The 71,617-nt window shown below is 45.1% G+C and overlaps 4 protein-coding genes, 1 long non-coding RNA gene and 1 pseudogene across 5 annotated transcripts in view; 5 read left to right on the top strand and 1 right to left on the bottom strand.

Annotated features, from left to right (window-relative positions):
• Nucleotides 1-3,673, top strand: part of LOC125542620 (disease resistance protein RPM1-like) — a 3,808-nt gene extending 135 nt beyond the window's left edge. Inside the window, exons 1-2 of the mRNA XM_048705714.1 lie at nt 1-2,771; nt 3,280-3,673. The exon at nt 1-2,771 is cut by the window's left edge and continues 135 nt beyond it. Of these exons, the coding sequence (XP_048561671.1) occupies nt 1-2,754 (2,754 nt within the window). The 3' untranslated portion in view covers nt 2,755-2,771; nt 3,280-3,673. The remainder of the gene's footprint in view (nt 2,772-3,279) is intronic.
• A 6,847-nt stretch (nt 3,674-10,520) lies between these two features.
• On the top strand, nt 10,521-13,425 carry LOC125536223 (phosphatidate cytidylyltransferase 1-like). The gene is made up of 5 exons (XM_048699436.1): nt 10,521-10,583; nt 12,269-12,397; nt 12,492-12,548; nt 12,848-12,931; nt 13,038-13,425. The coding sequence occupies exons 1-5, from the start codon at nt 10,536-10,538 to the stop codon at nt 13,140-13,142; spliced, it is 423 nt and encodes a 140-aa protein (XP_048555393.1). The 5' UTR covers nt 10,521-10,535; the 3' UTR covers nt 13,143-13,425.
• An 847-nt stretch (nt 13,426-14,272) lies between these two features.
• Nucleotides 14,273-15,291, top strand: LOC125536145 (probable glutathione S-transferase GSTU6). Its single transcript, XM_048699329.1, has 2 exons — nt 14,273-14,668; nt 14,756-15,291. The coding sequence occupies exons 1-2, from the start codon at nt 14,345-14,347 to the stop codon at nt 15,140-15,142; spliced, it is 711 nt and encodes a 236-aa protein (XP_048555286.1). The 5' UTR covers nt 14,273-14,344; the 3' UTR covers nt 15,143-15,291.
• A 6,152-nt stretch (nt 15,292-21,443) lies between these two features.
• Nucleotides 21,444-22,768, top strand: LOC125536089. The gene is made up of 2 exons (XR_007294918.1): nt 21,444-21,851; nt 22,244-22,768. It is a non-coding gene; the product is annotated as an uncharacterized LOC125536089 (long non-coding RNA).
• A 2,070-nt stretch (nt 22,769-24,838) lies between these two features.
• On the top strand, nt 24,839-26,282 carry LOC125536021 (annotated as a pseudogene).
• An 18,739-nt stretch (nt 26,283-45,021) lies between these two features.
• LOC125535934 (wall-associated receptor kinase 2-like) lies at nt 45,022-48,236 on the bottom strand. Its single transcript, XM_048699037.1, has 3 exons — nt 47,349-48,236; nt 46,954-47,115; nt 45,022-46,145 (listed from the first exon to the last, which is right to left on the bottom strand). Exons 1-3 carry the CDS (start codon nt 48,232-48,234, stop codon nt 45,157-45,159), a joined length of 2,037 nt encoding a protein of 678 aa, XP_048554994.1. The 5' UTR covers nt 48,235-48,236; the 3' UTR covers nt 45,022-45,156.
• Between the last annotated feature and the right edge of the window lie 23,381 nt (nt 48,237-71,617).

Here is a 71,617-nt window from a genome sequence, read left to right as displayed (position 1 = left end):
CTGGTGGTCATGCTGGGTACTACGCTGGCAAAAGAGGCGGTGATCTTTGGTGGGGCGCTGCTTGGCAAGGAAGCCTCCGCCCTCAGAGGCCTCTTCGGCAAGATCCGTGAATCCAAGGCAGAGCTGGAGAGCATGCAGGCCTACTTGCAGGAGGCAGAGCGGCTCAAGGACACCGACAAGACCACCTGCATCTTCATCAGCGAGATCAGGGGTCTCGCCTTCCAGATCGAGGACGTCGTTGACGAGTTCACCTACAAGATGGAGGACTGCAAGCACGGAGGGTTCATCGGCAAGATGAAGAAGCGGCTCAAGCATATCAAGACCTGGCGCCGCCTGGCGGCCAAGCTCCAAGAAATCAAAGCCCAGCTACAGGATGCCAAGCGGAGGAAGAATGATTACACCGTCATCGGCATATCTGCTTCTGCTGCCAGATCGACGAGTCAAGGTCAATCTTTGCATTTCACCAGGGATGAGGACCTTGTGGGGATAGAGGAGAACAGGGACAGGTTGATACGGTGGCTGACCGTCAGCGGTGGTAGTGGTCATGGTCTAGAGCAGAGCAGCAGCAAGGTTACCTCGGTGTGGGGGATGCCTGGTGTTGGTAAAACCACTCTGGTTGCTCATGTGTACAACACTGTGAAAGTGGATTTCGACGCGGCAGCGTGGGTAACTGTGTCAGAGAGTTACCGTATTGAGGGTCTGCTGAAGAAAATCGCCGCCCAGTTCGGCATCGCAGTCGACGTCGCCGACATTGAGATGAGAGACCTAGCAGAGTCCATCCACAACTACCTTCAAGGTAAAAAGTTCATCATGGTCCTGGATGATGTTTGGGCTGCGCGCGTGTGGTCCGAGATAAGGAATGTCTTCCCAACGTCTAACTGTACCGGCCGATTTGTTATCACATCAAGAAAGCATGAAGTGTCACTGTTGGCAACTAGGGAGTCTGCAATTCACTTGGAACCGCTACAAGCTCATCATTCCTGGGAGTTATTCTGCAAAGGAGCATTTTGGAATGATGATGGTAAAGAGTGCCCATTGGAGTTGCAGGAACTGACTTGGAAGTTCATAGCAAAGTGTCAAGGCTTGCCTATTGCTATTGCATGCATTGGCCGCCTACTATCCTGCAAACCCCCAACTTCCGCTGAGTGGGAGAATGTGTACAGGGGTTTGGATTCGCAGTTGACGAAAGATGTGATCCCTGATGCTCATATGATCCTAAAAGTCAGTTTGGAGGACCTCCCGTATGATTTGAAAAATTGTTTCTTACACTGTGCACTATTTCAAGAAGATTATGTATTAAAGAGGAGAAGGATAATAAGGCAGTGGATTGCGGCAGGGTTTATTAGGGAAAAGGAGAACAAAACATTGGAGGAAGTGGCAGAGGGATACTTGGCTGAGCTTGTGAACCGAAGCCTATTACAGGTTGTGAAGAGGAATCATGCCGGACGACTGAAACACTGCCAGATGCATGATGTCATAGGACTTCTTGCCCTGAATAAAGCCAAGGAGGAGTGCTTTGGTAAATTTTATGATGGCTATGGTAGTGGGGCATTCTCTATAGAGGGTGCACGTCGCATATCAGTCCAGGGGGAAAACCTTGAACAACTGAGCCGATCTGGTGCAAAACAACTCCGTGCACTCCATGTTTTTGGAAGGTATATCAATATTGATTTGCTGAAGCCTATCTTAACATCTTCGAATTTGCTGTCGATGTTGGATCTGCAAGGTACTTGTATCAAAATGCTGCCCAATGAAGTATTTAGCTTGTTTAGTCTGCGGTATTTGGGTCTTAGAGATACCAATCTCGAAAGCCTGCCTGAAGCAGTGGGGAGGTTACGAAATTTGGAAGTCTTGGATGCTGTGCATTCTAAGCTGACGTGTTTGCCAAACAGTGTTGTAAAACTTAAAAAATTGAGATGCTTGCGTGCATTTACTACCAGCAGATCAAAAATTGGAAGAACACGTGGGGTCAAGGTGCCTAGTGGTATACATCACTTGGCAGGACTGCGGGCTCTTCAGTCCATCAAAGCCAGTCCAGAGTTTCTGCGTGAAGTTGGAGCTCTGACAGAGCTAAGAACATTCGGTGTCTGCAACGTGACAAGCGAACACTCTTCTTACTTGGGCAATGCTATCACCAGAATGAGCCATCTTATTCATCTCGATGTTGGGGCTGCAGCTGAGGATGAGGTGCTGCGGCTGGAAGGGCTATATTTACCTCCAACCCTTTCTCTGCTTGGTTTAACAGGGCAGCTAAACAAAACATCGATGCCTCAACTTTTCTCTTCCTGGTCACTTCTTAATAGCGTCACCCGGTTGTACCTGGCATTCTCCAATATTGATGAGGGAACCTTTTCATGTCTGTGTGTGTTACGTGCTCTAAGCACCCTTGAGCTAGTGCAGGCTTTTGAAGGGAAGAGGTTGGATTTTTATGCAGGGTCGTTTCCAAAACTTCGGTTCTTACACATATGGGGTGCTGCACAACTCAACCAAGTGGGAATAGAGGAGGGCGCAATGCAAAACCTTGTCGAGCTATGGTTCACAGAGTGTCCTGAGCTAAAGTTTCTTCCAGATGGCATCCAACACCTTGCAGCCCTTGAGAAATTACTTCTGAAAGACACATCAGAAGAGCTAGTAGAGAAACTCCATCAGAAGAGAGATTCAGATGAATGCAATGAAGATGTAATGAAGATTAGCCACATAAGGAATGTTACAGTGGAATTGAGCCAAAAAGGAATTTGGAAAAGGATTAGGTGATCATCGCTATTCACAAGGTTAGTGTTCAGTGTTTCATCCTTCGTGCGTATATTAAATATTGAAGTTAAATTCGCAATTGGTAGCTAGTTACGAGTTTGTCTACTAAAGCTAGTTAACGTGATTCCTTTCTCCATGTTCGTGTGTATCTTCCTCACCTATACTAGAAATAGAGATATGCAACTACATAGCCGGTAACTAGTAGGATTTGTCATAGAAAGAAGCAAGCAAATATATGTTATGTTGTATTTAGGATATGTGTGCTTGACACCGCTTGTGTTCAAGTCCCCGTTGACTCAAGTTTGAGTCATATGTGTTCGCTGTTGATAGAACTTCTAGTTCCTCCTGCACGCATGCTCTTTCGTTTAAAGTCTGTCATAGAAAAACTGATCAATGTGTGCCTTTCATACGTATCCTAAATTAATAGGCTGACTCGCACTTGCCCGTCCTATTTCTACCGTTGACAAATATACAGAGATTCGTTCACTCCCCTGGCCGACTGACCGAGTCTTTTGCTATTGTTGTCAGATCCTGGGCTGTAGCATGTCAAGCACATTCTGATCACTTGGATCATAATCTCAATGAAAATCTGGGCTATTCCTTGGATTGAAGACATGTAAGACGGTCAGCTGTGGGTCGGGTTCGGGAAGGCAAATATCAGCTGTGATGTGTATTTCTGCTCAACAGCTGTGGATCCATCTTTATAGATTTTCAGTTTCTAATCTATCTTAAGCTGTAATCATTACTGAGGCATATGCTGTTGCGAACTCAATCTGGAATTATATTGCTGTAAATTTAAGACTGCATTCAGTGAATGAAGTTGGGGAGCTGAGCTGTATTCATGTTAGCTTTCAGTGATGTTGATGGAATATTCATTCATAATGCAATGTTCCTCTTTTCTTTTGAAGAAAAATAGCATAAAGTTGTCCAAAAGTATATTTGTTTCTCCAACAAGAAATATAGTTGTTCTTCTTGTCACGGTCGTTCAGTGATCTTTCGACCCGAATTTGCATCTAAGAGTAATAGACAAACAAACTATTGCATATTTTAACGCAATAGCTATATGTAAGTCGCCTGAATTTACAATTTGGGTCAGTGGAATTTTTGAATAAGCAGCTGCCGGCGATCTATCTTAGGTGGGTGGGTGGGTGTGCGGGGGGGAGATGGCGGGGGGCTGCGGTTGAGGGGAGGGCGGTGCGGACGGAGGCAGGCGGTTGGGCCTGTGGTACGTGGGCTGGTTTGCAGGAAAGAGATGAACAGGAGGGTGTTAGGAGGTTGAAGAAGTTGATCTCACCATTCATCTTGCATCCAATGGATTGAAATAGATCGACTCTCCAAAACGTTTTTTTTCAGTCGACTTAAAGCATCTCTATCCCGTAAACCGGGCCATCCGGCAAAATAACCGCTTTTTTGCCGGCCCGAATAGATCCTGTATATCCATCCATCCCGGATTTTTCTAAGGGATCCTATTTTAAACTTAGCTGAAATTACTCTATTTGTTGCTCTAATAACAAAGTGCACGACCAGGAAGGCAGTTTGTGACAACAATAGCAGCTTCAGTCTCATGTCCCCATCTACTGGGTAACTGACAGCGTATCAGCATTGGTGGAGTTGGAACGGAGACTCTTTTGCCCCCATCTATTGGGTAACTGACAGTGTCCAGTTGACATTCTTCAGACATGGCAATGTCAGTGTTACTGCAATTTCCACTCGTTGCCCCTTGTCGCGCGTACAAGTAGCATTCAACGGGACTGGGTTGCGCTAGTATATGCAACAACTAGAACACGGCAGGGGGTTCCATTGAATCAGAGTTGGACTTTTCTTTTTCCTGCCTACGATCGAAGATGCCATGTAAGAAGATCAGCTGTGGCCTGTGGCTCTTGTTATCAAATGCAACTAGCAGTGTTACCTGCGCATTTGCATGGCTAGATTTTTTACATGTGTGTTTTTTGCATGCAATTGAACATCAAAAAATCATTACATCAAGGATGCTCATTCACTTTCAGACATTAGTAGTACAGTGTTCTGTGGAGATTGAAAATATGGGAATTTATTTATTTAAATCAAAATTATATACCAAGTAGAAGCTTGGCCAGATCTTTTTTTAGCTCGACAATATAACCAACAAAAACCACATTCATTTAAAATAATAATTTTATGTGACAAGATTGACATACCATGTGCTATACGTAGTGACCAATCAAGAACATCCTATTTATGTGATAGAAGTAAAGAGAATTCAAAATTCCAGTACTCTAGTTATCCAGATCTAGTATGGAAATAATAGAAGAATGATTACAACACATTTGAAAACATGTCCATTTGCAAATAAGAAACTGAAAGTGCAACTAATCCCCGGGTGGTTTTGGTAATTCATAACAACATATAGCTCATTAAACTAATAGCCTTTCAAGATAAATATTTCAGGAAGTTCAATGAATGGCATGGCATGTATTGGACATGTGAACCCCTCAAAATGCTAAGGACAAATGTTGGCAAAAGCTCAAGACTCTTCATTTTTATTTTAGTGACCCAAAATCACATTGAGTCCATAGGAAAGCCAATACTATTAAAAGGGGATGAGGTGTTGCTTAACGGCTTGCTTGCTCAAAATGCTTAATGATATTGCTCCAAAACCCTCAATCAACTTCTCCATCCAAATATGTCAAAACCCTAAACTCCAACTCGGCCCCACCGATTCACTTTCATCCGGAGCCACCGAGTTCATATGACATAGCCATAGCCAGAAACCCTAACAAATCGGTCTCACCTATATGACTTTCGGTCTCACTGAGATGGCCTTGCAAACTCTTTGTTACCTGTTGCATTTATTTCGGTCTCACTGAGATAGCAATCGGTCCCATCAAGTTTGCTTGACCAACTCTCTGTTGCTCTATTGTTTTATTTCGGTCTCACCGAGATAAACCAATTGGCTCCATCGAGATGTGGTTTTCCCTAGCCACTGCACATCAGTCCCACCGAGTTTGTTCCAGTTGGTCCCACCGAGACTCCTAACATTCACATTTTCAACTAGTCGGTCTGACCGAGTCTTTCTGATCGGTCTCACCGAGTTGTGTCAATAGTGTGTAACGGTTGGATTTTGTGTGGAGGCTATATATACCCCTCCACCCACTCTTTCACAAGAGAGAGAGAGAGAGCCATCAGATCGTGCCTACACTCATACCTACCAAGATCTGAGAGAGAATCACCTACCCATGTGTTGAGATCAAGATGACCCATTCCTACCACATAAATCTTGTTCTCTAGCCTTTCCCAAGTTGCTTTCCACTCAAATTCTTCTTCCACCATAGCCAAATCCGTGAGGAGCTGTTTGAGTGTTGGGGAGACTATCATTTGAAGCACAAGAGCAAGGAGTTCGTCATCAACACACCATTTATTACCTTTTGGAGAGTGGTGTCTCCTAGATTGGTTAGGTGTCGCTTGGGAGCCTCCGACATGATGTGAAGTTAAACCAAGAAGTTTGTAAGGGCAAGGAGATCGCCTACTTCGTGAAGATCTACCCAAGTGAGGCAAGTCCTTCGTGGGCGATGGCCATGGTGGGATAGACAAGGTTGCTTCAAAGTCAACTTTGGTTGATATGCATGAGGGTACCAAGTCCGTCAAGGAATATAAGTTGGATGTGCTTCAAAGTCAACTTGACAAGTTCAAGAGGAAGGATGGTGAAGGAGTCGCCGAACTGTACTCTAGGCTAGCTCTCATAAAAAATATGACCGACAAATTCATCATTAAGAAGATCCTTAGATCTTTGGATGGAAAATATGATACCGTGTGCACATTAATCCAAATGATGCCAAATTACAAAGATCTCAGGCCCACGGAAGTTATTGGAAGAATTGTCGCTCATGAGATGTCTCTCAAGGATAAAGAGGAGCTACACAACAAATCAAGTGGTGCTTACAAAGCCTCAACCGATGCTCCCACAAGTTCAAGTGACAAGCTAGTCTCAAATGAGGAGATAAGTCTAATGGTGAAAAGATTCAACAAGTTCTACAAGAGCAAAGCTAAAGAAAGAAGCTCTAGCTCAAGACACTATGAGAAGAGATCATCAAGTCGAGAACGAAATTGCTATAATTGTGGAAGACCCGGACACTATTCCAATGAGTGTACGACACCTCACAAGAAAAGAGAAGAATCATCAAGAGGAAGATATCAAAGAGATGAATCACCTCATAAGGAGAGAAGGAGTAGAGAAGATCATTATGAACGAAGATCCTCTTGAAGAAGCAAAGATTCAGAACGGAAGGACAAGTCATCCAAGAGCTATACAAAAAGAAGACATCAAGCTCATGTTGGTGAATGGGTCTCCGGCTCTGACTCCGACAACTACTCCGAGAGAAGCTATCACTCCAACTCCGAAGACACTCAAGATGAAGGTGTTGCCGGACTTGCTCTAGTGTCATCCAACTCCTACGACATATTTGACTCACCAAATGAGGGAATTGGAGGATGCTTCATGGCAAAAGGTCCTAAGGTATCACACCCCGAATACCTTGACTTTAATAGTGATGAGGATGATTTGCTTGGTGATGATGATCTACTTGTTGATAATGCTAGTAATGTGAGCTATAATTAAAATGCTAGTAATCATAATGATCAAGAGGAAATGAATGACAATGCTATGAAGGAGATTGAGCGCTTGACTAAAGAATTGAATGCTCTTAAGTTAGCTCATGAAACAACTCAAGAAGATCATAGAGAACTTCTAAGAACTCATGAGAAGCTACACTTCGAGAGGCTAAATTTAGAGCAAGAGCATGAGTTTCTTAAGGCTATCAATGACGATATTCGAAAGAACAGTTCTTCATATCTTGCCAAATGTTTACTCTTGGCTACTTATATGCCTCAAGTAAAATCTAGCAATAAGAACAAGAAAGATTCTTCTTCTAGTAGTAACAATAATCATGTCAAATCCAATGTTGTTGCTTCTAGTAGTTCTCTTGATTCCACTAAGGATTCTCTTAGCCAAGTTACACCCGAGCAAGAAAATAGCTTATTGAAGGGAATTATAGAGAAAGGTGTTTACAAGAGCCTTGCCAGAAGTAAGCAATTTGAGAAAATTGTACGCAAGCAAGGAAGGCACTGGAAGAATCAAGGTGTTGGTTTTGAACGAACGTTCAATGCCAATGGAGTTGAATGGGAAGAATATCAATACCCGAAGATGAAGTTTGTTCCTCAACATGAGAAGTATGGCCCCACTTCTTTTAAGGGAACACAAGCTCAAGATGATCTTCCACCACAAGACCACAAGCTAAAAGACAAGGACAAACTTCAAGAAGAGATTGATTGGTTTGAAGAAGCTCCTAAGGCCATGGTCAAGTGGGTTCCCAAGATTACATCAAGCTTTACTTCATCAAGTTCAACTACAACTCCAAGGATTCCCATCAAGTTGACGTGGATCCCAAAGAAGAAGAACTAGAGTGTTCTTGAGAGTGACTTCGCCAACGTATTTCATGTAGGGGAACACGACAGAAAACAAAAAATTTCCGACCTACACACCACCAGCCCAGTACCACTATGGAGATTGCATACAAGGTTTGATCTTTTTTGTTACCGACTTGTAGCGCAGCGAAAGTAGAGTCGATGACGATCGGCGGTCCAGATCCCCGCAGCTAGGATTTACAACCTCCCAACCGTGAGGATGTATACCATCATCCGCCCCTCGGACAGCCCTCTGGGAAGCAGTCGGACAGTCCCCCGGATGGTGTCGGTGACAGCCCTTCGGGAGGACCTTCGAAACTCGGACGGTCACTCGGACAGCCCTTCTGGAGGACATTCGAAACTCGGACGGTCACACGGACAGCCCTTCGAGAGGCACTCTCAAACTAAGACCGAAACTACGATCTCTCTACAGAGTTGCACACATACAGTGTCATCTACTCGGCAGGGCTTCGCCGTCTAGAACTAGTTCCCACCGAAACCCAGACAACCTTTCGGCTCTACGAAACTATTTCGCGGGGAGTGAGAGAGAAGCCAGACAAGTCAAATGGCATGTGTATGTGAGAAGGGATGAAGTTTGGGCAGCCCCCTGACCTCCTATTTATAGGAAAACCAAGGGGTAGGATGGGTATTCAAAATACCAAAAGTGCCCCCACTTTATGTCATACACAAAGGGTATATAAAAGGGAAAGAGGGTGCCATGTGGAGCTCCATGGAGGAGCTCCACCCTTGGCCGGCCACTCCTTAGGGGCCCCCATGTGGGGCTTCCTTGGTCCCCAAGCCCTTCTAGAAGCCTTTTGGAAAATATCCCAAAAGGTGGTTTTCCAAAAATATCCAAAAAGCACTTTCACTATTCACAACAACATTTTTCAGCGTCTGTTCGAACTGAAAATATTTATGTGGGCTTAGAACATTTACAATACCCACTAATATAATTTTCAACGCGTTCCAGAACAATTCTGAATTAGTGATTTTCATGTGCGAAAAGCATCTGAAGCGGTTCCGGCAGCTCCGGAACATTTCCGGTTTTCATCTCGGAAAATTCCAGAATGATTCTGGTACCCTCCAAGAATTATCAGGCATGTGACGAAACCAATTTGACTTAATGATATCCCCTGAATAAACTTTTCAGTTTTACCGGAACTCTTCCGGTGACCTCTCTCTTCGGAACTTTTCCGCTGTCTCCGAAAACTTCTTCCAGAGACTTTCTCTCAGACTCCCTTTCTAGTATTCAGCACATAGATGACCCTTAAGCGTGTGACCCTATAGGTTCGGTGAAGTATAGACATGACCAGGAACCCCTTCCGATCAATGATCAACATCGAAGCCGTGGACACCCATATTGACCCCTATACCCACACGAATATTCGAGTGAACCTCTGTCGTGTTCTATTCCTGTTGCTTCGCGATATGTTACAAATACCCGAGGTGAGACATGTTGGCCTCCCCGTGGATCAACAACTTGTCCACTATGCCAGTTACCTCATTACCGGTATTGTTCTCTTTTCTCGTTACCGTGTTCCGGCATCCCCGTGATCAAATCACCCTGAGTCTGGCCAGACGATGATGGATACGTAACACCATAACACCCTGACTCTATGCATGTTGCTGTTTGATATTTGTGCCTAGCTATATCTGTTTTTTATTTTATCGGACTTAAGTTAAGCTACATTGTGACAATAGCACATTGATAAGTAATATATACTGTTGAAAAATTGCCTAATTTGGTTCTATGCATGTTAATTAAGCGAGTAACTATTGATATTTTAGCCTGTGCATTTGACAAACTCCATACATCTTCAATGCTATGCTTGTACAGGTTTCTTCTACCTGCTTCACTCATTGTGATCAATGACATTGCTGCCTATTTATTTGGGTTCTTTCTTGGGAGAACACCATTGATCAAGCTATCTCCAAAGAAAAGATGGGAAGGCTTTATTGGTGCATTGGTGACAACCATCATCTCTGCTTTCCTGGTGAGATGGAAGCCCAGGTTTATGCACTTGAGAGATTACTAGTACCTTCAAGGGCTTGAATCTGTAAATAATAATTTATGTTACACATTTGATGCACAAAATGATTTCGGATGCTTCATTTGTAATTATTTATAATAGCATTATTCACTTTCACTTATTTTGCACTTAGCAAATGTAATGGGTCGCTTCCAGTGGATTACATGCCCAAGAAAGGCAACTTATTGTTTCTTTCAGAATGTGACTATTAGTTGTATTAGCAAATTGGTGTGCTGTTGATTTTATACTTAGTTTGTATTTTGGTAATATTTTCAGGACCTGTCAACAGGGTGGCTTAAGTGTGATCCTGGCCCTATGTTTAAGCCAGAGCATTATTATCTGGGAGATTGGGCACCAAATTGGGTAAGAAGAAAGATATCCTTTTCAATTTGTTAGTTTTAATACTATTTTCTCTACTATACACTACTAGAAAAACAGCTATAGCCAATATGGACACTAATGGCGCACTATACATGTGGTGCGCCATTACTAAATAGTAATGGCGCACCATGTGTAGGTGCGCCATTAGTAATCAAAACAGTAATGGCGCACCAGGTGAAAAGTGCATCATTACTAAGTTTGACCAAGGTTTGACCCAGTCATACACATACTCCCTCCTTTTCGGTTTATAAGGCTTATCTCAAATTTTTCATTTTCCCAATTTAAAGGGCTCATCTCCATCTCCTATTGAGATTCCGAGGCGCATTAAATCTTTGCATGCAATAATTAAAAATGAAATCACCAATGCATGCAATGTTCCTACTCATCTAGTGGCCAAGCATGCATGCACTGTAATTAATCCACATTAATGCATTAGTTTAATTTGGGTAGTTTCGTAAAGTATGAGATATAATCCTCCACTCATTATCTGTCTTGGTAGATGAGATTTCAGATTTGAGCCCTATAAACCGAAAGAGGGAGTAGTAATGACGCACTTTGTATAGGTGCGCCATTACTAAGTTGACATAGTAATGGCGCACCTTTACAAAGTGCGCCATAACTATGTGTATGACTGGGTCAAATCTTGGTTAAACTTAGTAATGACGCACTTTGCATAGGTGCGCCATTACTATGTCAAACTTAGTAATGGCGCACCTCCCGTCACGACCGTTGCCTGAGTCCAAAAAACAGATCTCGACTCCAAAACTGTTTGGTTGATAGCTCTCACTCTTCACCAAGACAAGGCACATCATCCCCCTTGAGTCGATTTACTCCAGCTTCGTTCTTCGTGGCCAGTCTGGCATTTTAACCAATCAGCAGAATCAGCCAATAACCAAAATCGATGGTGGGAGGTGCCATGTTATGCAGAGCACGGCAGAAGCGGCGACAAGAAAGAATCTGGAGAAGGTCCTGCATCCAGATGGTGTTTAGCCTCTCAGGAGTTATGGAGTTATCTGTGGTAATAGTTGGTGTCCATGACATGTTAGTCTCAGTCTTGTGTCAGTTGAAGATTAGAAGTGATATTACTGGTATTCTATGGTATAGATTCCTCTTGATAATTGGAAAGGGTCAACACTGTGTTTGACAATCAAGAAAAAGTATGCGATGTATTTGCTATTTCTCAGTCCATATAGGCCTCAGCCGTATCTGTCTTCCTCCCAACAGTAATTATCCCGATGTGGAAATGTGAACCAAGGTTAATAACAGCGCACTTGTTGTGGCTGCTGATGTGTCTGACAAGCAGCATTTTACATTAGGGAAGTTTAACATGTAGGTGCCATGTTAATTAAAACCACGGGGCGTTTGGGTAAGGTCAAATCTAGTGCTTGAATGACCAATGAAGATGTTTATCCCATATTGGTCCTTGAAGGGTCAAGACAAGCATAATCACGTCATTTACATGTGACCAAGTGCTCAGCTGAACCAACAGACTATTCTTTTTCCGTATCCACCAAATCCCCCCTGTTTGATGAATTAATGCTACTTCATCATGATAATTGATCTATTTACTTTACCTAGTTGTTTCCTTATTGGTTTTGTACCATCTTTCCGAAGTTTATGGATCTTTTAGCCATGAACTTTATCTGATTACTTGTGTCTCTTGACAGTTTCCATGGAAAGAAGTGTTCCTAATGCCCGAGCAGTGGCATGCTTTAGCCTTTGGTTTGTTTGCATCGATAATCGCACCATTTGGTGGATTTTTCGCAAGTGGCTTCAAGAGGGCTTTTAAAATAAAGGTGCATACAACTTCATTATGTTGCTGTCTCTGGGAATACTAAAGTATGGAGTTTAGACAGTTTTTACTTCCATTAACATCTTCAAATTTTATAGGATTTTGGCGACAGTATACCTGGGCATGGTGGAATCACTGACCGAATGGACTGTCAAGTAAGTCGCTACAAAAAACATTTACATGCTGGCTATGAACATATATATGCATATACCTCAATATTTTGGTTCTACTTGCGCCTTAATTTTTATGAGGAAGCATGTGGTTAGTAACTCAATTGTGAACCAACTTATTGACGTAAATGTCTAAGGTAATTGTTTAGAGTAAAGAGGAAATTACTGAGAAGACTTGATTATGCAAAGTTGAATGAGCATGTTTATGATTCGATATATATCATATATTCCTAGCCTGTGCAGTTTAGCTGAAAATAACATTTATTCTTGTACATTTTCCCCAGATGGTTATGGCAGTTTTTGCATACATATACCACCAATCGTTCATCTCGCCCCACAATTTCTCTGTTGACGCAATCTTGGATCAGGTCCGTATCTATAGCACCTTGTTGGTTTTCGGTTGATCTTATTATTACCCTTTTCATCGTGGTTCTCATCGAGCCACATTCTACCTTCTTTTTTGCCGTCATCCAGATCTTAAGAAACCTGACATACGAGGAGCAGAGAAACTTGTATGAGCAACTCGGGGAGATGTTGGGCAACTTATGCAAAGCTGATAAACTCGCTGCTTGCTTATGAAAAGCACACAACACAAGACAGTAGGCTGGCTGTGTATGTATCTATTTGAGCGCTCGCTCGGTTCGCCGCCATGAATGTAGCTCTAGATTCACCGTGTACAGCATCGTCGTCGTAGCTCCTCTGTACCCTTGTGATGGGAGTGATGGTGTCCTTGTCGAAAACATTGTACAGAATGGATGTAAGGACTGTGGTTGATAGGGCTAACTAATTTAATTAGGTGCTTGATTCGCTGTGAACTTGTGTTGCTTTTATTCTCCCCCTGCTATTGATTTGTTAATTTGCCCGTTGTGCTCGTTTTTCATAATCGGAGATGGAAAGCTTATATTCCTGTAAACCCTCACTTTGTTTGTTGGACCATATCGAATAGTTGGAGAGCTGCACACAAAATATTTAAAGCCTGCATGTTTCCGTTGCCACTCTCATCTACACTAATAGTATGTACTACTACTCTCTCTGATTCATTCAAAATATATGAAGTTCCAGGTTTGTCCTAAGTCAAACATCCTTTTAAGTTTGACTAGTATGTGGCGTGGCAAATTGTTCGATGTTACATCTTTTTTGCATGTCCTATTTGTTTATAATACAGCCATTTGCATCAACACCCAAATTGCAAATTCATACTGCAGAGGTATTTTGAAAGGGATGGATGCACTGTTTGGAGAATGACTATTTGGGCATCTGACATGTTCAGACTAGTTCTGTATGATTGCAGAGTGTGTATGCATGCTTGAAGTTTGTGCGACTAAGTACTACGTTGTATTATATGGGATGGTTTATGTCCTTGTGCAGGACTATTCTTAAGTTAGTTCAGGATGACCGGCTGGGGATGTCAGGGACGACTCTGATAATCTGTTTACTTCCTAGCCTTCCTCTCCAAGGCATGACTAATGTCTTGAGAAGCTTGACATGAAAGTTAACTGGTGATCCGCAAGCAACGACCCACTATTTTTGGTAAACATTGTACAAAAAGTCCACTCAATGTCTGGATATCGTAAACTAAGTGATTGTGGAGGATCATTAGCCTCGACGTTAGCACTGGCCTCATGGATGACGCGTTCTTGCCTTCCATACTCCATCACCCAGGCTCTACATAAGTCACTCCTCTCACTATAGCAAGGAACCAAGCAAAACACAGTAAACATCGTCAGTACAATCAAAGTTCAAATCTGCAGCACACACCCATAGCGCGTTGCGGAGGAGAAATGGCTGGCGAAGGTGAGCTGAAGCTGTTGAGTACGTGGGCGAGCCCCTGGGCTTCTAGGGTGAAACTCGCGCTCCACCTCAAGGGCTTGAGCTACGAGAACATCGAGCAAGACCTCAACAGCAAGAGTGACCTCCTCCTCGCGTTCAACCCAGTGCACAAGAAGGTGCCCGTGCTCATCCACAACGGCAAGCCAATCTGTGAGTCGGTCGTCATAATTGAGTACATCGACGAGGCCTATGGCAGCACCGGCCCCTCCCTCCTACCCACTGACCCCTACGAGCGTGCCATTGCTCGGTTTTGGGTAGACTACATTGACCACAAGGTGCTTAAGTGTCTGATTTGTGTTATCGATTTTACATATGATGCGTGGTGAGTTGATCAATGATGCTATTTGTGCGTGTGCATGCAGCTAGTCATCCCGTGGAAAGTGGCGTTCATAGCCAACACTGAGGAGGATAAGACTGAAGCGATAAAGCAAATATTAGTGGGGGTGAATGTGCTAGAGGGGGCTCTCAAGGAATGCTCCAACGGGAAGCCCTTCTTCGGAGGTGATAACGTTGGATACGTGGATATAGCACTAGGCGGACTGTTGGCGTTTCTGCAAGGAACTGAAGAACTATGTGGTACCAAGCTCTTTGGCACCGCGAACACCCCACTTCTGCTTGCTTGGGTAGAGCACTTCACCGCACTGGACGCTGCCAAGGTGGCTCTGCCGGACGTCAATAAATTGGTTGTGTTTGCAAGGACAAGGCGGGCCCGGATTGCTGCTACTATAAATGTATCTGTCAAGAACTGAGCCAAGCGGTTTCCGTTGAATAATATATGTTGTATTATTATACTCATTATGTCTGTTGAACAAGATATGTTGTAGAGTTATGCATTATCTGTCGTTGGTGTCATTATCACAAATGTCATGTATGCAATATTGTACGGAATAAGGAACTTGGAATGTTCATTGGTTATAATATATATCTTTTTTTACAAGATTTCTTTTTTTTCTTCAGCGGAGATGGAATTTGGAAGGAGGGCATGTCTATCTTTGTTGGCGATGACTATGAGTGCCCCAACTCCGCGTCACAAAGGGAGCTGTGAAAGAAAACACCTTCAACACCAACTTTCACGATCTGGTAGTTCAGAACTTGAGATTCAACAAAAATGCACCTTGATATATAACTCCTCTGAAGGGTTTTACAATATCTCGACATAAGGAGCCGAAGGATGACTATTCCAAGTGTATTGTCATCTCCACCGTACATGACATTCTCGCTCTAGTGAACCAGATGACTATTCTGAGTGTGTTACCTGTCCATCTCCTTCAAGGAGCCGAGAAGGTGGCTATTGATTGCGTCACCATCGGCCGCCTACTCGGCTCCTCGAAGAATCCTCCCCCGACCCCAAAATCTCCTAGCTTGACGGGGATTAAAAAAATTGGGGAATAAAAGGCTAGCATGACAAGAGAGATTGTAGATTCAATTGATGGTTTAGAGAGAGAGAGAGAGAGAGAGCACGTGTGGGAATGGCAGTGGGGTCAACTATTCTGACCTGTGGGTTCAGAGGAGTACTCATAGCTGGGGTTCAACCGGTCAACAAATACCCGTGGGGTGAACCAACCTGTGGTTGGATGGTCAGAGGGATTGTGGTATCCCCAACCCGTGGGGTGAACCAACGGAAAGCCGAGTTTTCCTCAATATTTTCTTAGACCTTTCCTGAACCAGTCTTGTGAGGCCATTGCCGAAGTTAGCTTGCTACTTGAAACACATGTGTGCGACGATCCTATTTGGTTAACCTGCATACTCCCTCCATTCCCTTATACAAGGCCACAAACTCATATTACAGGTATCAAGGTAAAATTTATTGACTGCTTTGGAAGCCAACTTTTCTTTTCGTTAACCGAGATCATTAATATGCCTACATGCATGCAAGGAAGAAATATGAAGGAAGTAGCACATTGTCATTATGACTACATGCATGCAAGTATTAAACAAATTGCTAGTACGAAAAAACATCATTATTTTTTGCCTCGATTACCGTTAGTGGCCTTGTATAGATGCAAAATGTAATTTTCATAGTGGACTTGTATAAGAGAATAGAGGGAGTACATGATAAATTTGTCAGTGTAGCTACAATAATAGGATGATACCATAATAGAACATGATATAAATAAATAAATATTAAGGTATGTTAGTACCCTGGTCTTTATCTTATCAGCCATCAAACACATGTTATTTTTCATGGACAATCCTCGGTCATACAATGTGCCATCCACCTACTCTTGTTAGCTTTATAAGTCCCAAGGTTGAATTCTTCATTAATTGCCCATTGTCTCACAACCCTCCTACAATCTATCATTGTTGGAAAGATTGAACCTTTTTTTAACTTTTGGATGATCTTTGTTATATAAAATTTCTATGTCTTCAGAAACTTGGTCATCTACTGGTATGCCTCCCTCAGCCATTAATTCCTCACTAACATGGCACACAACAATGGGAGCTGGCTCATTTCGTTCTTCAGTATCATCGACCTTATCCTCAATTCAAAGAACCGCACACATGTTTTCCTCAGACATATGAGCTATTATATCATCACCAACAGGAGTAATCTCCAAAGTGGACCAATCAATGACAACTTCACCATCTGATTGCACATATCTCTGATTACTTACAAGTTGCGGAATCACTGATACATGATGTACTGCTAGCATTTGAATGGTAAACAGAACTTGAGCAAATGATGTTGTCCACTATATCACTACATGGGATATTTCCAAAGCAAGATGATGTCGTAACCCCCTTTGCAATGTCCACAACTTGAGCAAGCACAAGCAATTCTTTTTCTTCCCATCTCTCAAGAAATGCTGTCAACAACTTCCAATATTTATCAATTCTCTTAACTGATTCAAAGTGCTTATCTTGACACAAAATATGGACCTCTTGACCAACCCCCCATATAATTTTTGACCAAATGAGCTCTATCAATTTTTCAACCATAAAATGCTTCATGTTAACCTCAAACTCCACATCATGTTCAGCAACTCGATGCTCGCTGCCATCAGCAAGCTTTGCTACAGATCGAAGAACTCTAACAATTAGTTTATAAATGACAACACGCAATCCTGCACCTTCTTCCCTACAAGATTACACGAATTTTCAAATAGAATAAATTATTAGGCCTAATTTTTCATAAACTTCCGATAAAAAAATCACACAATGCTCCAATTCAGAAGATACTAACCCTTTCGGAGCTGTGTCATCTGGCTCCATCACCACAATCAGTGTGTTCTACTCGAGTAACTCGACGTGAAGCTTGCCCACTATCTCTCCTACATAATAATCTCCATGATCTAGGGTTCCTGTACGCCTCAACTTCCTGGCTGCACAAGTGAGACAGTTAGAGAGAGAGAGAGAGAGAGAGAGAGAGAGAGAGAAAGAGAGATGTGCTGTGACCTGTGAGTCGATGGACGAGGCGGCGACAGGGCCGAACGGCTAGAGCGTTGCCGGATGAGAAGAAACAGACATGAGGCGGCACGGAACGGGCGGCACTCGGGGAAGAGGCACGGTGGGGCGGTGCTGGTCACTGGCGGCCGCGGGTGGGAGGAAGGCAGGAGCGGCGGCGCGGCGGCTCTCTTCCGTGCTTCGTTCCGTTCGTCTTCCAGGAGCGAACGATCAAAACATTTTGATCGAGCAAGGCAGGTAAAACGACCAGGGGCAAAATCGTCCAACAACATATGACGTGGGGCCCATACCTAGAAAAGGAGAGAAAAACATAATTTGTGTCATTTAATCCGGCTATCAATCAAAGATGTGTCATCTAATCAAACCAAAAGAAAGGTGTGTCATCAGATCAAAGTCCAAGGAAAAGTGTGTCATATTATCAATTTACTCATCCAAATCTAAGGTGTCGTATTTGCCAAACAGTGTTGTGAAACTTCAGAAATTGAGATACCTGTACGCATATAACGATGGTGCATCAGATGTATTGCAAATTGGAGTCAAGGTGCCTAGTGGCATACGGCACTTGGCAGGACTGTGGGCTCTTCGTTTCGTTAAAGTTAGTCCAGAGTTTCTGCGTGAAGTTGGAGCTCTAATAGAGCTAAGAACATTTGGTGTCTGCAACCTAAGAAGTAAAAACTCTGCTGACTTGAGCATGCCGTGTGTTTTCTGGCCTCGGCTCAGCTCGGATCTGGCAGGCCCGGTGTGGGATGGGTTGGATCCGTCTGGATCTGGCCCGAGGCGGTGGGGGTTGGATACGGTGGACCAGCTGGCTTGGTATGTGTGTGGAAGACGATGCCAGGCGAAAGTCTGCCTCCGACTATGATCGGAGCCGGCAGCAGCGGCGTCCGCGTGGGTCGCATCCTTTTTGAAGGTGCTGCTGTGGTGAAGTACTCCTCTCCCTTACCGTCCCCTTCTCCGAGGGAAATCTCAGATCCGTGCTCTACCGGATCGGATGATGGCGGTGCATTGCGTCGTTCACTTTTTGAGGGCATGATTTTTGGAATAGGGATCAGCCGGAGAGACCAGTGGTGGTGGTGGTGAAGCGACTGACTTGGAGTCGACGGTGGTTGTTCGGTGGTGTTCTTTGGGGTTTGGTGGCGGTGCCTTCGGCACCGCAAGGAGGCCATTTGTTTCCCCCTCGTGTTAGGTGTCTCGCGATGCTTGCTCAAGACCCTCCCATGGTGGCCGATGTGTTGCAGCGAGCGTCGTGCTCTCGGTGATGTCTTGGTTCATCTTTGCTCTTTGATGGCGCAAAGTGCCTCCCCAAATTGCTAATCGTTCCGATCTTCCGCTGCGAGGCTCCCAGTCAAGGTTCCCGTTTTACACTCGTTGATTGTGGATGCTCCTGAGTTGTGCCGTGGGGCTCGGTATGCACGCAATGCGGTGCGTTAGGTTGCTCGCAAAGTCTAGGTATTGTGATCCCTTACAACACCCCACATCTACTTACGTCTCTCGTGGTGTTGTTCTTTCTATATGCTAGCTAGTTCGTTCCATCTCCTGGGCGTCAATTTTTCTTCTTCTTCTGTAACTTTGTTACTTGTACGGTTTTTGGCCCGGTTTCCCTCATAAACGGGGTCAGCTTGTTTAGGTTTTCGACCCAGTTTCCCTTATAAACTGGATCAGCCAAAGCTAAGGGGAGACTCTTGGCTTTGGCAGCTTTTTGAGCAATATATTCAGGTGGGGAGCCTCTCCCCCCCGTTGACCGTTCAGAAAAAAAGAGCCATCTCGTCCCTCTTGAAATTGGTGCTGCTACCGATAATGAACCATTTTTATTGGCTTGCTTTAGTAGGCCAGCTAGAAAAAACATTGATGCCTAGCTTTTCTCTTCTTGGTCACACCTTAATAGCCTCACTCGATTGAAGCTAGCATTCTCCAATATTGATGAGGAAACCTTTCCAGTCTATGCGTGTTACGTGGTCTACATTCTCTTTTGCTAGCGAATGCCTTTGAAGGGAAGATGTTGAATTTTATGCAGGGTCGTTTCCAAAACTTAAGCATCTATGGATACAGGGCGCATCACAGCTCAACCAAGTTGGAATAGAGAAGGGCGCAATGCAAAACCTCATTGAGCTGTGGGTCGTAGAGTGTCGTGCGCTAAGGTTTCTTCCAGATGGCATCAAACACCTTGCAGCCCTTGAGAAATTAATTCTTGTAAATACGTCAGAAGAGCTGATAGGGAAACTCCGGCAAAAGAGAGAATCAGATGAATGCAGTGAAGATGTAATGAAGATTAGCCATATAAGGAATGTTACGGTTGTACTGAGCCAGAAAGGAGTCCGGGAAAGGATTAGGTGATCGTTGCTGTTCCCAAGGTTTCATTTTTCCGTCTTTCACCTTGCAGCTGGTTGCTAGTAATGGCTGATGCGAGTTTATTACGTGTTTGTCAAGTGAAGCTAATTAACATGCTTCCTTTCTTCATGCTCATGTGTATCATGTTCTTCATGCCCAATCTGGAATTATGTTGCTGTATGTAAGTTAAAGACTGCATTTAGTGAAATCGTGATGAAATTGGCGAGCTGAGTTGTGTTCCCGTTATCGATATATATTCTCCCCGTCCGGAAATACTTGGAAGAGAAATGGATGTATTTAGACGTGTTTTAATGTTCATCAAATAAAGAGTTTCTTTTTTGTCTGAAAAAATATTTGCTTCTACAAAGGAAATAATTGTGTTTTTTTTCTCAACTCTCCCATTGCAGAAAAAAGACAATTCTTCAAAGAACTGGCTCAAACAATTGTTTTGATCAAAATTTGCATCTAAGAGTAATAAATAAATAATTAAATAATTGCAAACTTAACTGAAATTGCTCTATTTGTTCTCCAATGACAACTGCATGGCCAGGAAGGCAGTTTGAGACAGGGGCTGCCATGTCCAGTAGTACAAAGCAGTGGACAACAACAATAGCAGCTTCAGGACCATATCAGGAGTTGGGACAGAAGACGCATCTGCCCCATGTACTGACATGGCAATGTCAGTGTTACTAAAATTTCCACACGGCGCCCCTTGTCACACGCACAAGTGGCATTTGACAAAACTGAATTGCACCAAGTCTATGCAACCACTACAACATGGAAAGGCGTTCCATTAAATTAAAGTTGGAATTTTCTTTCCTGCCTACGGTTGACGACGACATGTAAGAGGACCAGCTGTGGCTTGTGGATCTGGTTATCAAATGCAATTATGTAATTCCATGGCGGCAGTGATTTCTTAGCAGCAAATAGGAAGAAAAACTATCTATCTATGTCTACGTGTCCGTGGGGGTGCGCAATCCCCAAGGGGAGAATATGTCAGACAATGCCTCCTGCGACGACTGAACTGCCTCCCGGGTCACTTAGGGCGACTCCGGAGGCGCCACCGCTGGGACCTTACAAGGACCTTCCCTGCCTCCCCGTTCACCACGCCGACGGCGGCGGCGGGGCTTGTCCACTCGTCTTCTTTCTTTCTCTAGCCTTTCGGTCTTCAACTCAACCCTATCAAGATTGCTCCCGATCTGGTCATCGTCGTCCTGCATCCCGGCCTCTCGATCTGGCTGCGGCCGGCGGAATCGCGATCTGGCCGCCAGCAGCCTCATGAATTCATCAACAAAGCTGCAAACTTATCCTGTCTACGCGTGTTATGTGGTCTACGCTTTCTCGAGCTAATTAAGACTTTTGAAGGGAAGAGGTTGCATTTTACTGCAGGGTCATTTCCAAAACTTAGGTATCTATTCATATGGGTTGCGGCACAGCTCAACCAGGTTCAAATAGAGGAGGGTGCGATGCAAAACCTCATTGAGCTATCATTCACAGAGTGTCCTGAGCTAAATTTTCTTCCTAATGGCATCGAACACCTTGCAGCCCTTGAGAAATTAATTCTGAAAGACACGTCAGAAGAGCTGATAGAGAAACTCCGGCAGAAGAGAGATTCTGATGAATGCACCAAACATGCAATGAAGATTAGCCACATAAGGAATGTTACAGTTGGACTGAGGCAGAAAGGACTTTGGGAAAGGATTAGGTGATTGTCGCTGCTCCAAGGTTAGGGTTTGGTGCTTCTTCTTTCACTCTTTTGTTGCATGCACATACAATTTTTTCTACGAAAAATTGCCGTATGTTATTACAAAGTAATATTAATTTGTTACGAGTCTGTCAACTAAATCTAACATGCTTTTTCCGCATGTTCATGAGTATTGTCACGTGACTCCATAGGAGGGAACTGGTAGGGTCGATCATAGAAACAAGTTACTGATCATGCAGTTTCCACTATGTGGATGTTCATTAGTTTAGAGGGATGTGTAATTTCAATCTTTCATACTAGTTATCCTAAATTAAGAGGCTGAGTCGAGACTACTCTGTTAAGTAGCTTTTGTAAAGATAAAGAGATTCATTCACTCCCTTTACCGACTGACTCAATTTGCTATTATTACCAGATTCTGCACTGCAGTGCAAGCTCTGTTGTCTCCTTGTTACCACTCTTATGATTTTTTTACTGTCCTCTATCGAAGATGAGTTGTAAGAAGGTCAGCCGCACAGCCGAATTCTTGAAGGCGGATGTAAACTCAGCTGCAAAGAAGAAAAAGAACTACGAGTCAGCGTACTTGGTGGAGCGCAATCATGAAGGGGGAACATGAGATGCTCCGCAACAATGTATGCCATTTTCTTCCACATTATGCTGTATGAAATGAGTATTCTGCTCATCAGTTAGTTGAGTAGCTTCTTCCTTAATCATGTCTGCATACAGACACACACATACACACAGTATGCGACCGATTGTTCAGGAGTAGTAATGCTTCTTCGCTGATCCCTCTTACAAGCTTTTAAGTTTGTGTACTGCCGCTGGCACTTGTAATCATTGTTGAGCACTACAAGTATCTATTTCTCACTATTCAGCAGCCATGGTGAACTCTGTTCATGAGAGTATGGTCATATGCTTATGGAAACCCAATCTGGAATTATGTTGCTGTAAATTATTTACAATGAAACCCCTCTGTTATTGAATTTTTTTGGGGGGGGGGGGTCTTATTTGTCGCATTGGAATTGGACGGAATGTATGTAAGTTAGCTTCCCAGCGATGTTGGTGGAGTGTTCATCCATAATGCAAAATTCCTCTGTTTTTTCTGAGAAAAGGAACACAAAGTTGTCTAAACAACTATTTGTTTTCTACAACAAGGAATAGAAGTGCTCTTTTTCTCATGTCCCATCACAGGGGAAAAATCCTTCTGAGGAATCTGCCGAGTGGTTCAGACATATATTTCTACCAAAATTTGTGTATAAGAGTTACAAAAATTCTCCCCTGATAAAGATTCAGATGAATGCAATGAAGATGTAATTAAGATGAACTGATAAAGGACTTTGGAAGAGGACTAGGTGATCATGGCTATTCACAAGGTTAGCTTTCATTTTTTCCATACTTATTAGCCTACGTATGTCTTTCATACTAATTATCCTAAATTAATAAGCTGAGTCGATTGTGCTATTAAGTAGCGTCTGCAAAGATTCTCCCCTGAATCTTTTGCAATTTTTATGAGACACATTTTGCTCTCTAGGGAGGAGGCAAGTACATTAGAGGTGTTGCAGTTGTTACATCAGTTTCGCAGTGAAAATCTGGGCTGTTCTTTCTTGTTACTACTTCTCTATATGACCTGTTTCCTGATTTGCATCGAAGACAAGAAGATCAGCTGTGGGTCAGGATCTTGATTTTTGTGGCATGATGATTTCCTAGCTCCAAAGGAAAAAAAAAGGAACTATGTCGGCGTGCTTGCCAGCGCACAATCCTGATTTGCAGTGAGTATGTCTGCCAACCAGTTAGTGGTAGTTTCTGTTGCCTAGCTACTTTCTTTTGCATGGTGAACTTTGTTCATGAGAGATTGAGAGCATGACCATATGCTGCTAGAAACTCAATCTGGAATGATGTTGCTGTAAACTAAAACTGTATTCAGTGATTTCGTGACGAAATTGTGTAGCTGATTTGTGCTCCTGTTATAAGAAAAAACTTGTTGTAGCCTTTTGACTGTCATTGATTGAAATCAAGTTTTGTATACAGTATCATACTATTTGAATACATATCAGATGGGCAGGCTGTCTCTCACAAACGCTATTCACCATACCAGTGTATCACTGACCAAATTAATTACGGTTACGTTCTAAGATTGCCATCTCATATTACATGTAAAAATTTGTTCTGCAGGCGGTTAGGTGCCTAGAAATGCCTAACCCGTCAACCTTATTCTGGTTCTAGAATTTCACGGTGTAATGAGGTATGGAATGAGTTCTAATTCTGGATGCCTTTTTTCTTAATCCCTTAACTGACATGAGTGCAGTGTCATCCTGAAACAAGACAGTGTCCTTAACCCAAGTCTCTTTCTCCCTCACGTACGGACGTACCCCTTCGATCGCTAAAAAGGAAATAGAGAAGAGCGCCACCGCTTTCCGAATTCTTAAACAGAGAACAGCGCTGCCGCAGCCCGCAGATCGGCACATGTGTAGATGGGGGCCCGCGATTCTCCGCCGCCGGCAACCCGGGGCGGCCGCCCCAGCTCGCCCCAATGGTGGGTCCGCCACTGCCTGTGCCCCTCTTGCTTGTATTCTTGGATTTACCAAAATACATTCCAAAAGTTTGAGGTGGACAGCAACTATAAAATTTGGAAGCAGGGATAAAAAAGGGGTCCAGTGTGAGCTATCCTATGAATTGAGAACATCGGAGTTCTCGTCCAACAATATGTCCATTTGCGTGTTCCGAAAAAATTAAGTATTATGCCGTCTGTTTTGTACACTTCCTCTCTTTTTGTTTTTTCTCATACAACACAGACTTATATATTTTTAGCTGAGAACATTGAAGTTCTTGTCCAATAATTTGTCCATTTGCGTCTAAGCTTCTTGGCAGAATTTTGTTTTAGAATAAATTAGTTTACACATTGTAGCCAACCTTACGAAACCATTCGTCCTCTGCCTCCGTTACAGTAACAAGATTCCTGCTCCTCCGATAGCAAGAATCCTCTACATCTGAGCTCAAAGCCTCAACAATCATGGCGGAGGGTGTTGTTGGGCTGGTGGTGGCGACGCTCGGCGCGGCGCTGGCGACAGAGGCGGCGACCTTCGGCTGGTCGCTGCTACGCAAGGAAGCCGCCGCCATCAGGGACGTCTTTGGCAAGATCCGCCGGTCCAAGGCGGAGCTGGAGAGCATGCAGGCGTACCTGCAGGAGGCGGAGCGGTTCAAGGACACCGACAGGACCACCGCCATCTTCATCAACGAGATCAGGGGCCTCACCTTCCAGATCGAGGACGTCGTCGACGAGTTCACGTACAAGCTGGAGGACAGCAAGCACGGAGGGTTCGCCGGCAAGTTGAAGAAGCGGCTCAGGCATATCAAGACCTGGTATCGCCTGGCAACCAAGCTCCACAAAATCAAAGGGAAGCTGCAGGATGCCAATCGGAGGAAGAAGGATTACACCGTCAGATCTTCTTCTGCTGCCAGATCGACGAGTCAAGGTCAAGCTCTGCACTTCACCAAAGATGAGGACCTTGTGGGGATCGAGGAGAATAAAGACAAGTTGGTACATTGGCTGACTGCTGCTGGTGGTGATGGTGATGATTTGGAGCAGAGCAGCATCAATGTTACCACGGTGTGGGGGATGCCTGGTGTTGGTAAAACCACTCTAGTTGCTCATGTGTACAACATGGTGAAATTGGATTTTGACGCCGCAGCGTGGGTAACTGTGTCGGAGAGTTACCGCCTCGAAGATCTGCTGAAGAAGATAGCCGCCGAGTTAGGCATCACAGTCAACATTGCCAACGTTGAGATGAGAGGCCTAGCAGAGTCCATCCATAACTACCTTCAAGGTAAAAATTACATTTTGGTCTTGGATGATGTTTGGACTCCGCTTGTTTGGTTGGAGACAAGGAATGTCTTTCCAACATCTAATTGTACGGGCCGATTTGTTATCACATCAAGAAAGCATGAAGTGTCACTGTTAGCAACTGGGGAGTCTGCACTTCACTTGGAACCGCTAGAAGCACATCACTCCTGGCTATTATTTTGCAAAGGAGCCTTTTGGAATGATGATGACAAAGAGTGCCCATTCGAGTTGCAAGAATTGGCCCGGAAGTTAGTAGCAAAGTGTCGAGGCTTGCCTATTGCTATTGCATGCATTGGCCGCCTACTCTCCAGCAAACCCCCAACTTTGCCTGAATGGGAGAATGTGTACAGGGGTTTGGATTACACATTTGATGAAAGATGTGATCCCTGATGTTCATAGGATTCTAAAGATCAGCTTGGAGGACCTTCCATAGAATTTGAAGAATTGTTTCTGACACTGTGCATTATTCCCAGAAGATTATGTATTAAAGAGGAGGACGATAATGAGGCAGTGGATTGCTGCAGGATTTATAAGGGAAAAGGAGGAGAGCAAAATACTGGAAGAAGTGGCAGAGGGATACTTGATTGAGCTTGTGAACCGAAGCCTGCTATAGGTAGTGGAAAGGAATTATGCTGGACGACTTAAGCACTGCCGGATGCATGATGTCATACGCCTTCTTGCCCTCAACAAAGCCAAGGAGGAATGCTTTGGTAAGGTTTATGATAGCTCTGCTACTGGGACATCCTCTGTAGAGGGTGCACGTCGCATATTTATCCAGGGGGGAAACATCAAACAAATGAGCCGATCTGGTGCAACACATCTCCGTGGACTCCATGTATTCGGGTGGTATATCGATATTGATTTGTTGAAGCCTATCCTAACCTCTTCGAATTTGTTGTCAACATTGGATTTGTTGTCAAGGAAGTTGCAGCAACGTTACCGAAAAAGGGTTTTCCCCCGCTTTGTATTCCAAAGCAACCAACATTGTACACATCGCATTGTTGGGGCGAGCAGCACATCAAGCCCAAAAAAAGAAGAAGAAGAAACAAATGCCAATAGCGGCAGTTCGACAAAGTGCGGAAGACCCGCCACCGCTGCGCCCTCCAAAAACAAACCATCACGGCCTGAAGCTCCGATCTACCGCGTACTAAGCAACACCTCCAAGAAGGGATGCGACGCCGATGACGCTGCTGCCCGAACGAGTACTAGGGTTTACCCAAGTACGCGGAGGGAAGTAGGGGATGGCTACCACCGACACCCTCGAAGAAGGAATAGTGGTGTGCGCCGGTGTCACTGATGACCCACAAGTATAGGGGATCTATCGTAGTCCTTTCGATAAGTAAGAGTGTCGAACCCAACGAGGAGCAGAAGGAAATGATAAGCGGTTTCAGCAAGGTATTCTCTGCAAGTACTGAAATAAGTGGTAACAGATAGTTGTGTGATAGATAAATTGTAACGAGCAACAAGTAACAAAAGTAAATAAAGTGCAGCAAGGTGGCCCAATCCTTTTGTAGCAAAGGACAAGCCGGAACAAACTCTTATAATAGGAAAAGCGCTCCCGAGGACACATGGGAATATCGTCAAGCTAGTTTTCATCACGTTCATATGATTCGCGTTCGATACTTTGATAATTTGATATGTGGGTGGACCGGTGCTTGGGTGCTGTTCTTACTTGAACAAGCATCCCACTTATGATTAACCTCTATTGCAAGCATCCGCAACTACAACAAAAGTATTAAGGTAAACCTAACCATAGCATGAAACATATGGATCCAAATCAGCCCCTTACGAAGCAACGCATAAACTAGGGTTTAAGCTTTTCTGTCACTCTAGCAACCCATCATCTACTTATTACTTCCCAATGCCTTCCTCTAGGCCCAAATAATGGTGAAGTGTTATGTAGTCAACGTTCACATAACACCACTAAAGGCTAGACAACATACATCTTATCAAAATATCAAACGAATACCAAATTCACATGACTACTCATAGCAAGACTTCTCCCTTGTCCTCAGGAACGAATGTAATTACTCACAAAGCATATTCATGTTCATAATCAGAGGGGTAATAATATGCATATAGGATCTGAACATGTGATCTTCCACCAATTAAACCAACTAGCATCAACTACAAGGAGTAATAAACACTACTAGCAACCTACTAGCACCAATCCCGGACTTTGAGACAAGAATTGGATACAAGAGATGAACTAGGGTTTGGAGATGAGATGGTGCTGGTGAAGATGTTGATGGAGATTGCCCTCTCCCGATGAGAGGAGCGTTGGTGATGACGATGGTGATGATTTCCCCCTCCGGGAGGGAAGTTTCCCCGGCAGAACAGCTCTGCCGGAGATCTAAATTGGATCCGCCAAGGTTCCGCCTCGTGGCGGCGGAGTCTCGTCCCGAGAAGTTCCTACTTATTTTTTTCTCATCGAAAGACCTCATATAGGAGAAGATGGGCATCGGAGAGCCACCAGGGGGCCCACGAGGTAGGGGGCGCGCCCTAGGGGGGGGGGCGCCCCCACCCTCGTGAGAAGGGTGTGGCCCCCCTGGCCTTCATCTTTGCACTACTAGGGAAAACCTTATACACAGAATCTTAGTAGCAGCGCGGTCTAAAAACAGGTGAAATAACAGTCCATAATGCGATAAATATCGATAGAAAAGCATGATGCAAAATGGACGTATCAACTCCCCCAAGCTTAGACCTCGCTTGTCCTCAAGCAAAAAGCCGATAACAATAAATATATCCTCATGTTTAGAGGTAGAGGTGTCGATAAAAATAAAATACGTACATGGAGGCATCATGATTATTCTTATAACAGCAACATATATAGATTTTGTCATATGATTACTTATGTTCAAGTGATGATCTATTCACAATGCAAAAGTATAAATCATAAACCTTATTGGACTCCGACAAACTATAATCTCACTCATTGAAGCAATTGCAATTTATCATAACATAAGAAATAGTCTATATCAGGGCTGAAAAGCAAGTCCACATACTCAACTATCATTTAGTCCTCCATAATTCCTAACACTCACGCGGTACTTGTGGTTACAGAGTTTTAATCGGACACAGAGAAAGATAGAGGCTTATAGCTGTGCCCCACAATCTTTTACCTCAAGGATATTGTCAACAATAATGGTTCATGCTCCCCTACATCCACTTATATATATATATATATATATATATATATATATATATCATGTTCTTTCCAACATGCCAAGCTTGCCAAAGGATAAAATGAAAAAGAAAAGGTGAAGATCACCATGACTCTTGCAGAAGATAATAATAAAGGATAGGCCCTTCGCAGAGGGAAGTAGAGGTTGCCATGCGCTTTTATGGTTTGATGTATAAAATCTCAATGCGAAAGAACGTCACTTTATATTGCCACTTGTGATATGAACCTTTATTATGCAGTCCGTCGCTTTTATTACTTCCACATCACAAGATCGTATAAAGCTTATTTCTCCCACACCAATCAATCATACATATTTAGAGCAATTTTTATTGCTTTGCACCGATGACAACTTACTTGAAGGATCTTACACAATCCATAGGTAGATATGGTGGACTCTCATGGCAAAACTGGTTTAGGGATATTTGGAAGCACAAGTAGTATTTCTACTTGGTGCTGAGAATTTGGCTAGCATGAGGGGGAAAGGCAAGCTCAACAAGTTAGAGGAACCATGACAACATACTTTATCTCAGATATAAGAAAGACATAACTCATTACGTTGTCTTCCTTGTCCAATATCAACTCTTTAGCATGCCATATTTTAATGAGTGCTCCCAATCATAAAAGATGTCAATGATAATATATCTATATGTGAAACCTCTCTTTCCTTATTACTTCCTATTAATTGCAACAATGACCAAAGCTATGTCTGCCAACTCCCAACAACTTTTAATCATCATACACTTTCTATGCGAAGTCATTACTCTCAATAAGATCAATATGAACTTTTTTGTTTCTTTTATTCTTTTCTTCTTTCTTTTATTCACCCAAGATCATGGCAAAATAATCAATCCCTTGACTCAACACTAATCTTTATTATATATAACTCACGGACTCGATTACATAGAGGGATCATAAAGCAAAACTCAAAACTAGATCATGCCATAAACTTTATTCTACTAGATCAAGATACTACTAATAGGATCGAACTAAGAAAACAGTAAAGATAGGAGTTGTGATGGTGATACGATACCGGGGCACCTCCCCCAAGCTTGGCAGTTGCCAAGGGGAGTGCCCATAACCAGATACTCAATTCTTCTTTGTTGGAGGAGATGGTGGAGGCGGATAATCGCACATCGAGCGTAAGAGGTCCCCCAGCTTGCGAATAATGCCCTTGAGTGCAACAATATGCTCCTTCAACAAAATATTTTCTTGTGTGAGATACTTGTTTTGAACACGAGCTAGCTCAATCATCTTGAAAGCTTCGATCTCAGTTGGGGTAAGAAGGTTATGATCGATCTGAAGGGTGTCTTTTGCTACTGGGGCTTGATCCTCCATGGCCTTCTTGATCCTTTCATCATGGTTGACCCTCGTGGGTTCTTCCCTTTTTAGATCTATCTTCATTAGCCAAGCATCATTGTCACCATTGTTGGAGGAGGGAGACGACATGACGCCTAGCCTGGAAAACCTTGACAGAAAATAGCTCGAAACAAGAACAGGAGATTTTTGCGTGATACGGGAGTCAAAACCTTCGGGAGAATATATAATGAATTTTTACCAACCAAAATACGTATCATGCAAGAAAACGGAGTCCGGAGGGCACACGAGGCGCTCACGAGGTAGGGGGGCGCGCCCAGGTGGGTAGGGCGCGCCCCCACCCTCGTGGGGCCCTCGTGTCCTTCCCGGACTGCTACTCATTTTTTTATTTTTCTAAATATTCCAAAACGGAGAAATATTGCCTTAAAAATTGTTTTGGAGTCGGTTTACTTACCGTACCACATACCTATTCCTTTTCGGAGTCTGAAACGTTCCGAAAAGTATCCCTTATGTATTCCTCCGGGGTTATGGTTTCAATAATATTGGTTTCAAAATTTATGGGATTACCTGAGATATAATGTTTAATTCTTTGACCATTTACCACCTTCGGATTTGTGCCCTCGAAGTTATTGATTTTTATGGCACCAGAACAATAGACCTCCTCAATGACATAGGGGCCTTCCCATTTAGAGAGAAGTTTTCCTGCAAAAAATCTTAAACGAGAGTTGTATAGCAATACATAATCACCTACATTAAACTCATGCTTTTGTATCCTTTTGTCATGCCATCTTTTAACTTTTTCTTTAAACAACTTGGCATTTTCATAAGCTTGGGTTCTCCATTCATCAAGTGAGCTAATATCAAATAACCTCTTCTCACCGGCAAGTTTAAAATCATAGTTAAGTTCTTTAATAGCCCAGTATGCCTTATGTTCTAGTTCGAGAGGTAAGTGACATGCTTTTCCATAGACCATTTTATACGGGGACATACCCATAGGATTTTTGTATGCAGTTCTATAAGCCCATAATGCATCATCAAGTTTCTTAGACCACTTCTTTCTAGACCTATTAACAGTCTTTTGCAAAATTAATTTGAGCTCTCTATTGCTCAACTCTTCTTGACCACTAGACTGTGGGTGATAAGGGGATGCAATTCTATGATTGACATCATATTTAGCAAGCATTTTACGGAAGGCACCATGAATAAAGTGTGAACCACCATCAGTCATTAAATATCTAGGGACTCCAAACCTCGGAAAAATAACTTCCTTAAGCATTTTAATAGAAGTGTTATGATCAGCACTACTAGTTGGAATAGCTTCTACCCACTTAGTAACGTAATCAACAGCAACTAGAATATGTGTATATCCATTAGAGGCAGGAAAAGGTCCCATATAATCAAAACCCCAAACATCAAACGGTTCAATAACAAGTGAATAATTCATAGGCATTTCTTGACGTCTACTAATATTACCAATTCTTTGACATTCATCACAAGACAAGACAAACTTACGGGCATCCTTGAAGAGAGTAGGCCAATAAAAACCAGATTGCAATACCTTATGTGCAGTTCTATCTCCAGCGTGGTGTCCTCCATAAGACTCAGAATGACACTTGCGTAGGATCTGTTCCTGTTCATGCTCAGGTACACAATGTCTAATAACACCATCTACTCCTTCTTTATAAAGATGTGGATCATCCCAAAAGTAATGTCTCAAGTCATAGAAGAACTTTATCTTTTGCTGGTATGTGAAACTAGGTGGTATAAACTTAGCAACAATATAATTAGCATAATCAGCATACCATGGAGTACTACGAGAAGTACTTATAACATTTAATTGCTCATCAGGAAAGTCATCATTAATAGGTAGTGGGTCATCAAGAATATTTTCTAACCTAGACAAGTTGTCTGCAACGGGGTTCTCAGCTCCCTTTCTATCAATAATATGCAAATCAAATTCTTGTAGCAAGAGAACGCATCTAATAAGTCTAGGTTTAGCATATTTCTTTTCCACAAGATATTTAATAGCAGCATGATCAGTTTGAATAGTTACTTTAGAATCAACAATATAAGATCTGAGCTTATCACACGCAAATACAACTGCAAAAAGTTCTTTTTCAGTATTAGCATAATTTCTTTGAGCATTGTCTAGAGTCTTACTAGCATAATGAATAACATTTAATTTCTTATCGACTCTTTACCCTAGAACATCACCTACAGCATAATCACTAGCATCACACATAATTTCAAAGGGTAAATTCCAATCAGGTGGTTGAACAATAGGTGGAGACTAATGCTTTCTTAAGTATTTCAAATGCTTCTACACAATCATCATCAAAGACAAATGGTATATCTTTTTGCAATAAATTAGTCAGAGGCCGAGAAATTTTTGAGAAGTCCTTAACGAACCTCCTGTAAAACCCGACATGACCAAGGAAACTTCTTATACCTTTGATGTCCTTGGGACAGGGCATCTTTTTCAATAGCATCAACCTTGGCTTTATCAACTTCAATACCTCTTTCAGAAACTTTATGCCCCAAGACAATACCTTCATTAACCATAAAGTGGCACTTTTCCCAATTCAAGACAAGATTAGTTTCTTCACATCTCTGCAGAACTCGATTAAGATTGCTCAAGCAATCATCAAAAGAGGAACCATAAACGGAAAAGTCGTCCATGAAAACCTCACAAATCTTTTCACAAAAGTCAGAGAATATAGCCATCATGCATCTTTGAAAGGTAGCAGGTGCATTACATAAACCAAAAGGCATACGTCTATAAGCAAAAGTACCAAAAGGGCATGTAAAAGTAGTCTTCGATTAATCTTTAGCCGACACAGGTATTTGAGAGAAACCAGAATAACCATCTAGAAAGCAATACTTTGTGTGTTTGCATAATCTTTCTAGCATTTGATCAATAAAAGGTAAGGGGTAATGATCTTTCTTAGTAGCTTTATTTAATTTGCGGAAATCAATGACCATCCTATAACCTGTGATAATTCTTTGTGGAATCAATTCATCTTTATCATTAGGAACAACAGTAATACCTCCCTTCTTAGGGACACAATGGACATGACTTACCCACTCACTATCAGCAACGGGATAAATTATACCTGCCTCCAGAAGCTTGAGTATTTCTTTTCTTACCACTTCTTTCATTTTAGGATTCAGACGTCGTTGAGGATCACGAACTGGTTTGGCATCTGGTTCCAAATTTATTTTATGTTGACATAGAGTGGGACTAACGCCTTTAAGATCATCAAGAGTATATCCAATAGCAACACGATGCTTCTTCAGAGTTTTCAATAATCTTTCTTCTTCATGCTATGAAAGGTTAGCACTAATAATAACATGGTATATCTTCTTTTCATCAAGATAAACATATTTAAGATTATCAGGCAAAGGATTAAGCTCAAACACGGGATCACCCTTAGGAGGAGGAGGGTCCCCTAGGATTTCAACAGGCAAGTTGTGTTTCAGAACAGGTTCCTGTTTAAAGAATACTTCACCTATTTCCCTTCTTTCATTCCTGAACATATCATTTTCATGGATCACTAGGAGGTACTGCAATAGAAGCAAGACCAATAATTTCATCCTTACTAGGTAATTCTTCCTCACGATGTTGTTTACTAAATTTAGAGAAATTAAACTCATGAACCATATCATCCAAGCCAACAGTAACAACATTCTTTTCACAATCTATCTTAGCATTAACAGTGTTCAAGAAGGGCCTACCAAATATGATGGGACAAAAGCTATCTTGTGGGGAAGTAAGAACAAGAAAATCAGTAGGATATTTAGTTTTCCCACACAAGACTTCAACATCTCTAACAATTCCAATTGGTGCAATAGTATCTCTATTAGCAAGTTTAATTGTGACATCAATATCTTCTAACTCAACAGGTGCAATATCATGCATAATTTCTTTGTATAATTCATGAGGTATAACACTAGCACTAGCACCCATATCACATAAGCCATGATAACAATGATCTCCTATTTTAACATAAATAACAGGCACGCCTACCACAGGTCTATGTTAATCTTTAGCACAAGGTTTAGCAATTCTTGCAGTTTCACCTTCGAACTGAATAACATGCCCATCAATATTATCAGACAAGAGATCTTTAACAATAGCAATATTAGGTTCTACTTTAACTTGCTTAGGAGGTGTATAAGTTATAATATTGCTTTTGCGAACAATAGTTGAAGCTTTAGCATGATCCTTTATTCTAACAGGGAAAGGTGGTTTCTCAATGTAAGAAGTAGGAACAATAGGATCATTATAAGTGACAGTCTTTTCTTCAACTTTAATAGGTGCAGCTACTTTTACTTCTATGGGAGGATGATATTTAAACCACTTCTCCTTAGGGAGATCAACATAAGTAGCAAAAGATTCACAGAAAGAAGCTACTATCTCAGAGTCAAGTCCATATTTAGTGCTAAACTTATGGAAAATATCGGTATCTATAAAAGATTTAACACAATCAAACTTAGGTGTCATACCTGACTCCTTACCTTCGTCGAGGTCCCAATCTTCAGAGTTGTGTTTAATTCTATCCAATAAATTCCATCTGAATTCAATAGTCTTCATAATAAAAGAGCCAGCACAAGAAGTATCGAGCATGTTGCGATTGTTTACAGAAAGCCGAGCATAAAAACTTTGCATAATTATTTCTCTCTAGAGCTCATGATTGGGGCATGAATATAACATTGATTTAAGCCTCCCCCAAGCTTGAGCGATGCTTTCTCCTTCGCGAGGCCAGAAATTATATATACAATTGCGATCATGATGAACAAGATGCATAGGGTAATATTTTTGATGAAATTCCAGCTTCAATCTTTTATAGTCCCATGATTTCATATCATCACATTGCCTATACCATATCAATGCGTCTCCCTTCAAAGATAAAGGGAAGACCTTCTTCTTACCAACATCATTGGGTATACCTGCAAGCTTAAATAATCCACAAACTTCATCCACATATATTAAATGCTCATCATGATGCTTTGTTCCATCTCCTGTAAAAGGATTAGCTAGCAGTTTTTCCATCATAGCCACAGGAAATTTAAAAGGAGTTTCATTTTCAATAGGTTCAGTAGGTTGAGGAGCAACTCTTTGCTCTACTGGACGGGGTGAAGATACCCCGAACAAGCCCCTCAGAGAATTAGTTTCCATAGTAACAAGTGACAGTAAATTTCAGCACACTATATAAATTTTTCCTTACAAAGTTCCACTTACCAAAGGCGCTACACTCCCCGGCAAAGGCGCCAGAAAAGAGTCTTGATGACCCACAAGTATAGGGGATCTATCGTAGTCCTTTCGATAAGTAAGAGTGTCGAACCCAACGAGGAGCAGAAGGAAATGATAAGCGGTTTTCAGCAAGGTATTCTCTGCAAGTATTGAAATAAGTGGTAACAGATAGTTGAGTGATAGGATAAATTGTAAGGAGCAACAAGTAACAAAAGTAAACAAAGTGCAGCAAGGTGGCCCAATACTTTTGTAGCAAAGGACAAGCCGGAACAAACTCTTATAATAGGAAAAGCGCTCCTGAGGACACATGGGAATATCGTCAAGCTAGTTTTCATCACGTTCATATGATTCGCGTTCAATACTTTGATAATTTGATATGTGGGTGGACCGGTGCTTGGGTGCTGTTCTTACTTGAACAAGCATCCCATTTATGATTAACCTCTATTGCAAGCATCCGCAACTACAACAAAAGTATTAAGGTAAACCTAACCATAGCATGCAACATATGGATCCAAATCAGCCCCTTATGAAGCAACACATAAACTAGAGTTTAAGCTTCTGTCACTCTAGCAACCCATCATCTACTTATTACTTCCCAATGCCTTCCTCTAGGCCCAAATAATGGTGAAGTGTTATGTAGTCGACGTTCACATAACACCACTAGAGGCTAGACAACATACATCTTATCAAAATATCAAACGAATACCAAATTCACATGACTACTCATAGCAAGACTTCTCCCTTGTCCTCAGGAACGAACGTAATTACTCACAAAGCATATTCATGTTCATAATCAGAGGGGTAATAATATGCATATAGGATCTGAACATATGATCTTCCACCAATTAAACCAACTAGCATCAACTACAAGGAGTAATCAACACTACTAGCAACCTACTAGCACCAATCCCGGACTTTGAGACAAGAATTGGATACAAGAGATGAACTAGGGTTTGGAGATGAGATGGTGCTGGTGAAGATGTTGATGGAGATTGCCCTCTCCCGATGAGAGGAGCGTTGGTGATGACGATGGTGATGATTTCCCCCTCCCGGAGGGAAGTTTCCCCGGCAGAACAGCTCTGCCGGAGATCTAGATTGGATCCGCCAAGGTTCCGCCTCGTGGCGGCGGAGTCTCGTCCCGAGAAGTTCCTACTTATTTTTTTCTCATCGAAAGACCTCATATAGGAGAAGATGGGCATCGGAGAGCCACCAGGGGGCCCACGAGGTAGGGGGCGCGCCCTAGGGGGGGGGGCGCCCCCACCCTCGTGAGAAGGGTGTGGCCCCCCTGGCCTTCATCTTTGCACTACTAGGGAAAACCTTATACACAGAATCTTAGCAGCAGCGCGGTCTAAAAACAGGTGCTACTGCTAATTAGCAGTAGCGAGCTTCAGTAAAGAGCGCTACTAATGACTAAGTAGCAGTAGCGCTCTAGGTGAAAAGAGCGCTACCACTATAATTGCCACGGTGTTGCCCCCAGGCTAGATATAGTAGTAGCGCCCTTCCCGTGGACGCGCTACTGCTAAAGAACTTAGTAGCAGCGATTTTCTTCAAAACTCGCTGCCGCTAAGTATCACCGCAACTAATTAAGTTTAGTCCCATACTGCTAAGCGAACAAGGTGTTTACCACCTTAAATATGTTACTTCTCAACCTATCTCGAGCACTTGGTCTTCATTGAACTATATGTGTATGATTTGTGGTTGCAATATGAATCCTCGCCTGTACCTATACAGGTACAGTGATGATTCATGTTGACTATTTAGATTATACACAAAAAGATCAATGATGACCAATGTATATTTTTGATGTTTTTACATTGCTTAGACTTATAGCGTTTTTTCACGACAAAGCGTTACTGATATTGGGATAAATAAAAGAAATAACTGCTTCCATTAGCAGTAGCGGTTTTCTCTAAAACGCGCTATAGATAAGTTAGCTATAGCGCGTTTTCCATATGAGCGCTACTGCTAGTTCGAGTTAACAACCCCCCGAATCAAAATTTCGCTAAGTCCTCCTTCCCCCCCCCACCCCGGCCGGTTCCCCTACTCCTGTCGCCGCTGCCCGAGCCTGAGCGCGCCTGCCCTCACCGCCGCCGCCGCCCGCCCGCCCTCAACCTCACCGCCGCCGCTCTCGACCACACTGTCACCGCCCTCGACCTCACCGCCGCCGCCCTCGACCGAGTCCGCCGCCCTCGACCGAGCCCGCCGCCCAGGACCGCCGCCTCCCGATCCCGAGCCCGCCCTCGCTGCCCCTCCGTCGCCGAGAACCTCCCCGCCAACGTCTCTCCCTCTGCAAGCCCCCAGCCCCCACCCCCCCTCTCTTTGCTTAGTTAGTAGATGATTTTAGTAGTAGTAGATGTTAATTTAGGGTTCATAGATAATGATTTTTAGAAGTAGTGATGGTAAACTAGTTGTATAATTAGCAGTAGTAGATGTTAATTAGTAGTAGATGTAGTAGTTAGATGTTAATTAGTAGTAGATGTAGTAGTTAGATGTTATTTAGTAGTAGTAGATGTGCTAGTTTCTTTCTATTTATAGTAAGTTTATATTTAGTAAGAACGAGTTGAATTAATAGAACTAGTTAGTAAGAACTTGTTGCTATTTTTTTAGTTAAAGCAATTTTTCTCGCATCGACGTGGACGATGCCTATCCCGCATCCTCGTCGTCAAGTCGGCGGAGGACGACACCTGCTTGACCAGATGGGCCATGTCCGGGACTGGGCTCCGCCGGGGTGGTACAGGGAGGCGCTACCTACTGGGGGGCGCAGGTTGGTGAGGAGCCAGCCTGCCGTTGACCCGAACCTTCTTTGGTGGCGGTCGCGTGGGCCAGTGACGGTCCAGAGGCTTGAGGACTCCGCGGAGGTGGTGCATCACCGTGTCAGTGAGGAGGACGCGCACGTCCGTCGCTACTTGTTTGCGTTGGAGCACAGGTTCTCCAATACCTGGCAGGTTCTCTAGGGATCTCACTGGAGCTATGATCCCGTGATGGTTCCTTCTCTGTGGGTGTCCACCGCCCGCGCCGATACCCGTCGTGTGCTAGGTTTTTAGTTGTACTAGTGATGTTATATCTATGACACTATTCGGGATGTATTAGTGATAATATTCGACGATGTACGGATGCATGAGATGATTTACTTTTGCTTATTGAATGCATGATAATTTGAGTCCTATAAGATATTTTGAAATGTATATCTTGTGTTGCTCAATATCCAAGTGGCCGGTCATGTTTGCAGGTTACACCTCCGAGTGGCCTATGTTTTGCCGGAGTGTTGATTCATTTCCGTTCCGGCAAATTTCAGGCGCTCGATATGTCCTATTTTAGCAAAGGTCATGCCGGATTTCTCCGTGAATTTTGGCATGACTTTTGCCAGAATATGTAGGAAATATCGAGTGCCCTGGATTTGTGTGTTGAGTATCCTTGTAGTTGTCTTCTATCGATTTTCAATTAATGTTTTAACTATGAACATAGGAAATGTCTGACGACAAAAAGGATTTCGGTATTTGCAAATACTGCGAAGACGAGCGCGGCCTGTGCGACGGAATCTTCCTAGATGATGATAGGCGCTTCAGCATCAAGCTGGACGAGAACTTCGAAGTGGATACAGTAAGTCACAACGACAAGTCTTTTTTCGTAATTAAGCATGACATCTGCTTTATTTGCTTCAACTTATATTTTTTTACTATTCTACTAGCGTATCCCCTGCCATGCAAGAGTTTTTATATTGGATAAGATAGGTTTCAGTCATACTATGGAGGTAAAAAAAGTTTACTTGAAGACCGAGCATGGTTATATTTTCCATGCAAAATTATACAATTCAGACGACTACACCTATTTTTGATGCAAAACATGGCGAGCACTATGCAAGACTTATGCATTTGAGCCTGATATGGTTATCACCTTTGATATTCGTCCGGAAGATGATATTGAAGGTAATACCGACATCTGGGTCGATGTGCAGACACCTCCAGTTACACCATTATGTAAGTTTCTCAACCATATTTATGTCTTTGATATTGTTTATTCAAAAATAGTTGACAACTAATTTGTATTGTCAGCTTATTTCGATGCAAGCAAACATGTCCAGCGCTTGGTAGACAGGACCTACTACTGTCCCGGGGCTGAACTAAACTGCGAGGAGCTAAGTCATTATGTTTTATGGCTTGAGGATCTTGATACTGTCAAGACAAATTTTCTTCCTGGACTTAGAAATGTTAGTACTGAAAACGTGTGACCAATAGTGTTCGTAATGAACTACAGTCACATCTATTTAGGAAGGATGGTAAGATTTTTACTATTTGTCCTCAGTGCATCTTTTCCATACATTATTTGTGAATCTAAACTTCATTGCTAAGTATGTTACCATACAATGTTTTTTCAACAGGGACTCCCGATGAATGTTGTGCCTTATGGGATCGAGACTAAAGGTACCATGAGTATTATTAGCTTACGGCCAAGATATCCTACATGTTACTTTAGTGCATTCAAGATCAGCGATGAATGCTTAATAGTGCAAGACTGGACCAGATATGTGATGGGGGAGCGCAGAGAAGTACTAGGGGGCAGCAAACAGATGTGCTACCCAAAATTAGGAGACAGGTTTATCTGCATGCTCCAACTTGATCAAGGAGGAGAGCTACACATGTTTTATGTTATTTTACCTAAGAGAGAGCAGCAGGAGTGATTAGCTAGCTAGAAATGAGTTTGAGGATGATGATGTGCTACACTATTACTATGATGATAAAATAGCTAGTGTTGGTGGTAATGACTATGATGATTATTATTAGCTAGTGTTGGTGGTGATTAGCTAGCTAGAATGAGAGTTTGAAGATGATGATGTGTGCTACACTATGACTATGATAATTAAATAGCTAATGTTGGTGGTAATGACTATGATGATGGTTAAATAGCTTGTGTTGGCGGATTAGATTCAAATGGAGGCAACATGTGGTGCACATCGAAAGTACATCTAGTCCAAACTAGATCAAGTTTGGATTTGTAGTATACTTTTGACATGCACCATATATTGCCTCCACTTGAAACTAATCCACCTTCATTTGACACACTGTTATGGACATAATGATGTAAACCTCATAACTGGTATTGTACCAATATTTGTACGATAAATACACTAAAAAAATTAAAAAAAAAGAATACTAGTAGCGATGGACGGAAAACGCGCTGCCAGTAGTTACATTAGCAGTAGCGCGGGATTGAACAAACGCTGCAGCTACTTGTCCTAGCAGTAGCGCGTGTAGCACGCGCTACTGCTAAGGAATAGCTGTAGCGCCTTAACAGTAGCGCATATCCCCGCGCTACTGATAGGCGTAAAACCCACGCTGCTGCTAGCCTTTTCCCTAGTAGTGTTGGCGTGGATTTTTCTTTATTTCTTTTAAGACGTTTCGTGGAGTTTCAGGACTTTTGGAGCTGCGCAGAATAGGTCTCTAATATTTGCTCCTTTTCCAGACCAGAATTCCAGCTGCCGGCATTCTCCCTCTTTATGTAAACCTTGTAAAATAAGAGAGAACATCCATAAGTATTGTGATATAAAGTGAAATAACAGTCCATAATGCGATAAATTCGATATAAAAGCATGATGCAAAATGGACGTATCAATCACCGCATTGGAGCCGGACGAACCGGCAAGGATTTCTCCCGCACTCCAAACCCCGCCGCCCAACAAGAGCCGACCAGCAAAACCACCGCCCAACACCATGCGCCATCGCGGTTGCGCCACCACCCATGCCGTCTCAGTGCGAGCACCAACACGCGACCAAGAAGACCGGAGAGAAGAGCCAAGCGACGAGAGCAGCACCACCAAGCAAGAGGGAACCACCTCCACCACCATCGTGCGAGAAGCCCGCGCTGCCGGCACCGTCGCGGTCGCCGTCCGGACACGACAGCGAGGCATACCAGGCCACCCTGGCCCGGCCAGGCCTGAAACTGGCCCGCTAAGCCCCCTCGGCCATGCTGTAGCATGCTGGGGTCAGCGCTACCAGCACCTAGCCGCTCATCGCCGCTCCCCCGCCTCCTGGGAGTCACGCTGCAGACCCGCCCCGCCGTCGGCCCACCCAGCCCCAGATGGGGCCCGTAGGGCCCAGATTTGGGCCGAGCGCCACCGCCCGGTCGCACCGCTACGCCAGCCCGCTGCCAATGACACCGCCACCCACCCACGCCATGTCGGGGAACCCCGCCACCAGCCAGACCGCCGCCGCCTAGGATCACCCCCCGATGAGTTTTTGCCCCATGCCGGAGAGCCATCGGGAGGGGAAGGTCAGGGGGCCGCCGCCACCAGCGTCCCCAGGTCCAGGCCGGCCGCGGGCGCGAGCGCGAGCGACGACAGCGGGGAGGGAGGAGGGAGGGGGTGGTGGAGGAGGAGGAGGTCACCGTGCGGCCGGTCGCCTGCGGGGCAACGCGGCCGCGAGAGAAGAAGAGAGGGTGGTTTTGCAGCAACGTTCAATAGTGGGTAGGAAAGGATTCAGCAGAAGCCAAATTAGCGATAGGGGCTCCACTAGTAGAAAAAGGCCCATTTGTCCTGGTTCTGGAACCGGGACTAAAGGGTTGGTAGTAAAGAACCACCCCTTTAGTCCCGGTTCTTACGAACCGGGACAAAGGCCCTCCACGTGGCCGCTGTCTGGAGCTTCACCTTTAGTCCCGGTTGGTGTTACGATTTTTTTTTGATTTTTTCCCCGATTTTCAAATTTCTGAATTGTTTTACAATTTAATCTGTAATCACCCCTCATCACTGCTCAATTTAACCTTTAATCTCTAATCACCCCTCATCATTCCAAATCATCTAACTTCCCGGCTGGTCACACATCCTCTCACTACTCCTGCCTGAGCATGCTTAACTTCCAGGTTCTATTCCCCCTCGTTTCCAAGTTTGCATTTGTTGTTTTCCTGACAATAGTAAGATGTCAATCATATTAACCCTCAGGAGTTTAGCTTGAGCATGAAGTCACACATTTATTTGTTTGAGTTTGAAACTATTATTCTAAAAAACAATAATTATTTAGTAACACTAATATTTCTTGAATAAGTAGTTTGACCATTGTATGACCATAGTTTGACCAGATTTGACCAAAAATTCAAAAAAACTGAAATAATTTTTTAGTAACACTAATATTCTTGAATAATTATTTAGTAACACTAATACTTCTTGAATAAGTAGTTTGACCATAGTTTGACCAAATTTAACCAAATTTAACCAAAATTCAAAAAAACTGAAATTTGAGCATAATTTTTTTTCTTTTTAGAATTTGAGGATTCTAAAAATTTGCAAAATGGTCTACGGCAGTCAAAATCGGATGCGGATTTTTGTGCTGAACATTTTGATATATTATACGTTTTTTTTCTGACATCGTATGCAAAAGTTATAGCCGTTTTTCTTTTTGATAACACTTTTTTGCAAAACATGTCCATATTTAAGTTTTTTAATTTTCCTAAATAGTAGATGTAGTAATATAAGTACATCTCGAAGGATTTTATTTTTAAAAGTTTTGTTCATTTCCTTTTGTTTTTTTCAAAACTGAAATGGCGATACACGAGAGGGGGGGGGGGTGTAGAGTTTGAGATACGACCCCCTTTAGTCCCGGTTTGAGACACGAACCGGGACCAAAGGGCATCGCACCCTTTAGTCCCGGTTCGAGCAGCTAAAGGCATTAGTCCCGGTTTGAGACACGAACCGGGATTAAAGGGTGCGAATGCAAGCATGACTAATGTGTATATTGAGCTGTGACCAAAGCCCTGTTTTCTACTAGTGCTCCTAGGTAAATTTGAGGAAAGGAAGAAATGGAGCACTGCAGAACTTGCGCAATTTATTTTGCGAGTGCTGGGGAGGCGTGCATGGGGACAAAGGTTGTTTTGTCGATACTAATGGATAGAGATAGCCGGCAAAGTTTTGATGGATTAGCTTTAGCTGGGTGATAGCTTCAACTAAAGCATGTGCAATAAATAACCTGTCATTGGCATATAGTAGGGTTGTAGGAGGGAGGTGTGTGAAGATGGAGTGTGTCTGCCGTTTGATGGATCATTTGTTGTAGTAGGCCAGCAATGATAATGAAGAGGTAGGGGGTAGAGTGGGTTACCTTGGGGCAGTCCATTTGACAGTTTATCCAAGTTCCTAGGACACCATTTAACAGTATAGAGAGAATGTCATTGATCCAGCTCCGGGAAGTCCTAACAGTTTAGGATGGCTATCAAGGAGGACCAAGAGAGTGAGTCAAATGCTTTTCAGAAGTCTACTTTTAGGACCATGGTAGGTGCTTTCTTATATATGGGCATATGGCAGGAGAAGACTTGGTTGGCAGTGAAAAAGAATTTTTCGGCGATATTTGTGCCCACTGATGAACCCAGTTTGATTTCGTGGATGAGGAGGGGGATGAGAGTCTTCAATCTGTTAGTGAAGACTTTTGCCACCCCTTTTATAGGACTGTTTTTATGAGAAATGGGCTGGTAAGTGTCAGGTGTTGCCGCAGAGTCCTTTTTGGGCAATAAAACGATGAAGGTCCGATTAATTCTTTCAGTATGCACATAAAGGTTGTAAAGTTTCTAAACAAACATAAAGGTTGTAGAACTCATCGAAGAAACAGGATGCAGGAATTTCTTGCAAAGCTAAACATGCTTGGATGGAGATATGGTTATTTATGATGTTCGTTAATTCGTGAGTATTAAGTACTGGTCCGTCCAAGGTACAACAAGTCCATTCAAATATCTTGATATCTCATATTAATTGATTCTGGAAAATAATTTGCCTGGACTTTAGTACTAGCCTCACGGATGATGCATTGTTGCCTTCCATACCCCATCACCCAAGAAACCAAGAAACCAAGGCGTTATTCAAAATACCTCTATATAGGTCGCCCCACTCGTTCTTGCAAGAAACCAAGCAATACAGAGCTAACAACACAATTCAAGTTCGCTTTTATATCATGGGACGGAGGGAGTACAACACACCCTTAGTGCACACAGAAAAAATGGGTGACGTCAAATTAGCCGATGAAAATTGAACGGAACTACCGGCACATGGGCGAGGCCCTAGGATTTCAGAGTGAAACTCACGCTCCACCTCAAGGGGTCGAGCAGGACCTTAACAACAACTACACATAGAAAAACCTACTAGTATGGTGCCCTAGAATACCAAACAAAACTAAAGTCATCCTAGGCGTATATGGTATGCAGTTAGCAAAATCCAACCAGGAAACAATGTCTTTTGGTCTTCAGATGGTGGTACTTCCCTGCAAATTCGATGGCTGATGCATTAGCTAGGCGAGGTTGCGTTTCAACAACTGACTGTGTGGGTAGACGGTCCACTAGATCTTTACTCAACTTTTCCGTTTTGACTTGAATCTTAGAAGCAATCTAAGGCAGGTGTCTCTGCCGAGAAAAAAAAAACACTGCATACTGTACTAGTGATGTACCTAACCCATGTATTAAATCACAACCCTATTACAATACAATGTACTTCCTCCGTCCGGAAATACTTGTCCTACAAATGGTTGTATCTAGACTTATTTTAGTTATAAGATGCATCCATTTTATCCATTTTTAGGACAAGTATTTCCGGACGGAGGGAGTAGTCGGGAAATCAATCCTTGCATTTGGTCATATGAAATACAAAGTTACTCACTACAGTAGTACAAATTTCTTGGAACAACAAATACAACAATGGTTGACACTGATAGTTACCTATCTTATTCGACTTAACATACATGCTGTTGAAACTCCCATCTGGAAACAAACCTAAGGATTACGGGACCTATGCAGCGTGACAAGGTGACCTGCAACATCTGTCATTGACGGTCTTTGATCTGCTTCAAGGTTAAGACACTGAACAGCAATCTCTACCAACTTGTTGAGAAGTTCCAAATCTCTGGTCGTTGCAATTTCCTTATCAAAGAGCTCAGTCATGGTCTCCCCATTTTGGTGACACTCTAGGAAGCTCCTCACTAGGCTATTATTGTCAGAATGAGTGGCCCTCTTCCTGCTAATGAGCTCTAAGATGACGACCCCAAAACTGTAGACATCACTTTTGTCAGTCAATCGACCTGTTTGTAGGTACACGGGATCCATATAAGACATGTCACCTATGATGTTTCTAGTGTGGTCCTTGCCTTGTGCAATCAACCTTGATATGCCAAAATCCGCGATCTTTGGGGAAAAGTTCTCATCCAAGAGTATGTTTGCTGGTTTGACATCACCATGCAGGATTGTGTTATGGGTTTGTGAGTGCATATAAGCTAGACCATGTGCTGAGTCTTCAAGAATACTTAGACGTACATCCAAGTCAAGAAGCTCCTTGTTGTCAGCTCCATGAAGATTGTCCTCCAAGCTTCCTTTGGAGATGAATTCATAGACTAGCATGGGGTTATCCACTTCGAGGCAACAACCTATAAGCCTTACGATGTTCTTGTGGCTGACTTGAGACAGGATGGTGACTTCATTTGGAAATTGCTCCTTCTCTAGAACACTATGACCATTTGGTTTCTTTACTGCAACGATAACTCCATCAACAACACCCTTGTAAACTTCACCAAAGCCACCTTTACCAATTACATTGCTACTCTTTAAAACTGGTTTGAGATTCCCCCTTGTGTAAATCTTAATAGTTCTAGCTTTCTCTAATGTAAGACCACCATTCTTTTGGTAAAAGTCTCTGGCCTTCTGCTTCTCTTTGCGAAGAACAAAAAAGAATGCCAGAAATGCCAAGACAAGAATGCCACCTATTGCACCTACATGGGCAAAGAAACAAATTTAAAACTATTGTAATAATCAAAGTTTCTCGACATTAATTTGTCTGTCATCCAATTTAACTGTTGTAATGAACAAAATTAAATTTTGTTTTTACTCTTGATTTGAAGTGCGGGCAAATATGTTAAAAAAGTGGATAGCAAGATACATACAAACTGAACCATTCAATTAGGGATCCTAATATGTACCAAGTGGTAGTTACCCTCATGTCTCTTATACTACCATGTACTCCATCCGTTCCCAAATATTTATCTTTTTAGAGATTCCAAATGGACTATCACATACGGATGCATATAGACATATTTTAGAGTGTAGATTCACTCATTTTGCTCCGTATGTAATCACTTGTGAAATCTCTAGAAAGACAAATATTTAGAAACGGAGGAAGTAGTATATATAATAATTTTTCATTCTAAGTATGTTCATATACTATATCCAAGATTTTTCAAAGTGAGATATATGAAAAAAATGTTTGTGAGTCCATAGTTATTAGTATATTTTGAAAATAACTTCATATTTGTACGTATAAAGTACTCCCTCCGTCCGGAAATACTTGTCCTAGAAATGGTTGTATCCAGACTTATTTTAGTTATAGATACATTCATTGTATTCATTTATAGGACAAGTATTTCCGGACGGAGGGAGTAATATGATAAAAAATTTACGTACTACCTAGAATGTGGTACATATAGTCCAAAATATTATTATGAATATATAATTAATCAATCAACAACACCTGTTAAGTACATTGAAAATTAGTAACTCGTGTAGTAGGAGTATGATATATACCTACGGAAATCTGTGCTGCAAGTGGGAACTTTTGAGTGCATCGTTCGGTTCTTGGATCACGACTCCGATAACCTGGAGGGCATTCGCATTTGTAATCTCCTTGGATATCCGTGCAGACACCGTAGCAACCATACTTGGCTGGATCTGCACATTCATCAATATCTGTGTCGCACAATGATAGAAACAATCGTTAATTAGGATGTAGATGAATAAAGAAAATGGTTTTGCTAGGTCTTAGTAGTTTGAGAGTTTTTTATTCTCCATGGGTTCGTAAAAAGTGCATTTTCCAAAGAGAATTGATTTGCATTTTCCAAATTGATTGAGACTTTGATAAGATGTCAGTAGATCGATCGGGACCTGAACGAAAACACAAAATTAAGAATGGTGGGTCTTACCCGTGCATCCGCCGGCAAAGTAGGCGTTTCCCTCGTAGCCATCAGAGCACTTGCAGTTGTAGCCAGGCCCATTGGTGGAATCGACGCAACGGCTGTCAGCGCTCATGCAGGCGTACTGACCCGTCTTGGCCGCTTGCTTGCACGACGGTGTGTCGCCGGGGTTGGAGCTGTTGCCGCGGATGGCCCAGTCCAGCCACACCGGCGAGGTCCGTTTGGTGTCCATCTTGAGGTGGGAGCGGAGGAAGGTGTAGTTGGTCCTGTCGACGAGGAAGGCGTACTCGCAGGGGCTGTAGTCCATCATGGTGGAGTGGTCGTAGGGCCGGAACTTGTAGTAGTTGTGGGTGAGCCCCGGCGGGATGTCGACGTGGCAGCAGCCGACGCCGGCGCAGAGGCCGTCCTGCGCGCTCGCGGAGTTGTTGCAGAAGGACAAGCACCCGGTGTAGTAGGCGTAGCTGTCGGTGCCGCCCTCGGTCTTCCCGCTGCCGGTGTAGGCCATGGTGTTGCAGCCGACGACGACGAGCATGTTGTGCGTGTTGGAGATGCGGTACACGCCGTCCTTGTTCATCTCCGTCTCAGCGTAGCTGAAGTCCTCGGTTGAGCTGGGGCTGGACGCGTTGTAGCAGTGATACCCGATGGGGAGCAGCACCTCGGACTCGTCTGGATCCACGGAGAGGCGCACCACCTGGAGAGGCGTGCCGGCGAGGACAGGGCCGTCCTTGGTGCACTCGATCTCGAAGCCCTTGCGGAAGCATCCTGGGCCGATGCCGAAGGGGTAGGGGATGTCCACGCCGCCGCAGCTCGGCGGACACCCACCAGTGGTCGCGGTGGTAGCTGCCGCTGCCGCAAGGAGCAGCAGTAGTGTCAGTGCCGTCGACATTAGTTGCATGCTCATGCTGGGCCTGGGTGTATCTAACTTTCCTGCAAGTCATCGTTTTTATAAGCAGCGATGAGCACTCCATTTCTTTTTGATAGTTCCTCCAATTAATTCAACTAATTGCTGCCATCCGCATTAGTTAGTAGTACTATTTTCTCCCCCATCCCAAATATTTTTTTCGGGTGACACATGCCAAGTTTCTGTCAAAAATAAACTGAAGCAGAAAAAATACTATCCTAACCAACTAAAGTTGCCATCCTCACATAACTAAACTTGCCGTCGAAAATGTTCGGAGTTGCCATGTGCTCGTACATGACGTTTGGACGTTATCAAGATCTTTTACAAACGACTCGTAGTCACCCGGACCCTGAAACCCCAACTAATTGACCCCATATGAGCCTGGCCGCGTGCACGCTTCTCTCTCACAAGAAACTCTGGCCAAATGTCAATGAGGTGAAGTACATGACATGCTACGTTCCGCCGGTTATCCTTGTGAATAAATCATAAACAAATACTATTATGCCGGTAATGCATGGCATCTTTCATTTTTTGGACAGCCAATGTACTCCAACTAGCGCTGACACCTATTGTATATTAGTTCTTACGGGATTGAGCATCCCAAGGATCAAGAATCTTATAGCTCATAATCTTGCAAAGAAGCTTTCTCTAATAGAATTGCCTCTAGTTGCCAGAAATCCAGTTCGGCTTTTGGGAGCATATGCTCATGAGTCATGCCCACTAAAAATGCTTTTTGCAAATGTCTTTTGAAAATAATTTATTCATTGTCACACCGAAATGCTCCAGATGTAACTCCAAAATGGCTTTTGAAGCCATCTCTTTTCCTGGAGGAAACTTGATCTCTGTACATTGCCTAGGTTGCTATAAAATATGTGGAGCCCTCTTTTGAGGGTTGTTGCCATGCTTGCCAAAAAAACTAAAAATAAATAAAAAAGATGGAATATGCGATCTTTTCCATATAGGTGTGGCAAGCTCAAAGTCAATGGCCACACTGAACTCTTTACTAAAGAGTGCTCCTATTGAGGATTTGCTAGGTCCTTTGATCAGTCATAATTTTTTTGTCATGGTTAATGCTTGCGGCCCCAAGTTGCCTAAACCAGTCTAACTAATGCAGTTGTATCCACACTTTTCTTTGTCAACACAAATTAGGCTTTGGTCTCAATGCAACGATGCCTCTCGATATTGGAAATTTGCAAGGGCATGCACTTGCCCAGTCGCGCGAGCCGTCTGATTGCCTCACGATCGACAAAGTCGTTGGATCCTGCACCAGGGCACATTAAGTAAAGTTTTAGTTTCTGAAACTTACAATTTTGTCAGCCGCTTGTTCTGAAACTTACGAGATTGTCAGCCGCTCGTACCAAGTTACACAAGTTAAAACTTAAAACTTACTGTATTGCTGCTCACAGGTTGTAAAATGTACGATTTTGCCGATCGCTTGTAAAGTTTCAAAAGCTGAAACTTAATGAAATGTGAACAGTCCGTTGAAACATATTCAAAATGGATCTCATTCCACCAAAAACACGAATAGGCAAACGTAATTTAATTTGGACTTTTCAATCAAAAGATATGAAAGATAAAAAATTGAAAGAATTCTTTTCTCTCTCGATACCTATCTGCATCCTCTACTGAATTATCCTTGTGACAATTTTAAAATTATTCATTCAAATGCATTTCAGGAAGTTCAGCTCTATAAACTACGTTTGAAGTGTTCACGATTCAGATTATTTACAGAAACACTCGTCCAAGAGTAATGTTGATCATAGAAGGTTGAAAGAGCTCAAGATTTTAACACTGACACGGAAAAATTTTCTGAAGAAATTATCGGCAAAAGAAAAGAAAAAAGCCAATGGCTTAGATCAAATTCTTCCTCAAGGGGTGCAGTATCGATGATTTGCCAGGTCCTTGGACCGATCATCATTTATAAATATCACAAGTGGCGTTAATATACAACATCTTTGTTTTTTTTGCGGGTAAATACCTGATCTTACAGGCTGTGCCATCTCCGTCACTTCTGAGATAAAGATCTGTTCATATGCGTATAAACCTAACTGATTAAGGTATTGATTGCGGTTGTCGTGTATTGCAACATGCAAGTTGCATTTTTAAATGACTTACACTCATGCTTGACCTACTACTACAACACGATGCATAGAGTTGCTTTGTCTTGGTGAAGGTAGCGTACACACTACACACTGTGTAAATTGCCCCATTTTCCAAACGACTCACAGTCACGCTAGCGGCTGGTTTGACCTCGAAACCCCAACTAATTACAGCCATTGCATGTGAGCTTGGTGCCGTTCACGCGCATTAAACGGATCAAGACAAAGTTTTTGTCTATCGAGAAACTCTATCCAAAGTCAATGGGGTGAGATCCGGAGGACTTGTGAAGTCCCGTCGGTCATCCTTAAAAAAGCATAACCAGAAAGCACTCCACATGTACTACCCATAATGCATCCCAGGTATACTAAAATAAAATAGATCATATATATATGCCAAGCTCAAAGTATGACATTGCTGTTCATTTACATGCATTTCAGATAGAAAAGGAAATACACATTTCAACTCTAAACTACTCCCTCTGTATCTAAGTATAAGACGCCTGTCAGTTTAAATTAGATTGCAAAAATGTCTTATAAACCAATCTAATAAATGTAGTTGCATGATTGCATGTGTCGGGGGATGGCCCCGAGCAGGCAGCCGAACCTCAATCCCTTTTTAAAACATCGGGGCAAGCTAGGCCCCTCAATCGGGCTCGCCAACCCGCCGGCTCCCCAGCGCGAGCAGGCCCGGTACCGCGACCCGGCCCAGCCGACTGGCGCTTGCCGTCTGGTCACAAGAAGACAACTACCAACGACCAGCGGGCATGGCTACAATGCGTCTCCCTTTACGCCGGCCCCGGTGGGCACGGCAACAGTGCACCCCATGCCCCTGTCCGGGACAAGCGCTGTCTCAGCGACGCAACCCTGTAGCAGGGCGGCACTGACCGTCCATTGAGGCCTGGCAGGGCGTGCCACAATACCAAGTAGCCGGCCATACCCGCGCCCGGCGGCCCCGGTACAGCCCGCACCCAGCGAACATGGCGAGACCCGCATCCGACGGACCCGGCAGGCCGGCGGCCCCCACTGCCGGCTCCCTAAGGATGACACCAGGGACCCGCACCTTTGTATCTTTACCATTGTAACACTGTGGGTCAGCCTATAAGACCCCCCCAGGAGCCCTCCATGTACGCGGGCAGCAAACAGGCGATCATCAGTAGAATCCACTCACACATACGAGCCAGAGTAGAGGACCAGTTTCCTCTTCCTCCACCCAAACAGCTCCAGGAACAACTCTGTAACCAATCACATATCATCCATTCAGCAGGACTAGGGGTGTTACCTCCCACGGAGGGCCCCAAACCTGGGTACGTCTCGTGTCAAACACCAGCGCGTGCCAACCTCGCCTCTGAAACCCACCGACGCTCTTGTGTCTCCCCCCACTTTTTGCCATCCCATGGCATTTGTCGGGAGATCATCACGATAATTGGTGTCCACCGTGGTGCTGCTCGCGGCACCGGCCGGAGTCAAGTTCCAGACGAGGCCCTTCACCGACTCCGATGAGTGCATTGTGCACGGCCTGGTCCCCGCACTCGGCGTAGCACCGGCCAGCCTTGTAGGCTCGTCCGCCATCCCCTTCGGCGCGCAGCGCGTCTTCGTCACGCTCACCCTAGTGCGTACCCCAACGGGGTTCTCAACTTCATCGACTCCCATGTCCCCGTCGGTTGCGCCATCTCTAGCGATGTGGTGGATCTCTGCACTTGCGTGGAGGTGCTCACCACCGGCTCTACCTCCTCTTCGGCTAGCACCGCAGCCAAGGCCGCCGCGACCCGCACCATCCTGGCCGACGCGCTGTGCACGACGTTGCAGAACCTCAGCATCCCCATCACCACCGACGTCGACGCCACCTAGGCCAGGGCTTGGCTTGACGAGGAGCGCGTGCGCCTGCTAGACGAGGCCATGTCACTCGCTGCTACGCAGCGTCGGCAGGAGTCCGCTCAGCGGGAGCGCGATGCCACTTACAACTTCATGTCGACTGCGGCCGAGCCTAGCTGGGTCGCCGAGGCGCGTGCCCTAATACGTCTCCAACGTATCTATAATTTTCGATTGTTCCATGCTATTATATTATCCATCTTGGATGTTTTATATGGATTTTGGTACTATTTTATATCATTTTTGGGACTAACTTATTAACTTAGTCCCGAGTGCCAGTTGTTTTTTTATTTTTGTCATCTATAGAAATCCAGTATCAAATGGAGTCCAAACGGAATAAAACTTTAGGATGATTTTTCTTGGTCCAGAAAAACCCAGGAGACTTGGAGAGGAGGCCAGAGGAGCCATGAGAGGGCCACAAGCCCTGAGGGCGCGCCCCCAGGCTAGTGGGCCCCTAGGGACTCCCCTAAACCTCATTCTTGTTCTATAAATACCCAAATATTCCTTCTACATCAGAAGCGTCCACAAAAATACTTTTCCGCCGCTGCAAGCTTCTGTTCTCGTGAGATCCCATCTTGGGGTCTTTTTTGGCACTCTGCCGGAGGGGGATTTGATCACGGAGGGCCTCTACACCAACCTTGCTACCCTTCCGATGATGTGTGAACCACAGATCTACGGGTCCATTGCCAGTAGCTAGATGGCTTCTTCTCTCTCTTTGATCTCCAATACAATGTTCTCCTCGATGTTTTTGGAGTTCTATCCGATGTAATCTTCTTTTGCAGTGCGTTTGTTGAGATCCGATGAATTGTGGGTTTATGATCAAATTATCTATTAATATTATTTGAGTCTTCTCTGAACACTTTTATGCATGATTAGGACAGCTTTGTATTTCTCTCCGATCTATTGATTTGGTTTAGCCAACTAGATTGGTCTATCTTGCCATGCGAGAGGTGCTTTGTGATGGGTTCAATCTTGCGGTGTCCTCACCCAGTGACAGCAGGGGTAGCGAGGCACGTATTGTATTGTTGCCGTTAAGGATAAAAAGATGGAATTTATATCATATTGCTTGAGTTTATCCCTCTACATCGTGTCATCTTGCTTAAGACGTTACTCTGTTCTTTTGAACTTAAAACTATAGATGAAGGCAGGAGTCGGTCAATGTTTGGAGTAATAGTAGTAGATGCAGAATCATTTCGGTCTACTTATCATGGACGTGATGCCTATATTCATGATCATTGCCTTGGATACCTTCATAACTATGAGCTTTTCTATCAATTTCTCAACAGTAATTTGTTCACCCACTGTATACTTTGCTTCAAGAGAGAAGCCTCTCACTACAGGAAACAGAGAATTTGCCATCAGTCAGCTCTTTGCCGCCTGCTAGCGAATGACAAAGAAGGCCTTCACCGTTTGCTTATAAAAAACGGACGGCAAAAAACTGGCTCACGACAAAGATCCTATTTGCCATAAGCCAATTCTCTGCCGTCTGCTGGCAGACGGCAAAGATTCTTTAACGTCTGATAGCCCGCGGCAAAGAGGTGGGTGGGGTCCAGTGGAGGCCTAAACCCTAACGGCCCACCAGCCCACTTCTTTGCCGTCTGCCAGCAGATGGCAAAGAATTAACTACCTAATGGCCGTTACCCCCCCACGCCTCTCTCTTCTCTCTCTCTGTCCCTTCGCTCGACCCTCAGATTGAGACGCCCCCGCGACCGCACCGCCGCCGCACCACCTCGCCGCCCCGGAGCACCGCGGCCCCATCACCGCACCTCACTGTCGCCCCGTCGACCTCGCCGTCCCACCGCCCATCGCCCCCCCCCCCCCACCCAGCGTCCCCCCCGCCCTGCGTCCTCGTCGCCCCCGCCTCCCTGCCCCAGGCCACCTCGGCCCCCTCCTCCACCGGTGCCCCCCGAAGGTGAGCTCTCCTTTTTTATTTTTTTCCCTTCTTTTAGATTTAGTTTAGTTTTAGTTTAGTTTATGCTTAGTTTAGTTTAGGTGTTTCTTCTTCTGTTTTTTAGGTTTAGGTTCAGATTTAGTTTAGTTTAGGTTTAGTTTAGGAGGAAGAAGAAGAGGAGGAGGATGAATAAGAAGAGGAGGAAGAAGAGGAGGAGGAAGAAGAAGAAGAAGAGGAAAAAGAGGAAGAAGAAGAAGAGGATGTTACGGGTGCATCAACGCCGATGGAACCGGGCCGAAGAAGAAGAGGATGTTACAACCTTTACTCAGTCGACAGCACATGGTCGTGCAATCTCCTAAGATCCCCTGATAGTGCCTCCAGCGGTTTCGGCCATAGCATCGGCTCGCCCGTGAGATGGAACATGGCCGCACCCTTCACGGGTACACGCTCTTCAGAATCCATCGTTTGGCTGCTATGTGCTCTGGCTTGTTTGGAGGCAGCTATCTTCCCCGATCTCTTCCTCTCATTTTTCTTGGGCACACCTTCCAAACCCTTCCTTAAGCCTTGCCCCAGTGTTCTCGGGCTAAGTACTGTACGACCCTCGCGCCCGGCTAGTTGAGCATGTGTTGAGGCGACATCTTCAGGTGTGTCCTGTGTGGATTTCATGAAGAGAGACTTTTTGCAATCCCTGCTACGACCTTCCTGCCCGGGCATATCATCCATATCCTCATTAGCATGCTGATAGCCCAATTCGTCATATGGTTGACTCATCATATCTATGTCACAGTCATACGCGTCTGTATTGAGGAAACCCATAGGGTCGACCTCCGTCTCATCATCCATTCTCTGTTCTACAGGACAAATTACATCAGCCAGTACTATTGCACCCCCTTCATCATGTCGTCCGCCACTCTCACCCGGCACTACATGAGATGCTAATTGCGTAGGCGGGGTGGTGGTCTTCGCACATGCTTGTTGATGTGTGGTTATTGGTGTGCTCTTGGCCGGCTCCAGACGAATAAGATTCTTCGGCCATAGCAGCACCCAACCCTTGCAGTTTCCAATCCGCGGTGGGGTCTCGTCGTCCTCTCTCACAGGATGTACTGGAGGAGGCAATTGATCGTGCCCTGATTTCACACTGGACAAGCTAACCCAGAAGTGCCCAGCGGGGATCGGCTGGTTGTGGAATGTGGGTTGCAAGGGGTCCATTATCATCCCCTTTCCCACGTCCACCTTCTAGCCTTTGATCAAGTAGAGAATGGTGCACGGGGTTTCTTTGGCCTGCAAACACATATGTCTGTGGCGTAAAACATCCGAAAGGCAACGAAAATGGAATATTATATATATATGTTGGTGCGACATGTAATTACCATGACGGCGTCGAGCTCAGCCAAAGACGAAGGCCCACCTAGCGCGCCAGAGACTATGGACGGGCTGCTATGAGCGGGAGCGGCTGCGAGAGGAGGCCCGGTTGCGTGAGCAAGTGATGGTGCGATGGTGTTGTTGTTCATGGAGTTGCTCCCGACGAAACTGGGCAACGGGAAATCATGTACCGTCTTGTCTGGATTTTCCTTCGTCCAGTTGATGATAGCTGGAACCAAGTTAGTAGAGAAATCATTTCTGCACGCAGTTACAGCTGCATTGACTGCTTGCAGTAGCAAATCATTTTTCTCCTCGGCTATTTTTTTCGCGTCCTCAGGTGCTTTTTTCTCGACCGCAAGCTTCACCTTCGCGTCGATGTCCGCCTGACTAAACTTCTTTTTCTGCTTCTTGGCCTCCGGGCCCTTATTGTAAAACACCTTCCACGTGGCGCCGTCTCCAGCACCGTGCACACAACCATATTGCGGCCGCTGGCCCAAAGGGAGTCCCTTAAGTTCGTTCAAGGCTCGGTTGAGAGGGGTGTTCCACTTGGGCCTCATCGGAGAAGTAGGGCTTTCTGCTGCAAGCTGGTGTTGCTTCTCCTGCAGAAGGAGCGTGAACCGTTTAGGAATGTGTAGTCGACTAGATATGGAGCTAAATGTAAGGTGGTAAAAGAGTAATTACCAGTAGTCTAGTCAATTTCCTTGTGATCTTGTCCGTGTAAAAAACCTTCTTTTCCTTGTCCCACTTGTAGCGGGCCCTAATGAAGTCATGCTCCAAGGGGTTGGTGAACTTCACGAAGGGGTCTGGGATACCCGCGGCCTCACGTTCCGCGTCCTCCTTATCCCATATGGGCCTTTTACCGAGGTAGCCACGGCTTCCAAGGCGATGCTTCCCCGTGTTCCTTTGCTGAAGGCTCTTGAATTTCGCAGCCTTAGCCTTGGCTGCCTCGGTAGCGCATGTGTCCTTGAACTTTTCGAACTCCTCTTCCATAAGTGTTGGATTTTCCTCCATAATCTTGGACAGGGGTTCCTCAGCCTCAATAGCTCGTTTCACCTTCCCTTTCCAGGAGGCCAAATCATTGCTGAACATGCCCATGGCGTGATTGTTAATATTTTTCATCTTCGGATCATCCCACGGTTGTTCTATGTTATCATCCCGGCCGGGGAACTTGAATCTCTTGTGCAACTTTGTCAGGAGCAACCACGTCAAATGTTCTTTACTCCTTAAGTCATCATCGTTGATGCTCGCGCATTCCCGTAGGATGCATCCTACTTGGTTCCCATAGCACTTGCGAGGTTCTTCCGGCTCTAATGGCTCAAACTTGTCAGGTGCCATCTTTGTGATCACTAGTCGTCCAATCCCTAGTTTGTTAGGTTTTCGTATCCTCTGCTTATTCTGCTTGTTCTTTTCGGTAGCAGCATCGGCGCCGGTACCTTCCCCGCCGGTATCTTCCCCGCCGGTACCTTCCCCGCCGGTCTCGGCGCCGCCATCAGTGCCGGCGCCGTCGGTGTCGATGTCGGTGTCAGTACCATCATTGAGGCCGACCTGCAAACCTTGCTTAGCACTCAAATAGTCGAGGTACTCTTGTTCACCCTCATAATCCATCTCGTCTGCATCTTGGTCAGAAGGCCCAATTTCTTCGTTGTTCGACATCTTTTCTATGATTAAGTCTCCTCGTTCAATTCTAAAAGTATGAAAAAATGAAAAATGACATAAAAAAGAAATCTATCATGCCAAAATTCACAGAAAATTTCGGCATGACCTTTGCTAAGAAATGGACATATCGAGCGCCTGAAATTCACCGGAACGGAAATGAATCAACATTCCGGCGTAACATAGGCAACTTGGATCATTTACCCTGCACATAATCATCATTTTCCAAATATGACATGTCCAAAACTAAATAAACCTAGCTAAATTCATAACTAAATAGATGACCTAATTAACCTACTGCCCTAACTAAAACCTAAGTAAATTAACTGAAGAACCCTAGCTAGCAGAGAGAGGAGGAGCGCTGGGGGGGGGGGTTACAGAGGGTGCAGGGGCGAGGAGGCAGGCCCGACGACGGCCGAGGTTGGGAGAAGAGGAAGCAGAGGAGGGAGGCGTCGCGCGTCGGGGTCGGGGGCGAGCGCCAGGGTCGGAGCCGAGGCCGGGGTCGGGGTCGGGGGCGAGCGCCGGGGCGTGGCGAGGGAAGAGAGTGGGAATTTGGGGGGAAAAGAGGCGGGATGAAGGAGAGAGAGTGAGGATTTTGGGTTAAGTGGACGTAGCAGTAGCGCGTTTAGAGCAAACGCGATACTACTATTACAGGTAGCTATAGCGGTTTTATACAGAAACCGCTACTGCTACCTTGACTAGCTGTAGCTCTTTTTCCAGTAATGCGCTACTGCTATAACTAGTTTCCCTTTTTCTTTTCCTTTATTTTATCTCACTTTTTTTTCCGAGAGCAGTTAACGAAGGGAAGGCGATATATATATATATTGCATCATTTGACGGTTAAATATGTATACAAAATAGGAACACACACACACACACACACATATATATATATTACATCATTTGACCGATAGCATACGGTTCCTCAGCGTTGACGTTTTCGTTTTTGAGTCAGCTTCTTTCCCTTCTTGTTCGTTGAAGAATAATTGAGCCCCTCATTGTGACTTTGCCTTTTCCATGGAGTACGATTTTTCTTAGGTAATGTAGTATTGATTCTTCTTTTGACATATAGTATGCCTAATAGGTTATGAGGTTGGGCGAGGGGCCATGTGCTAAGGCGCATATGAGCAATCCGTCCTTAGAGCCCTCCTCCGGGGGATTAGCAATAATATGCTCTTTGAACCAATGCAGGAAAGTGGAGTTGTGTTCTCTAGTAACTTCGGTGTTCGTCCTGCATACCCCCCGGTCACGATACTTCTTTGCGATAATTTCTTTGTGCAGTGCCATGAAAGGATCTACCTCGTCTAGGTGTTGTAGCACTACCAAGTTTGCTCTACCAAAGTCGATGCGTCGATCTGAGTATGCCACGTGCAGTTCCCTATGACCGTTGGAGTGACCTTCTCCTTCGAGCTTCCCATCGTGCTTGTTAACAGGCAAACCAAAATTAACACCAGGCGGCTGCAGGTCTGCGCCATATAAAAAATTCTCGCAGAAAGAGATGCACTCTTGTGTTAGATAGACCTGGACGATGCTTCCATCCGGACGGGACATGTTACGAATGAATCCTTTGATGATCCCATTCATCCTCTCAAACGACATCATGTTGTGCAGAAATGACGGCCCCAGGTCTATTATGTCGTCCACAATATGGACATGTAGGTGCACCATCACGTCAAAGAACGCGGGCATGAAGTACATCTCCAGCTCATTCAGTATCACAACAATCTCTTCCTATAGCCTTCGGAGTTGCTTCAGACTGATTGACTTTCGAGAGATGACGTCGAAAAAGTTGCAGAGACCAATAAGCATGTCACGGATGTGCTTGTCCATTATCCCTCTAAGGGCAACAGGTAGTATCTGCGTCATCATCACATGACAGTCATGGGACTTCATCCCGCCGAACCTTTTCTTGTCCGTGTCTAGATATCTGCTTATCTTGCCATAGTAACTGTTGGGGATATTACTACTGGAGGTAAACCGGCCTTATGTAGCCGGGTTGACTCTTTGAAGATTAGAAGCCCATGAAGATGTGAGGATAATGGCGCTTTAAGGAAGGCCCAAGGCCCAAAGGAGGGTTATAGCCTGTAAATGTAAACCGACCTAGTCAAATAACTTGTATGATAAGATAGGGAGAGTAGAGACCGAACCGGACACGTTTATGATCCGGCTTTGGGGCTCTGTAGTCCGGCGGGCGTCAACCTATCTATATAAAGGGACGACCCGACCGCGGTTTAGAGAGAACAACAACTCGAGAGCCAGACAAAGCGGATTCGCTCCCTGGCCTTCGAAACCCTAGCAATACCAATCACAACTAGACGTAGGCTTTTTCCTTCCTCGAAGGGGCCGCACTAGTATAAAATTCCCTGTGTCCCTTTGTCCGGTTTAACCCCTTAAGCTAACCCGTAGAGATGGCTCCACGACTAAGTCCTTTCACAAGGACATCTGCCGTGACAAACCCACAACAGTTGGCGCCCACCGTGGGGCTATCGCACGATGGTTTTGAGTTCTTGAAGGGCAGCTTCGATGGACTTAAGGGATACGTTGTGGGCCGGATGACGAAGAGTCGTCGCGGCAAGCTCTACATCGACAACGCAGGATGGGGCCTCGAGGCCGATTCAATCGAATACGGGTACCGGGTCCCCTTTGGTGGGATTCACGTCTTCATCGCACTACTAGGAAAAGGCCTAATAATGGCGCACCTAATTTGGCCATTAATGGCGCATTAGTGGTGCGCCATTAGTGCCACGCCATTAGTACCACGCCATTAGTATATTTTACTAATGGCGCGCCACTGGTGCGCCATTAGTATCTGGTATACTAATGGCGGACCTTAGATGCGCCATTAGTATATACAACAGTGCGCCATTAGTATGCCTCCCAGGGGGCCATGTATACCCAGGTGCTTTGGCATACTAATGGCGCACAACAACAAGATGCGCCATTAGTAACTTCGGCATACTAATGGCGCACTGTTTAATGATGCGCCATTAGTATCCTTTGGCATACTAATGGCGCACTGTGATGTGATGCACCATTAGTATGAATATTAGGTTTTTTTATTTCTTTATTTTATGTTTTTTGCACAGGTTACAAAATGTATAATTGGACAAAATATAGACAGCACACATCAACAACAGATTCATCGAATACAATAGAAGATTAGTCTCTGAATACAATTCATCATATTAGTCTCCGAATACAATTCATCATATTAGTCTCCGAATTGAAAAGACCGAACAAAGATAGAACATTATATTACAAGTCTCGAGACCGCGAGTAGCGAGTTTGTCTTCACATTACAAGTCGATATCGATCATCTAAACTACCATCACATAGAAGAGAGCTGCGGTCATCACGATGAGCTTCATCACGATGAAACTCGTCTTCATCCGGTTCCTCCAACGCTCCCTCCCCTCTCCCTCTAGATAGCGGGTGTATCTAGATTCGGCCTCGGCCCTAGTGGTGTACCCTTTGTAACTGTTACCGCTGAATCGGTGAACCTGTCTCCGACACTCCTCCCAGTCGTCGTAGACTCCGGGAACCTTACCCTTGTACACGACATACGACGGCATCGCTATGCACTAGCCAAACGAAACGTTAGTACCAATTCACAGACAATACATAAGCAATATATAAGTATGCAACAGAACGATCGGAAGAGAAAAGCAAGACATTAATAGCATCGATTACATCTAAGTTGAACGACTCTCGAAACCAAAGAGACATACTACAAGTTCATTAAAGTTTAATTACAACGTGAGCCAATCGATGTTTCAGAACTAGACACAGCATCACTGCTTTCGACTCGACTCAAGGGACCGGAGCGTGGATGAAGCCGCCGTCTATCGTGGGAGTCATGAAATAACGGGCGTTGTCAGCCTGCATTTGTAGCATTGTGTCGATGTCACTGTTGGACGGTTGATTTCTGAGGTAGAACTGCCCCGAGGTACGAAGGACATCTTGATGGATGATTTCCGCAAACTCCGACTGGATGCGAAAGAATTCTTGTCTGATGTCCGTGTCCTGGATTGCCGACACGCTCATGGCCCAATCTTTGAGTTTACTCGGTAGCAAAAGTTGATGACGGTCCCGTACGATCGCCCGCATGTGATGGATGACCTAGTAGGCACCCTTCTGACCGCCAGGCGGCTGCTTGACGCAGCAGAACATCGTATTGTGGGAGAACACGTGCTTGCCGTACTTACGAATAGGCCTGGTGAAGGTGCCTCCAGATTTGACGTAGCCGGGGAGAACATCATCAAGAACCTTCTTGACATTTGTGTAGTCTACGTTCGACTGACGGTCCGGGTCGAAATACGTGGCCATGGAATATTTGGGGCTTAGGAGGATGAGCGTGCAATGTGTGTCACTGCAGAAAACACGGAATGTTAAAAGAAAAATGATCGAAATCTAAGAATTCATATGTTACGGGGCGGTTGAGGGGAGGACTTACTCGGGAAAGTAAGGCACGAGGAAGTTATCCTTATCTTGGTTTGCCAGAATGACGCCTTCGAGGTAAGAACTCGCGACTTGCCGGTCCCCAGCGCTGCCCAAGATCTTGGCACGCATGTAGAAGGGGTCGACTATCACGATGTCCGGGGTCTTGTCGCGAATGATCCGCATCTCCATACTCAGCGAAAATAGCCGAACGAAGGTGTAGTGCAGCGGATGAAGGTTCAACATAGCGTGGATGTCATCAAACCGCAGGACGATCGTACCCCCGATGGAGTTATCCACAAAGCCCTTGCCCTCTGGCACCTTGGCCACGAAAACCGGGTATGCCACATCCTTCTCTCCGAGACGCCGCTTCTCGAAAGAAAGAACACTTTCATGCAAACTCCGCATAGCACCGGTTGCAGCATCGAGCATATTTCTCGGTAGCATCGGCCTACCCGCCACATGCAGCCTCCTCATTAAATCCTCAGGTGAAGGTGGCCCGTCCTGAGCACGGATCGTACTCGGTGCCGGCTGGCCCGCACCCTTGTTAGTCTTTCTTTTGCGTGCCTTCTTCTTCTCCTGTAATGGGACCGAGTTCTGCTCACAGACTGCCTTCTTGAGTGTGTTGGGGCTGATAATATTTCGCACCTCGCCTATCTGAGGCTCGGTGAAGTCGGCAGCTGGAGGCGTCTCCTGAGAGCTGAACGGCAGACGACGCCTGTTGCGACTTGGCTTCTCCGCAGTACCAGCTAGATCGTGCACGTCTTTTGTTGGGTTGGGTTCTTGAGAAGGAGGCCCCATGAAGTCGCCACCGTACCCATGATCGGCAAAGTACTGATCGACGTTGCCAAATGTATCGTCATCGTCGTCGTCGTTCTCATCCTGTGCCATATGCATGTTTGGATCCAGTGGCATAGGGATGTCCGGCACCGTTGCGGCGGTCTTGCCATGGGGCCGACTTGGCGCCGGCATGACTGGCGGTGTTGTCTTTGGGGTGGTGTCCCCCGCCCCCAAACGAATCTGGCTCTTCGGCCAAAGCAGGGGCCAGCTCAGGCAGGCGCTGAGGGTCATCACGTCATCATCGTCGGCCCCGACGGGTCGAATCGGAGGTAACAACTCGTCGTAGCCTGGCAGCACCCGAACCAGTTGAACCCTAAACAAGTTGGGTGGCATCTGGGTACCGTGGAACAAGGGGTTACCCGGTTGAACGATTTTGCCCTTGGCGACATCGACCAACTCGTTGTTCACGAAGTGCAGGAGAGTGCACGGAACGTCGGCGGCGCCCTGCGAAAACATGTAGGGCGTCAGGGATGCCCAGTTAAAGGCAAGGAGATGAAGTCCTCGGCCGAGAGAGGCTTAATTAGTTACCGTGATGATGGCGTCGAGCTCGGCTAATGTCGAGGCACCGCCAACGGCGGGCGTGCAGTTGACGGAGGGGCCGCTTGCTGCAGAGGTGTCGGCCGGCGTACACCCGGGTGCATTAAGCTCCTGTGCCGGCGTCGGAGACACCAATGGCCCCGCCATCGCGTTCTGCGAGTTGCTGGCCGTGAAGCTAGGAATCGAGGGCGGGCCCTGTTGGCCGCCCGCAATCCACGCACTCAACCCCTGGATCAAGGTAGGCACAATGGCGGTGATCGTCGCTCCGAGTTGTTGTTGCACTTGCTCTTGGACAATCTCCGGAATCCGCGCCACCTGTGCCTTGAGTTCTTGAACCTCGCGCGCCTGGCTTTCCGAGCTGGTCTTTTTCTCCTTTCGCCCACCAGTGTTATAGTATGACGACCATTTTGTCGACAAGCCTTTGCCGGTCACACGACCAGCTGATGTCGGCTTACTGAGCTTATCCTTGTTCTTCATTACATTCAACGCCCTATTTAGAGTGGTGTCCCAAGGGTTGCTCTTAGTCAACCCCGCGCTACTGCTTTCAGTCGCCTGCGGAAGGAATGTGAACCATTTAGAAATTTGGCTTCATTAATTAGAATGCAACCATATGGAGCTAATTACGCGGGGGTGTATTCCTTACCAGAACAAGCTCAAGCGCCCTGGTCTTCGGATCCGTGGTAAGCTCCTTTGTTTTCGGGTCCTTCTTGTACCGGGCCCTGACAAAGTTCCTGGTCTGCTTGTCACCGTATTTATCAAAGAGGGGCGGTAGGCCTTGCTCGGTACGGTCCGCCTCCTCCTTGTCCCATATAGGCTCCGCCACTCTGTAACCGCCGGGACCGAGTGTGTGTTCCCCTAAGTTCAGCTCCCGCATTTCTTTCCCCCACTTACTTGATTCGGAGTTTGCGGTGCTCGAGCAATTGATCTTGAAGTCGTTGTAGTCATCTTCGGTGATCGAAGGATTTTTCTCCTTGATCTTCTCATAACTCTCACCTTTCTCGATCATTCTCTTCACATTGCTTTTCCAAGTAGACAGGGCCTTGCTCATCTTCGTGAGGGCAGCATTGTTCACTTTATTCCCTTTGAGGCTTGTGTTTTCAAATTCAGTGGGGAACTTGTATCGTTCGTGCAGCTTCGTGAAGAGGAGGTTGCGCAAATTCCCTCGGTCAGGATGCCTCAGGTTCTCGGTGTTGATCGAGACGGTGCTCCGGAGAATGCACCCGAGCTGAAGCGAGTACCCCTTGACTATTCGTTCGGGCGCCGTTGGATTCCCGTCGGAGTCCACTTCAGTAACTTCCTCCTTGAGGGTGCAGAGCACGGTCGGGCGCCGGTCCTTCCGTTGCCTCTTCGATTGGCTGCCATCTGTGCGTGCGCCGCCATCATCAGTGGTGGCATCCGCGGCGGCACCATCAGTGGTGGCATCAGTGGGGTCATCCTCGGCGGTACCATCAGTGGTCTCAGGATCGGCGGGGAAGGCGGCGTCCTCATACAAGTGAGGTTGTTCCTCCATCTCCTGGGACAGCTCCCAGAATGCCTTGCCGCCCGAACCCCCGGCCTCATCGTTGTTGGCCATGTTTCTCTCTAAATAGGAACAAAGTTTGGTCAAAAAGTTGGTTATTGTCAAGGAACAAGATCATGGTCTCATCATTTAGGGTTTGTCGACACCGAGGCATCCTAAAAGCTAAGCTTTTATCATTGAGTGTTTTTCGACGCCGAGGCACCCTAAAAGCCTAAGCTTTCATCATTTCGGTTTTTATCGACACCGAGGCACCCTAAAAGCCATGCATTAGTCACAAGTACGCCGGGGCACTTGATCCTACTTAATTAACTACTAAGATACCCCGGCCCATGCATTAGTCACTAGTACCCCATATGTCCTATTTTTAGCAAAGTCATGCTAAAATTCACGGAAAATTTCAGCATGACCTTTGCTGAAAATAGGACATATGGAGTACCCGAATTTGCCGGAACGGAAGTTAATCGACATTCCAGCAAACTCAAGGGCCTCTCGGGTGGACAAGGCAAAAAAGACCTCCATCACAACATGGAAAATACATTGGCATGTGAAGAGGTGAAACAATATATGCATCTCCAAGCAGTATCATTCAACATTTTGGACAAACCACTACAAGCAATACTGGATCAGATCCAAGAAGAATGTGAGAAAATGTAGACAAATACTAACAGATTGAGGTGTTTAACTTGTGGTGCTCTCTGTGCTATTAACATTTCAAGTCAAAACCTTTTCTGGTTAGTAAGTGTTTCTTGAGCATATGTATGTAGTAAGTGTTTCTGCTCTCAGTGTTTCAGAACACATATTTTAGCTACCTAGTACCAGTGCTATTACCCAGCAGTTAATTAGCTTTTGCTTTTGCTTTTCAGTGCCAAATTCTAGCTAGTACCAGCAAATTAACATCTAGCAGCAATCATTTTCAAATATATATACACTGGACATTTTAATATTAACCTAAGGAAAAAAGAATAGTTAGGTTGATATTAACCCAAGATACATCAACTACTGCACTGTCCTGCCTAATAAACACAGTCATGCCGGCATATAGTATATAAATCTGAATTTGTGTTTACAAGAAGAGTGCCCATTGCAATGTAAACCTGAGAACACAACTCACCTCAAGTGCAGGATATAGCAGACACCTACTTCTTCAGTCAAGTGCTGTAAAAGACCGTTTGCAGAACCTGTTTAGTCAGAGTTGAACATTACATAAGATGAGAACTCTACATAACTAATATTGGTATGACAGATAGAAAACTGAGAATGGATAAAAAAACTAAGCATGGCAGCAAGACGCTGATGCATCTTCTGTGTCGCCAACTTTCAAAACAGAACCGGAATTCTGTTGATAAATGGAAGCATTTTTATAGTCCCTCGAAACAAAATAATCACAATAATGGAGCTAAACTACACAGCACATGGCAAGTCCAACACATAATGGCGAGAATTCAACACTCTAGACATAATAGAAGGTTCAGATAACCACAAAAACACAGCACCAAACACATATCACAGTGCCTATCAGTAGTCAGTCCTACTGACAGCATTTGCAATCCTATCTGTATATCCAAATATGAATCCCCAATTCCAAGAAAACTAAAACCCCATATCACAGCAGCCACCCAACTGAAGCTCCAATAGTACAAAAGCATGATGAACAAATAAAATCAGTTCAGAGGCAGGTTTTGCAAAGATCCCCAAATCACCCACTACGCCATTAGAACAACTATTGTGTCGATAGGCATAACTTAGGAAACAACCTACATTAGAAGGTTCACATGATCACAGAAGGCCAACACTAACACATTTTTTCCAGTGCCTACTGATATTTTTTCCAATTCCACACAAACTAAAAGCCCCATATCACAGCAACCATCCAACCAAAGCTCCAATAGAAAGAAAAAAATAGAAGCATGATGAGCAAATATAATCAGTTGAGAGGCAGGTTTGCAGACATCCCCAATTCCCCCACTACACAAGCAGAACAGCTATCATGTCAATGGGCATAAGTAAGCAACTACCTGCATCAGACGATTCACATAATAATCACAAAAGGCCAGCATTCAGCGATTGTTGCCAGTGCATACTAGTACAACTTGCACTTGCTCAAATCAACCCCCAAATAGCAAACCGCCTAAAAATTCACACCGGAGCAACCATCCAATTTGATGAACGCATGAAAGTAGGTCCAGTGCGCAAAGATCCCCCCAAATCTGGACGAACATAAGAGCTACACCGCGTCAACGGACATAGCCGAGCAACCACTCATGAATCCGGGACATGACCGAGAATGTGCTAAACGACGTAAGCGCGTGTGCGCGAGGGGGAGAGGGGGAGAGGAGGAGGGGGAGCTCACGGGGGCCGTAGGGATAGGGCAGTGGGGCGCGGGGAGGATGTCGGGGACGACGACGACGCAGGGGAGGAGGCGACGAGGTCCGAGTGGTGGTGGTGCTCCGGCGACGGTGGTGTGGACGGGGCGGCGTCCGGGCCGCCGGTGACGAGGGCGGCGGGGCGATGGCGTCCAACGAGGTGGGGCGACGGGGAGAGTGGCGCCGACGTCGGAGCCTCAGGCGGCGGTGGTTGGAGACGGGCGATAGGGACGACGGGGCACCGACGATGGGCGCAGGGGCAAGGCGCCCCGATCCAGATCACGTTTGGGAGGAGACGAGGAAGACGGGGCGGCGTCGAGGCGGCGGGGCAGCGGCGTCGGGAGAGGAGAGGGGAAGGGGATCGAGGGCGAGGGCGAGGGAGAGAGAGGGGATAGGTTTGGGCCGGGGAGGAAATATGGATGGGGGCGGCACAATACTAATGGCGCACCACCCCTCGGTGCGCCATAAGTACATCCATACTAATGGCGCACCTCACCCTGGTGCGCCATTAGTATTTTTTTTTTGATTTCTGCTCGAGCCAACAGGTTATCTTCCACTTGACCTGATCCACACCAAGTTCCCTCTACTAGCTCGATTGGTTAGCAGCCAGTTCTCACACCAGGAGGTCCTGGGTTCAATTCCCAGGCTCCACATTTTTTTATGCATTTAAAATGCTGTTTGATACTTATTTGTGTTTAAATATGTTCAAACTTGTTTAACTCATAACAGTAATATTTTTTTATAAGACAGTAATAATTTTTAAAAAATATCATCAAACAGTAATGCCGGTGGAGCGGGGGAGGGTTCGTGGGGTGCGGGGGGTCGGCGGCGGCGGTTGAGTAGGGGAGGGGTGCGGGGGGTCGGCGGCGGCGGTTGAGTAGGGGAATCGAGTGAAGGAAATATGCCCTAGAGGCAATAATAAAGTTATTATTTATTTCCTTATATCATGATAAATGTTTATTATTCATGCTAGAATTGTATTAACCGGAAACATAATACATGTGTGAATACATAGACAAACAGAGTGTCACTAGTATGCCTCTACTTGACTAGCTCGTTGATCAAAGATGGTTAAGTTTCCTAGCCATTGACATGGGTTGTCATTTGATTAACGGGATCACATCATTAGGAGAATGATGTGATTGACATGACCCATTCCGTTAGCTTAGCACCCGATCGTTTAGTATGTTGCTATTGCTTTCTTCATGACTTATACATGTTCCTATGACTATGAGATTATGCAACTCCCATTTGCCGGAGGAACACTTTGTGTGCTACCAAACGTCACAACGTAACTGGGTGATTATAAAGGAGCTCTACAGGTGTCTTCAAAGGTACATGTTGGGTTGGCGTATTTCGAGATTAGGATTTGCCACTCCGATTGTCGGAGAGGTATCTCTGGGCCCTCTCGGTAATGCACATCACTTAAGCCTTGCAAGCATTGCAGCTAATGAGTTAGTGGCGAGATGATGTATTACGGAACGAGTAAAGAGACTTGCCGGTAACGAGATTGAACTAGGTATTGGATACCGACGATCGAATCTCGGGCAAGTAACATACCGATGACAAAGGGAACAACGTATGTTGTTATGCGGTCTGACCGATAAAGATCTTCGTAGAATATGTAGGAGCCAATATGAGCATCCAGGTTCCGCTATTGGTTATTGACCGGAGACGTGTCTCGGTCATGTCTACATTGTTCTCGAACCCGTAGGGTCCGCATGCTTAAGGTTTCGATGACAGTTATATTATGAGTTTATGAGTTTTGATGTACCAAAGGAGTTCAGAGTCCCGGATGAGATCGGGGACATGACGAGGAGTCTCGAAATGGTCGAGACGTAAAAATCGATACATTGGACGACTATATTCGGACATCGGAAAGGTTCCGAGTGATTCGAGTATTTTTCGGAGTACCGGAGAGTTATGGGAATTCGCCGGGAGAAGTATTGGGCCTTATTGGGCCATACGGGAAAGAGAGAGGGGCTGCCTAGGGCAGGCCACGCCCCCCCCAAGGCCTAGTCCGAATTGGACTAGGGGGAGGGGCTGCGCCCTTTCCTTGTTTCCTACTCCTACTACATGGAAGGACTCCTAGTTGGACTAGGAAAGGGGGAATCCTAATCCCGGTGGGAGTAGGACTCCCCTAGGGCGCGCCATAGAGAGGGCCGGCCCTCCCCTCCTCCACTCCTTTATATACGGGGGCAGGGGGCACCCCATAGACACACAAGTTGATCCATGTGATCATATTCTTAGCCGTGTGCGGCGCCCCCTTCCACCATAGTCCTCGATAATATTGTAGCGGTGCTTAGGCGAAGCCCTGCGTCAGTAGTGCATCAACATAGTCACCACGCCGTCGTGCTGACGGAACTCTTCCCCGACACTTTGCTGGATCGGAGTCCGGGGATCGTCATCGAGCTGAACGTGTGCTAGAACTGGGAGGTGCCGTAGTTTCGGTGCTTGATCGGTCGGGCCGTGGAGACGTATGACTACATCAACCAAACGCTTCCGTTGTCGATCTACAAGGGACGTAGATCACACTCTCCCCTCTCATTGCTATGCATCACCATGATCTTGTGTGTGCGTAGGAAATTTTTTGAAATTACTACGTTCCCCAACATCGAGGGTGCGGGGGTCGGCGGCGGCGGCCGATGGACCGGGGGGTGCTCGGCGGCGAGGGGGACCGGATCTGGCGAGGTGGGATAGCAATCGAGATGGAGGGGGATCGAGATCGAGTGTCCATGAAATTTAAAAATATTCATGATAGTTCAAAAAGTGCCCATGAAATACAATCGAGAAATGAAGGCTACAATTTAAATACAATCGATCTTAGGTAGCTATCTGTTGACAATCTTCTTGCCCTTCTTTTTCGCAAATGGAGTTCTTCTGTGGAACGGACGTCCTTTAGGTAGGGTGGTCATGCTTCTTCTTGTGGTGTATGCTGCTACTTCATCATCGTCGTCATGTTCGATCCTCGGGTCACCGTACTTGTCGAAGTCTTGCTGATTGGCTACTCCATCCATTTCGATGATCTTCCTTTTGCCTCTCCTCACGACAACACGACTGGGCTTTGACGGGTCGGTAATGAAGAAGCATTGGTCCACTTGGGAAGCCAGTACCCATGGCTCATTTTTCGCGGTGACGTTTGCGCCCGCGGTCTTGGATTTGGCTTCGGGTATAACCATGGTGGTGAAATACCGGTCTTCTTTTAGGATGCTCTTTGCCCATCTGACACGGAACATCGGGACCTTCTCTCCAGCGTAGCTCAGCTCCCAGATCTCCTCGATCCTTCCGTATTATCTGTCCTTGTCGTTACCGGTGTAGGATTCCATCGTTACCCCAGAGTTCTGATAACCATCGCTCTTCATGTCCTTGGCCTCGGTGTAGAATGTGTAGCCGTTGATATCGTACGCCTCATAGGTCATCAGGTTGTGCTCGGCACCCTGTGACAAGGCGAATATGAGTTGTTCTTCCACGGAAGAATCCTCATGTAAAGGGTACGACAGAAGCTTCTGCTTGAACCAACGCGTGAAACATGAGTTGTGCTCTTTGAGTATATCTCCGTCCGTCCTCTGTTGGCCTCGGTCATTGTACGTCTTCTTAATAAAGGTGTTGTGCTCTACCACCCAAGGATCGACCACGTCTATGTGTTGTAGCGCAACTAGGTTTGCTCTTTCAAAGTCGGCGAGTCGACCCTCGAAGTCGACATGCATTTCGCGGCGACGCTCATGGTGACCCCATCCAGCGAGCCTGCCGAGGTGCCTGTTGACGGGCAGACCAACGGGGTTCTCGATGCCTAGAAAATTCGTGCAGTAGGAGATGCACTCTTCAGTCAGAAAGCCCCTGGCTATGCTTCCCTCTGGACGTGACATGTTGCGAACGTATCCTTTGATGACACCATTCATCCTTTCGAACGGCATCATGCTGTGCAGGAACGTCGGCCCGAGTTGGATGATATCGTCCACGATATGGATCAGCAGATGCACCATAACGTCGAAGAATGCGGGCAGGAAGTACATCTCAAGCTCGCATAGTATCACCACGATCTCTTCCTGCAGCCTTCTGAGTTGCCTCACGCAAACATACTTCCGAGAGATGACATCAAAAAAGTTGCATAGGCCAAATAGGGTTTCACGGACGTGCGCGTCCATGATCCCACGGATTGCAACTGGAAGTATCTGCGTCATCAGAACGTGACAGTCGTGAGACTTCATCCCGCTGAACTTCAGCTTCGCTGGGTCTAGGTATTTGCTTATCTTCCCCGCGTAACCGTAAGGAACTTTTACTCCTACGAGGCAGGTGAAAAACTGCTCGATCTCCTCCTGACTTAGAGTGAAGCACGCAGGAGGGTAGTCATTTCCGGTCTTCTTGGCCTTTTTGCCTTTGCGACGACTTTCCGTGTCCTGCTTCACCTCATCATCATCATCATCATCATCATCATCATCATCATCATCATCATCATCATATATAGCGTGAAGCTCCTGCCTGATGCCCATTGATTTCAAGTCTGCCCTTGCTTTCGGCCCATCTTTGGTCCTCTCTGGCATGTTGAGCAGGGTACCAAGCAGACTCTCGCACACGTTCTTCGTGATATGCATTACATCAAGGCTGTGAGGCACACGGTGGATCTTCCAGTATGGCAAGTCCCAGAAAACAGACCTCGTTTTCCATACCTTTAGCAGCGGCTCTGGTGCCTTTCGCTTCTTTCCCGGCTCTGGCGCCTTTTGCTTCTTTCCCGGCAGTGGGCAATCTTTCCAATTTTCAACAGCTCGTCTATTTCCTCGGCGCTCCTCATACGCGGGCGTCCTCGGGG

This window comes from Triticum urartu, chromosome 1, assembly GCF_003073215.2.
Source record: "Triticum urartu cultivar G1812 chromosome 1, Tu2.1, whole genome shotgun sequence".
NCBI classification, from domain to species: domain Eukaryota; kingdom Viridiplantae; phylum Streptophyta; class Magnoliopsida; order Poales; family Poaceae; genus Triticum; species Triticum urartu.
This window is presented reverse-complemented; position numbering and strand designations above follow the sequence as displayed.

Coding starts and splice junctions, on each gene's coding strand:
- LOC125536145 (XM_048699329.1), top strand. CDS start 14,345: ATGGCTGGCGAAGGTGAGCTGAAGCTGTTGAGTACGTGGGCGAGCCCC. Junction 14,669..14,755: donor TAGACTACATTGACCACAAG/GTGCTTAAGTGT, acceptor GTGTGCATGCAG/CTAGTCATCCCGTGGAAAGT.
- LOC125535934 (XM_048699037.1), bottom strand. CDS start 48,234: ATGCAACTAATGTCGACGGCACTGACACTACTGCTGCTCCTTGCGGCA. Junction 47,116..47,348: donor CTTTGCCGGCGGATGCACGG/GTAAGACCCACC, acceptor TGTGCGACACAG/ATATTGATGAATGTGCAGAT. Junction 46,146..46,953: donor TGCAGCACAGATTTCCGTAG/GTATATATCATA, acceptor TTGCCCATGTAG/GTGCAATAGGTGGCATTCTT.
- LOC125536223 (XM_048699436.1), top strand. CDS start 10,536: ATGTTTAAGCCAGAGCATTATTATCTGGGAGATTGGGCACCAAATTGG. Junction 10,584..12,268: donor GAGATTGGGCACCAAATTGG/GTAAGAAGAAAG, acceptor GTCTCTTGACAG/TTTCCATGGAAAGAAGTGTT. Junction 12,932..13,037: donor TTGACGCAATCTTGGATCAG/GTCCGTATCTAT, acceptor GCCGTCATCCAG/ATCTTAAGAAACCTGACATA.